This window comes from Portunus trituberculatus, chromosome 21 (genome assembly GCF_017591435.1).
Source record: "Portunus trituberculatus isolate SZX2019 chromosome 21, ASM1759143v1, whole genome shotgun sequence".
NCBI lineage: Eukaryota > Metazoa > Arthropoda > Malacostraca > Decapoda > Portunidae > Portunus > Portunus trituberculatus.
The window spans coordinates 17,752,085-17,822,232 of NC_059275.1; the positions used below are offsets into that span (position 1 = coordinate 17,752,085).

Here is a 70,148-nt window from a genome sequence, read left to right on the forward strand (position 1 = left end):
ATTCGGTGCAACGATGCCATGTGAAGGTGGATGGCAGAGAGCAGCTGAACATTGTCTTGGGGCAGAGTGTGTTTGAGAGCTTGAAGGCTCGAGAGAGAGTCTGTGAGAATGTGTATTTGTTTACGGCCATCATCACAATGCGTCTCGCTGGCGTATACCCACCTGCCAGCTTCAGCAGCGGCAAGGCGTGGGCTACGGCGCCGCTGGTTGGTTGGTTCGCTTGGCGCATCGTCTCCTGGTGCAGCTGCAGAGCTGGGTTGCCTTTATCTTCTCATGCTCGGCAATGCTTGTAGGTCTACTGCTTGTATGTTCAACCTCGGGTTGTTTTCTTTTATGTGGAGGGCTTCTATAGGATGGACAATCTCCTTTCGTCTGGGCAGCTGTCGATGATGTCAGTGTTGTCTTCTAATTCTTTCCTGGTGATGGTGGTGTGTTCTTGTTGCAAGTGGTTCTTCGGGGCTCCAGCAGTTTAGTGTAGTGCTAGTCGCCGAGAAAGCTTTGTAGTGATCTTGCCGATATAGGTTGTGAGGAGGATTTCGCAGTTTCCTCGTTTGCAGATGAACCTATATACGACGTATGACTTCTGCATTGCTTCTCTCTTGGTGTTGGGGCCGTTCTTGAGGAGGAGATGGCTGGATTTCTTATTCTTGTATTATATTTGTAATTTTACTTTTCTGCAAGGATCAGTTGGTTTAACGTTGTTCTTGATGATTCTTTTCATTATTAGTTCTTCTTTGTGCGCCGATGAGTAGAAGGCCCGGTAGAAGAGGACGATGTCGTTGTCTTCCGCGGTGGTGGCGTTGGCGTTCATCTTCACCGTAGAAAACAGTGTAGACGGCCCCATGCCCTTTCTCGACATATTCGTGAAGCAGACCGACGAGTCCTTCAACACAGAAGTCTACGTTAAGGCCACAAACCCCGGACACTGCCTTAACGGTAAAAGTGAATGCCCGCAGCGATACAAAGACTCCACCATCGGTGCATACATAAGACGAGCTCTTACACACTGTACCACCTGGAGTCAAGTTCATCAATCAACAACGGACACAGGGAGAATGACATGGCACGCCAAACGAAGAAAATTTTGAATAAAATGGTATAACGCCAACGCCACCACCGCGGAAGACAACGACAGCGTCCTGTGGCGAAGCCATCACGCCCCTTAAGAAAAAATAAGACACTTTTAAGGTGTAAAAAAATACCTTAAAGAAAATCATTAACGTCGAATTGGCTATCACCTTTCATGAAATATATATATATATATATATATATATATATATATATATATATATATATATATATATATATATATATATATATATATATATATATATATATATATATATATATATATATATATATATTCCCCACAATGAAGCAATTTTCTTCAGTAACCTAACAATTTCAATAAAGGAGAAGTTTCAAATTGTTTCACTTCAGGTCAGTACAGCACTCGTCTTACTTCAGCATTTCCTCTTATTTACAATTAAACAGTTGTCTTAAATTGCTTCGCAATACCTTGAAAAATTTAACTTTTTCAGTAAAGCAGTGATCTCAAATTATCTTACTTTTCAATGCAATGTAAATTTCCTCTCTTCTTAGTGAGCCAGTAACAAGACTATACACATTCAATCGTGGAGGTGAAATGAGCATCTGTACCTGACTTACTCACCCACTCACAGACTCACAGACTCACGCACCTTGCAATGAGGTCATCGAGGAAGTGGGTGAAGTTGTCGTGGCGGGGCAGGATGGGCACCTCGTCCGGGTCAAAGTGGGCAAGAAAGCGATACTGGTGCATGTGGCGCAGAACACAGTCAGTGAAGTACACGTTCTCCTGGGCAAACATCTTATCCCGTTCCATCAGAGTCCATAGCCTGAGGGTGCGAAGGTGTTGGCGTAAGCAAACCGGCAACTACTGACGGAGTGATAGGTGACATGAGTGAGTGATAGGGAGCGTCGGGAAGCATGAGTCTTAATTGCGTCTTTTTTTTTTTTTTTTTTTTTTATATAGCCTATAGCGTCAGTAGGTGTACTTGAAGAGTATGGGAAGCGCTGTTCAACTTCCACCCATTAGCGGCGCAGGCAATTTTACTTATAGTGGTATCCATATTAGGGCTCATATCACCACCCAAACGCGTATTTGGTGTAAGGCAATTATATCTCCACCTAGAACCTGAGTAACATGGTGACATGCAAGTAACTTTTAAACCACTCGACAAATGACCAAGTTTCCAAACGGCACGTGATGGGATTCGAACATGTACGCATGAACGTCTGCCCCCGGACCCCACGCTAACCACCTTATCCACTACGCCACCGCCTCCCTATCTATCCCGCCATCACCTGCACACTTGTTCAGTATCATTGTTATCATCGTTATCTTCATTTACGTTTCAAGAAGGATCAGGAGTGCGAAGAAAAGATATAAAAATAAGTATGTCGGTGCTAGAGTTTATACACAAGTAGGCAGTTCTAGCTCCGGTCACAGTGGCGACGCCTGCGTGATGAGTCAAGAGGTGGCAGGTGAGACCATGTGATGTGTTGCCGAGCTGATAAGCCGTGTGTGAACCACTCGATGAGATAATACGCAGGTGTGTAGATACAGATTGAGGCGCAGGTGGACAGAGTGTTATCTCACCTTGACTTTTTGTTTCACGTTTTTTTCACTTTGCAACACACACACACACACACACACACACACACACACACACACACACACACACACACACACACGCACGCACGCATGCACACAGGTATACCCCCACACATACATCCACCCACCCACATACAAACATACACACACACACACACACACACACACACACACACACACACACACACACACACACACACACACACACACAAACGTTTTGCCAGAGATGGAATAGAAAGAAATGCCTGTACTCTCAATAAAAGACCCCTCGCCACGCCCCTGCTGGGCCATCCCTCCCCCGGGACTCACCTCCTGAGGTTGGGATCGTTGACGTAGGGCGGCGGGTAGGTGTAATCAGTGACCTGCACGAAGCCTTCCTGCGTGTAGTGACGCAACACCTTGCTGATGTTTGGGTGCACATCAGTCACGTAGAGGAACACCTGGCTGAAGCCCTGCGCCCTCAGCAGCTCCAACCACTCCACCAGGCGAAGCGAGAAGTCCTCGTGGTAGTAGAACAACGCCGGCCCGCACACCGCCGCCGCCCACCCACGCACCCGCCTGCGCCACACACCACACTTCATTACATTTGCACCCAAAAACCTTACTCGGGGTTGCCACCAACTATCTATGCTGGAATACATCAGCGTACCCCTTTGTAGCTACTGGCCAGAACCACTCTTACATAAAGAGAAGAAAAAGACGTAGAATGACAGAAGAAAGCCTTCAGACTCATTCAGTATTGGTTCACAGAGAGACAGGAAGCAGGCAGCGACTCACGTGATGGGGTTGCGAGGCGCCACGTGAGACCTGTAGGCAGACACAAGACGCTCCCTGGCACCGATCACCTACAACAGGAAGCACCACTTGGTTCATGCCTGACTACTGACCTGCTATAGTCCCGAGTGATGAAAACGCAAAACTATAAGTAAGTTTGCTAGTTTTCTAATATTTTCATGCACTTTTTTATACCATACAGGTTAGTTACCCCGGCAGTACACAGACGCCCTTTCGCACACACTACCAAAGTGCTGGGCTCAGACTGTCAAATCCAGCTTCACCAGCGAAAATGTTCTGTCTTTAGTGGTAATTGGAAGACGACTGACACTCTCTTGAAACGGTGTAATGTAGAGAGTAAATTAATGCTACAAACACACTCTTAGTAAACTAAGAACCGTGTTCAGAAACACTGGTCTCTCACAAAGACTAATTTCAAAGTCCACAGACGTGATTAGTATGGTTCTCGCGAGTAATTTATTAATAATAATGTAAAAATCCTATCACTAGTACCATACACACAAAGAAATGAATAAATAAAAACCCGTGTAATGAAGATGCAGTGGTGAAGTGTTTTGAACAATCATTAGACATACGGAAAACAAAGCAGAGTCAGCGTGGCACCTTGAGCAGATTGCTGGCTGGCGCACAGGGCTCAGAGACAAGCGAGACAGCGAGGGGCACTCCGTGGCTGGTGTCTGGGGGCAGGGCACAGCTCAGCAGGTACGGCATCTGGCGGTCACTGTTTCTGTTCTGGTAGTCTAGGAAGTCTGCGGGAAACAACAACACAATCTGAGCCAAGGAACACAAACAAACCATTATTCTTTGAAAACTGAAGTACAATAGTACATACCAGCAAGCCAAGTCTTTCCTCAGAATGAAAGAAAACGAGAGGAGAAATGACTTCTAGTAAGCAGAGAACAGAAAACTTGACTATTCGAGAACCGGCGAACTGTTTCCTTTAAAGACTAAAGCATGACTTCCTGACGAGGGACTCACCCATGCTAGTAACTCTGACAGGCAGCGGCGGCGCGTCTGAGCTGAACCAAATGTGGCACCAGGCAAGAGGAGGAGCCTTGCTTCTCGACACGCCCAGTAGCCTGAGGGACGCCCTGCCGTCTGGAAGGGAGAGCCAGATGTAGTACTAAGAGAGTGAAGGAGAGATGGTTATAGGTAAGGACCAATAATACATACAGTATACGTACACAAAGCAATACAGATCGATCCGTATGGAGAGAGAGAGAGAGAGAGAGAGAGAGAGAGAGAGAGAGAGAGAGAGAGAGAGAGATAGTTAAGGACGGACACACACACACACACACACATGTTCATGTCTCGAAAGTGTGTGTGTGTGTGTGTGTGTGTGTGTGTGTGTGTGTGCACTTAAGAATTATTCTCTCTCTCTCTCTCTCTCTCTCTCTCTCTCTCTCACACACACACACACACACACACACACACACACACTGCATAGTGATGTGCTAGAGTTGACCTTGGCAGGTGGAGTGAGGCAATGGTGTCGTCTTGTAATTTACAGCAGGAATACTTTTAGGTTTTACGAATTTTTAGTGTGTGTGTGTGTGTGTGTGTGTGTGTGTGTGTGTGTGTGTGTGTGTGTGTGTTTACTCATTTGGTTTTGAAAAATAAATTGACTTGTAGTACTTCAAAAGATTCAAAGTACCAAAATACGTACTGAGTGATTCATATTTCCTACTCTCTCTCTCTCTCTCTCTCTCTCTCTCTGTGTGTGTGTTTCACTGTATGATCTGCTGCAGTCTCTGCCGAGACAGCCAGACGTTACCCTACGGAACGAGCTCAGAGCTCATTATTTCCGATCTTCGAATAGGCCTGAGACCAGGCACACACCACACACCGGGACAACAAGGTCACAACTCCTCGATTTACATCCCGTACCTACTCACTGCTAGGTGAACAGGGGCTACACGTGGAAGGAGACACCCAAATATCTCCACCCGGCCGGGGAATCGAACCCCGGTCCTCTGGCTTGTGAAGCCAGCGCTCTAACCACTGAGCTACCGGACGTGTGTGTGTGTGTGTGTGTGTGAGTCACAGTGACAGTCACACATTACCTGCGTGCCGCCATTCAAACCCACTCACACACACCTGTTCCTGGATCCAAAAAGGCGGAATACAACAAAAACCTCTCGTTGGTATCAAGAGTCGCTCGCTGCCAGAGTGTGTTATCCCAGTCAATGCTGTTGGAAGAGACGTGACCTTCTGTAGCATGTAGGATATTGCGCGGGTGGATAAGGTGGTGAGCGTGGGATCAGGCAGACGTCCACGCGTAGGTTCGAATCCCACCACGTACAGCCTTAAAACACTTTGCCATTTGTCAAGTGGTTTAAAGTTACCTACATGTCACCATGATACCCAGGTTCTAGGTGGTTACACTCAAGATGAGCTTGGGCGGTGATATGGGCCTTAATATGGGTACCACTATAATTAAAATTGCTTGCGCCACTAATGGGCGGAAGCTGAACACCGCTTCCCATACACTCTTCAAGTGTGCCTACAGGCGCTATAGGCCTTACCGTACAAAAAAATAATAATAAATAAATAAAAAAAAAACATCACCCACCACCACCACCACCATAACCATCATCACCAGTAGAAGTAGCAGCAATAGTAGTAGTAGTAATAGTAGTAGTAGTAGTGTGGTGGTTGTGGTGTCATCAGGCACAGGTGTTGATAACAAGTGATGAAATAATAACAAGAGGAACAACAACAATAGTAATGATAATACTGAAAATAATAATATTAATGATAATAATAATAATGATAATAATAATGATAATAATAATAATAATAATAATAATAATAATAATAATAATAATATTGATAATAATAATGATAATAATAATAATAATAATAATAATAATAATAATAATAATAATAATAATAATAATGATGATAATGATTGAGCATGCAGAAACAAAATGTATGCTAGTAGTATAAATGAAAAGAGATGGCAAGCACAAACTGATGTTGTTAGGTGACGCGTATCAAACCTTGGAGGAAGGATTTGTCATTCCTCCACGCCACAGACCCCTGCTGCAGCCGTACAGACTGACAGGCACTCAGCCAGTGACAGCCACGCACCATAACTAAGCTCTAGAACAGACACACACAGCTACACACAAAGTCCCATGCACGCCTTGCTGCCTGCGTGCTGTACTACCATTCACGAGGAACACAAGCGATACGTTTACCTTTTGATGTTCGGGAGCAGGGAGCACTGCGACTTGCTAGCCTTGGCACCGAACAACAACTCTATAGCCAGGTTCGGGTGTCGGTCCTTCAACTCCTGGGCGGTGGTGGCGTTGGTCAAAGGCACGGAGATGTTCATGAACGACGTTATCCAATCTGGAACACGCCACGCCCTGGAACACTTGCAGCCCGAGGGAGGGACACTGCCAGAGCTTTTAGTGGATGTGGGAAGGAAGTGTAAGGATCGTGGGAGTTCGGCTAGAGGGATGGACTTAATGTCCAGTTGGTTGACCAGCACCACCATGAAGAAGATGATGACCACTGCCACCACGGCAAAGACTCTGAGATAAAGCAAGAACAGTTGTAAAGAAGAAGATGATGGAAACGATGAACAACAACAACAACAACAACAACGACGAGGACAACAACAACAACAACAACAACAACAACAACAACAACAACAACAGGACAACAACAACAACAACAACAACAACAACATCAACGACGAGAACAACAACAACAACAACAACAACAACAACGACGAGGACAACAACAACAACAACAACACCACGGCAAAGACTCTGAGATAAAGCAAGAACAGTTGTAAAGAAGATGATGGAAACGATGAACAACAATAACAACAACAACAAAGGAAAAGGAAAAAAAGAAAAGAGGCCACCAAAATTACAATTCACATCGCACGGTTCTTTCCTTCCTGACACACCGCTGGACACGACTCCTTACACACACGCACGCCACTCCCAGACATTTATAGTTCTTTACACAGCCGCTTGCAAACACTGTACTGGTAAGACAATAAGTAATCTCTCGTTACAACCACATTCTCTATCTTGTGCGGGGCCTACAAACATCGTCAGCAGTGCTCTTGGTGTTGTGACTTGCTGGATATCGCAGTGACATGGTTTGAACAGGAATAACTTTACATACAAAGCATAACACTCGCCGGACGTCAAGGAAATGTATCGCCAGATGACCTCCGTGCAAAGATCAATAATAGCAGCCAGGATAGAATTTCCAAGCTACATTGTAAAGGAAGGTCACGTGAGCTATATACTCATTAAGCATTCTGTCACAATCTTCATTGCTTTTAAATACTGGAGGAGATAATAACACACACACACACACACACACACACACACACACACACACACACAAACACAAACACACATATACAGGTAACCAATTGTAACTCACTTGCACAACGTTGCCATCATCCAGCGGCCCTGCAAGCAAGATTAGATACGATTATGTAGAAATGCATCGAAAGAGAGAGAGAGAGAGAGAGAGAGAGAGAGAGAGAGAGAGAGAGAGAGAGAGAGTTGGGGGGAGGGGGCAGTGAAGATGACATTTTTTCCAAGGCCTCAGAGAAGGTTAGCCATGAGGTTCCCGAAGTTGCCAAGAGTATTAAATTTTGTTGTGTAAGACGTAGGAATGCTGTTCATCTGTCACTACACCCGTAAGAACACGTTTAGGAATCTGTGCCACCTCAGTTAGAGCCTTTGAATAAGATGGAGGTGTGGCGAGGAAGTGGAAACAAACCGAAACGGAGCACAGTGGCAAAAGCGCAGGAAGGAAAATTTTATGTAGGGAAGGGCGGCAGGCAAGTGTCCCGCAACATTATTACTTCAGATGGTTCTCCTTTATCGTATCTTAATATTTATCTTATTTCCTTTTTATAACTCTCTGCTTAACGATAACCTATCAAAACAAAAAGATCTCTTACAAAGACCACGACACTGAACAAGCATCATGCAGTAATTTACCAACAGATGTCATTAGAAGGTTGTAAATGAAAGGACATCATGAACACTAAGCAGGTGTAGCTATCAAAATAATCAGTGGGTCTCTCTCTCTCTCTCTCTCTCTCTCTCTCTCTCTCTCTCTCTCTCTCTATATATATATATATATATATATATATATATATATATATATATATATATATATATATATATATATATATATATATATATTAGAGATGTATCGGATGTTGAACTTCAGAGAATATGCAGATATCATTTTGCGGATGGATGCAAATGTGGATGCGGATATCAGTCTCTGCTAAAATGCTTCGAAGGCAAAGTCTTACCAAACTGATGACCTGCCAGTGCACATGTACTATGTAGGACTTATGTTCAGAAAGCCAGTTTACAACTTATGGATCAGTATTATAAATTTTCGAGATACTTAACAAATGTGGAAAGAAAACTATTTTATTATAATGCTTCAGTGCATTAAATTCTAGTAAGAAATACAACGAAAAGCCATCTATAATAGTAGCAATGATAATAAAACAATAGCTAATATTACCCTCCCTCCGAGAAAATTTGTTCATTAGCAACGCACTATATTAGCAGAAACACCTGGCGACAGGAAAACTCATGCGATATGCCGGCAATGTACAGTACGTACGTTGTGTGTGTGTATTCACCTAGTTGTATTCACCTAGTTGTAATTTTACAGGGCCTGGGTATCATACTCGTGTGGCCCCGTCTCCATATCTACACACATCCAACTTTCCTTTAAAACTATGCACACTCCTCGCTGACACCACCTCCTCACTCAAACCATTCCACACCTCCACACATCTTTGTGGGAAACTATATTTCTTTACATCTTTCAAGCATATTCCCTTGGCTATCTTTTTACTATGCGATCTTGTAGTTCTATTTAAGTTTTCCTCTCTCAACATCATTTGCTCATTATCCACTTCATCCAGTCCGTTCAACAGTTTATAAACCTGTATTAAATATTCTCTTTCTCTTCTTTGTTCCAAGGTAAGCAAATTCATTTCTTTTAATCTCTCCTCATAGGTCATTTCTGCCAATTCTGGAACCATTTTTGTTGCCATTCTCTGCAATCTCTCCAACTTCCTTATATGCTTCTGTTTATAAGGGGACCAAACCACTCCAGCATATTCCAATCTTGGTCTAATTACCGTACTAATTAATTTCTTCATCATATCTTTATCCATATAATGGAAGGCTAATCCAATATTTCTTTTATCAAATTATACGTTTCTCCAAACATCTTATCAATATGAGCCTCAAACTGCCCATGGTCTTGTATTATCACTCCCAAATCCTTTTCCTTTTCCACCTTTTTCAACACTACTTCTTCACCCATCTTATATGACCCTCTTGGCCGTCTTCCACTCTTCCCCATCTCCATCACATGACTTTTGCTCAGATTAAATTCCATTTGCCACCTCTTGCTCCACTCCCAAATCCTATCCAGATCTGCCTGTAAAATTTCACAATCTTCTTCACTCTTCACACACCTACACAACTTCGCATCATCCGCAAACAAATTAATATAGCTGTTTACTCCCTCTGGCATGTCATTAATATATACAAGGAAAAGTATTGGTGCCAACACTGAGCCTTGTGGGACTCCACTCTCCACCACCAACCAGTCCGACTTTGCATCCCTTATTACCGTTCTCATCTCCCTCCATCTCAAGTAGTTTTCCATCCACTTTAACACTTTTCCTTTCAGTCCTCCATAAATCTCTAATTTCCATAACAGTCTCATGTGAGGTACCTTGTCAAAAGCTTTCTTTAAATCCAAATATACACAGTCCATCCATCCCCTCTCTCTCTTGTATTTTGTCAACCACTCTTGAATAAAAGCTCAGTAGATTTGTTACACATGACCTCCCTTTCCTGAAGCCAAATTGATGATCCGATAATAACTTATGATCCTCCAGGAACCGTATCCAATATTTCTTTATCACCCTCTCACAAATCTTACCGACCACACTTGTTAGAGACACAGGTCTATAGTTAAGAGGCTCTTCCTTACTGCCTCCCTTATAAATGGGCACCACTTCAGCTCTCTTCCACTCTACTGGTACTTCCCCTGTTTCTAATGAACACCTTATAATATCATATAATGGATCAATGAATTCTTCTCTACACTCCTTCAATAATTTTCCTGAAACTTCATCTGGTCCCATCGCTTTATCATCTTTAAGTTCCTCCAATATTTTATATAACTCCTTTTTAGGTATCTTAATGTCATCCATGTGCACATTTCCTTGTACATTCTGAGGCTTTACAAACATTGTTTCTTCAGTAAATACTTGCTGAAACCTATTATTTAGCAATTCCGCTATATTCTTAGGGTCATCTACTATCCCTTGCTCTCCTTTTAATCTTTCAATGGACTCTCTCTTTTTAAGTTTACCATTTATGAACCTGTAAAACAATTTTGGATGTTCCTTACTCTTGTCTACAATATCTTTTTCAAATTTCCTTTCTTCCTCCCTCCTTACCCTCACATACTCATTTCTCGCCACTCTATATTTCTCCTTATTTAGTATATTCCTGCTCTTTTTCCATCTTTTCCAAGCCACATCTCTCTTTTCCTTAGCCTTAACACAAGTTGCATTAAACCAATCCTTTCTTTCTTCCTCTCTCGGTTTATACTTTGGTACAAATTTCATAACTCCTTCTTTATAATATTTCATAAAAATCTCATATTTCTTTTGCACTTCTCTGATTTGTAACATCTCCCAATCTAATTTTCTGAAATAATTTTTCAAACTTTCTGTGTCCATCTTTCTATAATTCAATCTACCACTCCTGTATGTCTCGTCCTTCCTTCGCTGTGTTGTTGCTATCTGCATTTCCATAACCACATGATCACTCTTTCCCAAAGGACACTTGTATTGTATATCTCCACATAGGTACACTTCTCTTGTTAACACCAAATCCAGTCTAGCCGGTTCATCATCTCCTCTATATCTAGTATTTTCCTTCACCCTCTGTTCCATCATATTTTCCATCATTAGATTAAGAAATCTCTCTCCCCATACTTCCTCTCCAACACCACTTACTAGATTTTCCCCATCCACCTCCTTACAATTAAAATATCCTACTAGTATCACCTTTCTTTTTCCAGATAATACACTTTCAAAACTTTGTAAAGTATCCTTGATCATATTGTCGTATTCCCTTAATGTCCAAGAATTTGTTTTAGGAGGTACATAGGTCACCATGATTATTAATTCTTTTTCATCACTTTTTATCCTTATGCTTATCACTTCTGCGTTGTTCTTCCCATACCAAACCTTATCCACATTTATTTATTTCTTCGTCATAATCATAACTCCTCCTCCACCTTTACTCTCCCTATCCTTTCTCCATATATTATATTTATTATCCAAATTTATCTTTGTTTTTTCATGCAATTTTGTCTCAGTCAAACACACTATATCAGGCTTTTCCACCATCATATAGTCTTGCAATTCCAATCTACTTGACAGTATCCCATCTATATTAGTATACATTACGGTCCACCCACTGCTTCCTCTAGGGGTTCCTCCGTATTCCTTCTTTCCACATACCACTTTCTGACTCTCTCTCCTATAAATCTCCAAAAAAACTTTTCTCTTTCCTCCTCAGACCGCTCATCATTTTTCCTTCTCGCCTCTTCCACCAATTCCTTATATCTTCTCCTCTCTTCCTCATTTCTATTCTTTCTCACAAACACCTCTTTACAACCTTCTATCTCTCTTAACTTTGATGTTCTATATAGGATATCCTCCGCAGATTGTTGTGACTTCAGTACTACTTTAATCGGTCTGCTCACTCCCTCCTTATACGGACCCAGTCTATGGATCTCTTCCACTTCTTCTTCTAGGTCTTTTTTTTTCATCATCATTTAGATTTTTGAACATATCTCTTACCGTTTTTAATTCTTCCTTAATTCTCTTAGGCTTATATGTTATATTTTGTTCTTTCATCCCAAATATTAACACACTCTTCTTCTTTTTCTGCTATTTCCCTTATCAATGTTTCCTTATTCTTCATTACATTAACCAGTTCCTTGGACCTTTCTTTTTTGTCTTCCTTCAAGTGATCTTTAATTATTTCTTGTAATCCAACCATCTCTGCTTCCCTCGACTCAGTCCATTGTGTTTACTTCATTTCCCATTCCCTTTCAAACCTTTCATTCTGCTCACTGATCATTTCCTTAAAGTCATCTTTCTCCTTTACTACTCTCTCCATTTTCTCCTCCAACCGTCTCTTGTATTTTTCAACCTCCACTCTCAAGTGTGCATTCTCATCCACCAATCGTTTTTCATTTTCCTCCAGTCTCTTAACTCTTTCCTTCAAAGCCTTGCGGAATTCTCTATCCTGCTCCTCCTCACTCCTCTGAATTTTTAATTCCTTCACCAACTCCTCAAATCTCTTCTCCAACATTACCAATCTACCTTGCAATGTTGCCCCTGTTGAAGATGGATTCATGCTTTGACTGGCCACTTTCGGCTTTGCTCCCTGGGCCTCATCAACATATTTTGAATTTGGTAATTTATTTCTTACCGGTCTATCCATTTTATTTTACTCTTCCTGGGAGCATGTGGGTGTGTGGTCACTGGGGGCCAGGCCTGGTAGCTACGTGTGTGTGGTGGGATGCGTTGGCGGCTGCTATGGCTGGCCTTTGTGTGGTTCCCGCTCTGTCGTTTGGAGTGTGGAGGTTCTCCCACCTCCGATCACTCCCATGTACACGCCACCAGGCTACGTTCACTCTGTACACTCGTTCACTCGCTCTGGTCGCCCCTCAATAGCAATAACTATTTTCACTCAAGCACATTGCTTAGCGTGTGGAGTGTTAGTTAGATGCCGCTCTGAGCAGGAGGCACGTCCGCTCTCCATGTGTGCGTGTGTGAGTATGTGTGTGACACCACAAAGGTATCAGGATTTGGGATGAAGGTGACAAGCAAGGCTGATAAGCCTCCTTACACACACACACACACACACACACACACACACACACATCTGTCGTTACTATAATGTTTCTAACATTCCATCATTCATAGTTTGCTATTTATTTACTATGTATTTGTACTTCATAGTCACTATGTAAAATTCGCTTCCTCCTCCTGTTCTTCCCCTAAATTCTAGACACATTATGTTGTGTAAGTTTGAAAGGAAATGAATACGTGATATTATTTGCTTTAGTTTTACTAGATGATTAATTTATTAGACACACATCAATAAATTTACTCCACATTTCTAAGCTCTGTCTGAACTGTAAGTCTGTAAGCACTAGGCAGTACTCTGCGAGTCTGTGATTGCGTGTCTCTATATTACTCTATAATCTAGTATAGGTTGTGCAATGCATAAAACACATCGGCACCCACACATCCTCTGTAGAGTGCGGATACGGATGTGGATGCGAATATATATTTTACCACAAATGCGTATGCGGACGCGGACGCAGAAGTTTAGTTTATCACAACTACTGACGCGGATGCGGATGCTGATGTGAAAAAATATGCGGATGTTCCGCGAATGCGAATGCGGATATCGGATAGATCTCTAATATATATACATACTAGCAGCAAAAATAACAATGAGGTCTGAAAACCATAAAGACAGCTCCAAGGTCTTTGGAACATAATGTACAGTACCACAGACATCTTACACGAGTTACTACCGAGAGGGTTAGGGCAACACTACGATCCCTTCACCTGTTATTGCTGGCTTCGATTGCTGTCGTTGTTGTTGCTGCTATTGTTGTTGTTGTTATTGCGTTACTTTCAGTGTAGATTGAAGGAGGAGGAATAAGAAAATAAGAGAAATAAAGAAGTAAGAGGAGAAGGAAGCGGTAAAAGTATGGTGAGAGATCATTTTTAGTTTAGTGTGCCCATTAAATATTCAATTTTCTATGTAATATTTACTAGGAGTCAAACAGGACAATATTTAGTTTAGTCCCTCTTCAATTCTGCGATATGCAACAATTAACGCCATTATAAACATTATATGAGTATATGTAATAATAATATAGGTACGGTTCATTCGAATTGCAGTGCATACATATCAAAAATATACAAGAGGAAATGGCGGGAAGAGGGCTTAAGAATTAGTTCGCTATAGTCTAGTGGTTTATCGCTCGGACCATGGTGGGATCGTTCTATGGTGGTACCAGTCCGTGCGTGGTGCCCTCAAGGGAACGACCTTGTTATGGTGTCTTGTGTTAAGAATATATAAGTACCTGAGTCTTTAAATATTGTAAGTTACTTCAAGGTATAATTTATTGTTTTAGTTCCCCTTTCATTTAATTTCGTCTATTAGTTTCAACTAAATTTAATGGGTGACTTGTATTTTTCAGGTATAGTGCTAAAAGTAATGGCACCAATCGCGATCTGTGTAGTTTTCATTGTTCGCCAGCTGGTTTAATTCACATGTTGGTCTTGCCTATCGCGCCGAACTGTCGCTCTTGTGGAAGCCCTATTAATAAAATATATTTACAGATATTCATGCCTACATACCTCATAATATAAACGTTTGGTTGTTTATCTATGTGTCTGATTGAAAATGACATAAAAATATGCAAATATATGTTCTTAATGGTGCAAAGTATGGATGTACCAGTGTCCCATCAAAATATTTTTTGCAAGTCTAATAGTACATACCTTATCACAAAATTGTCAGAGTTTCTGCATAAGATAATGCTCCACTCAAAAAAGCGTAGAGCAAATATCACTAAGTAGCATTTATAAAATAAATAAATAAATAAATAAATAAATTCGGAGTCTGTGCCGAAATAACCTGGCCAACAATACCGAAACCGAATTTTCCTAACTGCTGCTGCTGCTGTTATTACCACTGCTACTACTATTACTACTACTATTTCTACTACTACTACGACTACCACTACCACCACCATGTCCACTGTGGGGGTCAGTGTTACGGGTAGCTTTTGCGGCCAGCACTGAAAGTCTGTGACAGTGTTACACCCTCTTCTTACCACTAAATAGCAGGGCCGTTTCTAGCTATAGGCGGACAAGGCGATTGCCTAGGGCCCCCAAGCCACCAGGGGGCCCCCTGGGTAGCTTGGAAAATTTAAATCTCCTATAGTCCGTTCATCCAAAGAATCCAGGCCGAAACTGCTAGTTTGGCTGGCAGCCAGCCGCCACTAAATCTTCCCGACACTTAAATTTTCTTCAAGTACATTTATTTTTTTTCACTTAACTCAATAGATATACAAGTTTATAGCTTGAAGAAAAATAAATGTACTTGAAGAAAATTTAAGTGTCGGGAAGGTTTAGTGGCGGCGGGGGTGGGCAGGGCTGCCAACCGAACTAGCAGTTTCGGCCTGGATTCTTTGGATGAACGGATTATAAGTCACCCAGGGGCTCCGACGAAAAATTGAAATCTAGGGACCCCCCAAACAGCATCTTGCCTAGGGCCCCCACAAAGCTAGAAACGTCCCTGCTAAATAGGTACATCGAATAGCGTTACCTTGCGAGTTGTCCTTCAATGGCGGGGATTTGTCCTTTGGTCAATGAGTAGATTACATTATTTTTCTTCGTTTATTATGAAACAAATGTTCTTCACAGAATAACAAAGTTCGGCACCGTTCAGTCACACAACACACTCACGCTGCTGTTTCTCTCTCTCCGTGACTGTTACAGGGTTTAAGCGCCGGTACAGATCTGCTTATGAAAATGGAAGATCGTAGGACGGTGAGGGTGAAAGCATGACGTCACACATGTAACTGACCAATAGAAAATTGTACCGTGGAGTCGCACTTGGATGTGACCAATGGGATGCGTTATTCAACAAGCTGACGGGTGCATACCCTTATGCTATTTGAGTTACGGCAAAGTTTAACGACTTGTTTGCTGGCTTACCAGTGTTAATGAAACCGTCATGTTCAAGCCTCCTCTCCCTTCTCACTTATACCTACTTCCTATTCTGTACTGCTAGTTGCTATATTTGAAAAGGTCTGTTACACCACCACCATAATCACATCTATTACAACAATACGAGTAACTACTGCTACTCCAGATCTATCAGGCGAGATGACGTCCTATCTTGACAACCGTATATATTTCTTGGTGACAAAGTCACCGTTGTAAGGAATAGTACGTAGAGGTAATAGTATTAACAGTAGTAGTATACTAGCTTGTTGTAGTGGTACTACTACTACTACTACTACTACTACTACTAGTTCTACTACTAATAATAATAATAATGATAACAATAATAATAATAATAATAATAATAATAATAATAATAATATAGTTTTCTCTCTCTCTCTCTCTCTCTCTCTCTCTCTCTCTCTCTCTCTCTCTCTCTCGGCATCACTTATGATATCTTCAATGCTCTCCTGGAGGTAAAGGTAGACAACCCTATCTTGAGTTTATTTAACATGTCTCTCACTGCAGGCAAGCTTCCCCACTCTTGGAAAACAGCCATCATCATCCCAATCCCCAAAGGGGATGGCACCTTTCGCCCTATTTCTCTCACCAGCTGTCTGTGCAAGATGATGGAACGGGTATCATGATCCTCGGACTCCTACAACACCATACCTCAGGAAGATCTTGGGAGTACTGACGAGTGTAGGTGTAGCCGAGGCCTGTATTAACGTTGTTATGTCACCACTACAACCCGCCTGGAACCCTCATCTTGTCAGTGTTGATATTCACTCTCTGCATCAGCCCAAGAGGGACTGGCTCCCTCATGTGCTGCAAGACATGTTCATGACTAAATTGTCCAAGTACCCACACGTTCAGGCTATTCATGTTTATTGGTCAGTTAATGGCAGCAGGTCTGGATGTGGGCTGTTCATCCGTGACTACATCTCTGCCAATCTCTACACTGACACTGAGGTTTCCAGGCGGCTCCCTGCACACATGTCTTCCACTAGAGCAAAACTGTATGCTGTACTGGAGGCGCTCCATATTGTGGCGCTTCTCCATAAGAATGTATATTTCTTCATTGACAGTCAGACTGCATTGTATGCCCTTCAATCGACCTCCCCCATGGACTGTGATCTAGTTAATAAGTGTCTTGATCTCATCCACACCCTAGAAGGTGCTGGTGCCACGGTCCATTTCATCTGGATACCCTCTCATGTGGGTATTCCGCTAAATGAGAAAGCAGACCGCCTTGCTCAGTGTGCCCTACAAAATGACACAGTGGACCGTGGCACTGAGCTAGTACAGTCTGGGTTATGTTAAGAGTAGCATTAAGGACTTTGTACATAGTAGCATTAGTGATTAGTTGGAACTTTGTTGCTATAGGGGCAGTGGCACTGTGGCACTAGTCTTCACTCTGCACGTGTCTCCCAGAGCTGTGCTTACACGTATGGGAGACACACTGCATCACACGACAGGGTGGCAATGAGGCTCAGATTAGACTACAAATACTTTTGGGAAGTCAGTGCTTCTCCTGATGTGTGCTGTGTGGTATGTGCTGCACCAAGGGAACACACTCTGCGTCACTATATCATGGAATGTCCTCTCATTGCTAAATTTAGGCCGCAAGGTCAACATGACTTGTATAGCCTCATTGACCATCTCCTATATAGACTCAACCACTCTCAGGGATATACTCAGGGAATATCCTCAGTTTGCTCCCAGACTGTAGGATGTTTATGCAATAAGGTGTGCAATATCTGTATTCATTTATTTAAGTTCTTGTATTCTTGTTATGTATACTGTCTATTTATATATTTCTGATACTTTAACCTTAAGTTTTTGCCCAAGGGGTGGGTGGCAAGGTCCATCTTCCTCCTTTGTTGTATTTATTTATTAATTCAACAATAAATGTATCAATCAATCAATCAATCTCTCTCTCTCTCTCTCTCTCTCTCTCTCTCTCTCTCTCTCTCTCTCTCTCTCTCTCTCTCTCTCTCTTTAATAGTGTACCTAATCGTAGTAGTAGTAGTAGTAGTAGTAGTAGTAGTAGTAGTAGTAGTCTAGCTTGCAGTGGCGTCGTCTGGCAAAACCCCATGCAGATGTTATTATTTTTTTTTCCTTTAGCCGCGGATAATTACACTTCAGAAGAAATATTTCAGAACTATACATTAACGGGCCACTAAAGACTAAAGATCGAAGTTGTAGTTTCCCATTTTCAGTGAATGCAACATAGGATGACCCCTCTATCGATATAGTTTAATTTGACACATTTCGAAGTCACCACACGACTAAAGGAAGCACAGAAATAGAGCTTTTTTTCAGAGTAGTATCCCCTAGACTTGCCTATAAGGTCTGCGCTCAGCCCTCAATGTTTTCAGTCCCAAGAAACGCCCCTGAGTAGTAGTAGTAGTAGTAGTAGTAGTAGTAGTAGTAGTAGTAGTAGTAGTAGTAGTAGTTGTTGTTGTTGTTGTTGTAGTTCTCAACCTTTTTAATTTTATGTACCCCTCGAAGTCTTTCAGTATTGATCATGTACCCCTTACCCACAATGCAGCGTCTGGAACGGTAACAATAAATGCATGGTTTATTGACTTACTTTATTAAGCTTAAATTGTGTTATATAATTATGACGAGCAGACAAAATCTTTAATTAACATTAGTATGTTTCTATGAGGTAGTGTCGATAGGAACTGGTACCTCACAGGGAGACACTATATGTGACTAACATACAATACATTTGCCAAAAAGGAACTATATCAGACAATTTTCGATCATTATGGTAGTGAACTAGTGTTGCTTGCAGCTAGTTGCAACTTGTAACTAGTAACAGTGATAGATAAGTTACTGTGTGTGTGAATAACGTATAAGATAATAAATCAGAACAAATATTATAGGTTTGCAAGGTTGTATGGCAACTGTAATCCAAGAGAGCTTTCTCTCAAGTGATATAACTCCAAGAGTTTCCTTGTTAACGTTGTTAACGTGTCCTTGTTCTAGTGAAGGTCACATCCAGCCTAGCACATGTAGGCCACATTGTATACTACAAACAAATTTGCAGCTATTCAAAACTGAAGCATTTTGAGAAACCTGCCACGTACCCCAAAAATTCCTCTCATGTACCCCTGGGGGTACGCGAACCCCAGGTTGAGAACCCTGTTGTAGTAGAAGTAGTAGTATATACTATATTATGAGAGAGAGAGAGAGAGAGAGAGAGAGAGAGAGAGAGAGAGAGAGAGAGAGAGAGAGAGAGAGAGAGAGAGAGAGAGAGAGAGAGAGAGAGAGAGAGAGAGAGAGAGAGAGAGAGAGAGAGAGAGAGAGAGAGAGAGGAACTCTTGACAGTTTGGGGAGAAAAAAATATATTAGTTTTCCATAAAGTGTAAACGTTTTCTGTGTAAATCTCAGTGAAAGAAGACGAAGCGTACTGAGGCACACCGGCTGTCGTCTGCTAGCCAATCACCACTACAGGAGACATTTAACAATCTTTCAGCCAATCAGAAACCTTGTTGCATATCTTCTAGGCAACCAACGACCAACCAGGGACGACCACGCGCAAGGAAGTCTAGAAGCATCAGTTGTGTTTTGACATCAGAGGTGGGAGGACACGCGGCGGCCTACCCTGGACAACACTAACTCAGCGTGCCGGGCGTGAGTGTTGTTGAGTGGGCGTGAGGGCGTGAGTAGTGGGAGGGCCTTGTGGGTGTGGAGTGGGCGTGGGTCGGTGTGGTGTGGGTGAATGGGCCGTGGGAGTGGGTGTTCCTCAGTCCGACATTGCTTTATTTTCTGTTTCTCTCTTATCTTGTTGTTGTAGTTGTATTTTCCACCTTGTTTTATGCTTTTCGAAGTGACTGAGGTGAATGGGTTGGGATTGGGCGAGGGGGGCGTGGTAGCGGCGTGTGTATTACGTGGTCGGACATTATTGCTTCCTCCCCATCACATTCTAACACTATAAAATCTACTCCTTTTAACTATTTCGTATTTCCCAAGGTTGTCTGTGTATTTTCACGTGTAGGAATAGTGATGTGGGATAGTACGTGTCATGTGAGTAGTGTGTCGTGTCATTTATCCGCCTATTTCTTCCTCTTCTGATACTAAAAAAAAAAAAAAATACTTTTTAACTATTTCGTATTTCCCAAGGTGTTCTGTGCAGGTTCTCTGGCAGGAATAGTGGTGTGGGATGGTACATGTGTTGTGTGAGTAGTGTGTCGTGTCATTCATCCGCCTCGTGGGTCCGTGGGGTCAGGAACGCATCAATAATAGGAACAGTGATGGTGGATAAGTGAAAATAGCAAAAATGGTAACAAATAAATGAAAAGTAGGAAAAAATAGTATCACAAATTGATGAAATAAGCTAAACAGTAACATGGATAAATGAAGATAGTGAAAATAATAATAGGAACAGTGTTGGTGGTATCAATAGCTTTTGATCCACGAGGCACACCACTCGCCAGGGAATTGACTGTTACGTGAGGTTTGGACAGAGCTGGCCTGCTACTATTGGCTAGCGTTATGTATGTTCTTACGGTAGGTGGTACTATGCGGCGGTGAATGGTAGATGTTGCTAGTACTTCATCTTTTTTTTTTAATTTTTAATGAGTTGGCTATGTGACGTGAGATGTGGGCAGAGATGACTACTATTGGCTAGCGTTATGTATGTTCTTATGGTAAATGTTTCTAGTACATAATTATTTTTTCTCTTCGGTACCGTGACGTGTTTCCATATTCTGCTTGCTATTTGGTGATTTTATGCAGCTTCAGAAACGTGTGGGGATTAAAATAGTGAAGACTCTAGCCCATTAATTTTCTGACGTCCGTAGACCCTTCCTAATGTTAATGAAATCGTCTAATACACAAAACTCGTGATAAAAAAAATGCGTCTTAGTACTGAAGGAGTAAACTTTTGCTTCTAATGTGTTAACTAGCATGAAGTTTGCAGGGTGAGTATGCGTCGGTGGTGTGATGGAAACAGGGAAAGAGATAAGGATTACTCTGATAACGTCCTGTTGTGTTCTGCAGCCTTCATGATGGCGTGGACGTGGCAGAGGACCTCCCTTACTCTCCTGGTGGTGGTGGGACTCCTGCTGGCCGGCGGAGCAAAGGCTGACGACGAGGAAGAAGTGACAGTAACAGAGGAAGTTGTTGTAAGTTGTGTGGAAAATTTGACTAAGCTAATGTGAAGAACTAATGGTTGGTGGTTCTCTCTCTCTCTCTCTCTCTCTCTCTCTCTCTCTCTCTCATGTCAAATTTTGTATTCATGTAGTAGTGACAGGAATTACCTACCTGCTTCTGTATTCCCAACTTCCTATGACTTGATTTTATTAAGAGGGAGGTTTTAAGACATCCCTTTCTTATGGCTAACTCTCTTTGGGCTGCATGGGGACTGGCAACTGAGTGGGCCTTTTTTTTATTATTTTTATTACCTTTGGTCAGTTTCCCCTTCTTACATAAACAAAATTATATCAGGTTGGCCTTTAATGGTTTTTTGTTTGATTGGTGTTGTCAGACGCACATTTGCCAGGAGATTTGGGCCTTGGTGACTAACTGGTGACTGGTGACTGGTAATTGTCCACCGATGAGTTGCAGAACCTTATTTTTGCCAGAGTTAGTGAGTTGTACATAATGGGAATGAAGTGTGATTTACCAAGTGTTGTTCATACAGCCTTGGTTCTTGTTATAGTTGTAATATTGGGATTAGAGCAAAGATCACTGTAACTAGTGTAAGAAGGAACACTTACTTTGCATATCAAGGAAACTGGTGCCATGTATTAATTTTATTTATTTTGTAATATGCAAGGGAAGCTTTTGTAATACAGAGAAATTGGAGGGAGATTATTTGTGTGGGTGTTGTCAGGCTTCCCTGTGCTGGAGGGGAGCATCACTTGCCTCAGTATAGACCAAGTTTCCGCTGGTGATTTCTGAATGCCTACTGAGTGAATGGTGGCAGTCCTGTGTGTGTGCCATCCTTCCTCAGTAGTAAACAAAGATGTCATATCACTTGCTGGGTTCATTTGTAATTAGAATTGGAACTCATCTTTTCTTCAGTTCAAGTCTGAACTTATGATTGCCCCTCTCACTTTATTTCTGCTGTCTTGCTGCTCTCTGTTCTGTCTGTATGAGAGGAAAATAATTATGAAGGCTGTTGCCGTTACATTCCATAATGGAGAGGAATTGTAATGCTTGTGTTGAATATATTCTCAGCAGTATCACATCTTAACTTAAAGATTCTAACTTTTTCACGTCTGTTGTTGAAATTTATTGCTGTTATCCTTATTCTGAGGTGGCATCAAGTAAACATTATGGTGGTGTATGCCCCATCATGGCAGCTTCCCCCACCAGCATTAATGATGTTGGCCCATGTTTCACTAGGCAGCTTTCCACTTGTTTCACTACCATGGCTCCTCTACTAGAACCTATATTGCTGGATTTTTATTTCAGGAGAAGGGAGAGGAAGTTGAAGATGTAATTTACACCACACCAAAGCAGATTGAAAATGCACATCTCATGGAGACCTTTGATGATTCAGTAGCTTTTGAGAAGAGGTGGATTCGATCTCAAGCCAAGAAGGAAGGAGTGGATGATGATATCGCCAAGTACAATGGTAATTAAGATTGTCAGTCACACACATACTCCACCTGTCTTTACTCTTCATTAACTATACATTGCAACAACCCTCATGTCATTACACAGCCATGTCACACTGTCTTCTCCCTCTTATTTTGAAATGTCCTGCTCTCCTTTGCTCTCCTCTCGCTGACATCTCTACAGAACAGGGATGGGCAAGTTTTTCATTGCTAGGGCCACATTAATAAAAATTACTGTTATAGGGCCACATACTACATAAACCCAAAATCATTAATATTTGAAATACAAAATTAAAGGCTTCTAAAGAAAAGGCATTCTCACACATGTGCACACTTGCGGGAAGAAAATGAAATGCTCACTATACTATTTGGCGTTGTTGCGCTTTCAAATTTACTAACATTTGTTGGGCCGCATGAATTCCTTTGGCGGGCTGCATGTGGCCCGCAAGCCGTAGTTTGCCCACACCTGCTACAGATGAACCTTACTTTACTTTGTCTTCTAATCTTTCAGCTAACACATCTATAGAGTCTTTAAAATAAACCGTCAATGTATATCTCTTCAGGTTACTTTTTTTTTTTTTTTTTTTTTTTTTTTTTTTTTTTTTCACATTAAAAGTTTAGTTAATGAAATTCCCTTCCCCTCTTAAACCTCATTTTACCTCTGATTGTTGTTTTCTTAGAATTAACTATCTTATCTTGGACTTACTCATTTCTTTGACTACCACATCCAGTTCATCCAGATTAGGTAAAGCAATCATTACTCAGTCTTCAGTTATATACTCTTTCTCCAAACTCACTCCTACTGCATTAAAGCTTCATATATTAACATCTCTGTTTCACTTTGGTAGATTATCAAAATTTTAGACAAGAACACTACTTGTATGCACTCCTTTATGTATGGTCTTGTTGAAAAAGCATTATTCCACAGGTGTTTGGGAACTTGAGGAATCAGAAAAGATGCCCCTTATTGGTGACCGAGGGCTGTTGTTGAAGTCAAAGGCTAAGCATGCTGCCATCTCAGTCCCCCTGAAGAAAACCTTCAACTTTGTAGACAAACCTCTGGTGGTGCAATATGAAGTCAATCTGCAGAATGGCCAGGAGTGTGGAGGGGCTTACATCAAGGTGAGGTCATCGTATCTGCTTTTGTATTTCATATCAATATGTATTTAAAATGTTAGTAGTTGTCACTTATTTACTTGATGTTCTCTCCTTATTTAGGAAAGATTTCTGCACATTTTAAGGAACTTTCTCTCATTTGTGATTTTCTTTCTGCTTACCATGTTACTGGTTATTGTCCAAATAGTCTGGGAAGTAAATGACTGCTCTCCTTGCAGCTCCTGACTGACCAGGATGGAGGGGTGGACTTAAACAACTTCAATGACAAAACCCCATACACCATCATGTTTGGACCTGACAAGTGTGGAAACGACTACAAGCTGCACTTCATCTTTAGACACGTCAATCCTCTCAATGGCGAGATTGAAGAGAAGCACGCAAAGGCAACTGTATGTAACTTTTTTATACATCTTATAGAAACTGTTTTCAGATTGTGTAATGTATGGAATTTAATGTATTTGAATTTTTGTAATTTGCATATTTAATTTCTTGGTTACATAATAGTTGAGCAAATGTGGTGATTGATAATTCTAAAGCTTTTCTTCAATCAATATCATTAACAAATTGTCAAAGTTTTGTTTTTTGTTGTCGTAACATTGGTGGTAGTAACGCTTTACATTTCATAGTAACTGGTACACATATAATATGATTTTTATGATGTCCAAAACTTGATGTTGACATTTTTCAGAATCCGCGTGAAAGAATTGAGGAGCCATTCAAGGACAAGAAACCACACTTGTTCACCCTGGTGGTGCGGCCAGACAACACTTATGACATCTCTCTGGACCAGGAGGTGTGTGTCAGGATGGTAGTTACACCATGCAGGAATCAATTATCATGCTGTCATCAGGCTCAGGATTAGTTTATTAACATGCTGGTTTAAAGATAAAGGGATTTCAATTTACTTTAGATTTTAAATCTGTCTGTCTCACAAAGGTGATGACCTGGTTAAGCAACTTGTTCCTTTGGTTCTATTAGGGAGAAATGCATGTTTTATGTGGAAATATTACTTTTTTGCCTCATTTATTTGTAGGTGGTGAACACTGGTAGTCTGCTGGAGGACTTCTCGCCACCAGTCAACCCACCTAAAGAAATTGACGACCCTGAGGACTTCATGCCTAAGGACTGGGATGAGAGGGAGAAGATACCTGACCCCGAGGCCACAAAGCCTGATGACTGGGATGAGGATGCCCCCATGCAGATCCCAGACCCTGATGCAGTGAAACCCAAGGGCTGGCTGGATGATGAACCCGAGATGGTGCCGGATCCAACTTCTGAGAAACCTGAAGACTGGTGGGTATCACTTGCATCAGGACTTGTATGTGGTAGTAACGCTTTGCAGGTTGAGATTACTTGAGCCAGTGTTTCAGATGTCAAGGATGATACATTGTGTAGAAACCAGATTGTTAACTTAAAATCTTAATATCTTTTAGTGTGAAAAGTCCCATCTAACCTGAAGCATTGTGTAGGTTTGTTACTCATTGGATGTTTTCATTCTTCAGGGATGATGAAATGGATGGTGAGTGGGAGGCAGCTTTGATCAACAATCCCAAGTGTGCTGAGGCTCCTGGGTGTGGGGAGTGGAAGGCACCCGTGATTGATAACCCAAGCTACAAGGGCAAGTGGAGGCCACCAATGATTGATAACCCGAACTACCGTGGGAAGTGGAAGCCACGCACCATCCCGAACCCCGATTACTTTGAGGACCTGGAGCCCTTCAAGATGAGGCCCATTGTAAGGCAGCCAACTCATTGCTGAGTGAACACCAGTGAAAAGTTAGCTTTTTGATGACTGAAGCTTATGTTTGGATTCTGTGATGAAGTTCTCATTTCATTATCATTTTGCAGGCTGCTGTTGGTCTTGAGCTGTGGTCTATGTCGGACAACATCCTCTTTGATAACCTCCTTGTGACTGACAACATGGCCGATGCCAATCAGCTGGCTGCAGAAACTTATGATCTGAAGATAATGAAGTTGGAGAAGGGACAGGTAAGCTGAAATAAATGAAAAAACAAGGTTCATCAAAAATGGTTGGAATTACACTGTTATGAGACGCTCACATCAGTCTACTGGAAGAGGTCACTGCATAGCAGGTGCAACCATCTTATGATAGACTAATTCCTTTTCTCTTTCTCTGTAGTTTGATTACATTCCAGAGTCTGGAGTTAGCTAATGATCTGTTTTTTGGAAAGGTGTTTCGTGATTACTTGCCGCACATTTTCAGACATTCTGGATGGAAGATGGATTTTTTTTTTTTTTTTTTTTTTTTTTTATTATTATTATTATTATTATTATATTTTTTTTTTTTTTTTTTTTTTTTTTTCTTATGATAAAGCTTCCAATCAAATGTTGGCCAACTTTGCAACTGTGTTTAATAGTTGTTTTTTGTGTTGGCGACTGGCTGTGTCCTGACACTGCCAGTGGGGATACACCTTCCGGACTTGGGGTAAATGGATGAACTCCACTCCTTGGTTTTGGCCATCCTATGCCATGACATGTATTTCTCCAGCAATTTTCTTCTTGATTTATCTAATATGGTGGATGCACCAACCTGACGAAGAAGAAGAAGAGGTCAGCGTAATGGGTAGATTGAAAAGTCATGCAAGATTTCCTGCACATTTCCAGTTTGGTCACAGCACTTTTAAGATGTTAAATGTATACCTAAATTTATTATCAGCTAACCTTGAAGACTTGTATTCTTTGACTAATCAGTATTTCTATTCTTGTGTAGTTCTTAAAAATTACTCAGGTTTTGGCTTTTTAAACTTGGTTGTGTACATATGGGATGTAGTGTGGTGACATTTTGACCATTTGTAACATGCCAAAGTGTAGCAGTGTGACAGCACACCATTAAAGAGTGCAGCACTCCCCTTCTTAGCCAACACTGTGGGGGAAGATCAAGAAGATCTCCAATCATAAACCTGTAGCGTGGATCCTCTACATGCTGTACATTATTGTACCAGTTGCAACAGTCCTTTATGGTCTTGGCAAGTGGGCATACAAGGTACATGGTGGAGAACAGGCTGTGTAGGGTATTCTTGTGCACTGGTGTATCTCTTGCAGTATTACTGAATGGTAAAACTTTACCAAAACTTAAAACATTGAGCTTAATACTGCTAGTCTTGTAGATGGACAACTCTAAGCTTTAAGCTGATAAATATTTAGAAATTAACAACCATTGTACTTTCATTGTATGTGGTACATTTACAAGTCTGTAGAGCTTTGAGATGACTAGGTAGTATTGATGGCATAGATTTTTTTTATTTTCATCAGATCGTAAAGCTCTGATGTCAATGAGACGAACTCCATCAATACAGTGTGTTGTAACCTGTTGGTGCAAGTACTGATGCTTCATGCCAAGTAGTTTTGCATCTTGCCACTTTGAATTTTAGGTTGGTGTGTTCCGGCGTATCATCAATTACTCTAATAAAAACCCGTGGCTGTACGGTCTCTACGTCCTGCTTGTGGCCATCCCTGTAGTGTTGATCTTTACTTGCTGCTGTGCTGAGACAAAGGTAACCAAGACCTCTCTTATTTGTATTGAAGTATTGTGTGGTATTAGTATTTGCTTCAGTTATTGAAAAAATCACCACCTCCATTCTCAGAAATTATTGATGGAGATTACAAAAATTACTGAAACATTGAAGTTAATGAATTCTTGCTTTGAATTAAACATGTCATTGCCTCACTGCTCACACTAATGGTGCTGCTCTTGCCAGGAGTCAAAGAACGCCAAGCGGAAAAAGACTGACGAGCCAACAGAAGACGACCCCCATGCTGAAGAGGAGGAAGATGCAGCAGCAGGCAAGGCAGGGGAGGAATCTGCAGAGAATGATGCTGCTGCTGCTGCAAGTGAAGAGTCAACTGAGAATGTAGACAGTGACACAGCTAAAGATGCCAAAGATGAGGAAGAGGAAGAGCAGAAAGAGGAGGAAGACAAGGACACAAAGAGTGATAAGGAGGAGGTATGAAACTTTTTTTTTTTTTTTTTTTCCAGGAATGTTGGTGCAAGAAAGTGAGGTTTTTAAGAAACTTGAGTAGAAGACTCGTATAGCTTTGATTTTCAAACAATCCTCCCATGGTTTTTATCTTGTCTGCTACTTATCTGAAGTTTTCTCTCTGACCATTGTATTGCTGCTTTGGTAGATGATTATTGTTCTTAATTCATTGCTTGGTGTTCCTGAAGGTTCTGTCCTGTTATCCATCAACGATCTAAATCAGTGGTTCTCAAAGTGGTGGATATAGACCCAGTGTGTCGATGGGACCATCCAAGGAATTGACAAATAGCTGGGTGAATGGTGAATGTTACTGTAGGGATCAAAGGGACCATTGAAACTTTTACCTAATCTAGAGTATATGTAAAAATCTGAAGAGAATCGGGTACCATTAAATTAAAACCATATTTTTCAGTAATTAATCTTGAGAAATTTAAGCAGCATTGGCAACTACCTTCAACCAACCCTCATTGTCTCACAGCTGTACTGCACATTCATACAACTGGACATCTTTCAAAATATCTTTGATGTAAAAACAAAAAAATAATTACTACTACTACTACTACTACTTTATTTTTGCCATCAGAATCATTTTCCTTGAATTAAAAGATAGGGGGTCGATGGAAATTTTGTAACATCATTGGAGGAGTCACTGAGTTCAAAAGTTTGAGAACCCCCATTTTAAACCAAACTTCTTGTCCGATCCACTCCTATGTTGATGATAACCACTGAGCACTCTTCCAAGTCTTTTCATAGATGACCAAGCCTTCTGGAAGTAAACAGATCACACAGGAAAGCCACAGAACACCCAACTTTTGATCTCTCTAATATTTTATTTGGGCTGAGCAAACAAAGTGCTGTTCAGTGCCCTTCAAAAATCAATTCCTCCATCTGTTAACTCGAGACAACCTTCCAGACAACTGTTCCCTCTTCAGTGACATTCATCTGTCTCCCTCATCTACACTTACATCCCCGGTCTGTCCTTTACTTGCTATCTAAATTGGCAACTTGTATCTCATCTCTAGCTAAAACAGCTCCTATGATGCTAGGCATTCTGAGTCCTCTTTACCAGTTTTTCTTAGCATGTCATTGCTAACTCTGTGTAGGAGCCTTATCTGTTCATATAGGGAGTATGATTCTCAGACATGGCAATGATGTTTTTAATTTTCTGTTTCAGGAGAGTCAGCCCCGCACCTCCCCAAGGCTTCGTAAGTCTCGAAGAGAGTAATGGATGTATGGAAGTCACTTTGTTGTCATGGTAATCAAGATTCTTAGGTGATTGGAGTGTGATGATTAGCAAGAACGAATATTTGATTGGATTTTTATATGAGGCCTTATGATGCTAAATAGTACAGTATATAAGCAGTTTTATGCAAAATACCTCATTAGATGATTTTGGGGTAATGGGACTACCAGACTGTTCTCATTTGTTGAAGTTCTTTGCATCTTGAGATGCAGTGGTATTATAAGATTATGGAAGATGTTATTTTACATGCAGAGAAGAATGATCTTGTAACACATGCATCATTCGTACCTAGTCACTAGAGGATCAAATCTTATGAAATGCCTTTTCTGTATACACTTCTGCTTACCATGCCAAGCTCTCCACTCTAGGGCAAGTGTGTACTGTGATAGCTGGACATTTCTTTCCTCTCCTCTTCAGAACATTCCTTTGTTCCTCATTGACAGAGTAGTTGAATTAGAAAACATTGAGGCATAACATGTTTGAAGGGAAGAAATCTGTAAAGTGAAAGGAGCTTTAGTTTACCACAACTTGGGTTCAATATGACTAATTATGTGTTTCATGTTCACTTTTTTGTAAGTGGAATGTGGTAATGTTTGCATATCATCTCTACGGATTATAAGTACTACTTTCTTATTTAAGATGGTGTTAGGCGACTAGATTTATCTGTAAATGCTGTTGTTTATGTAAGTTTGACCAATCTTTTATGATCTTGTGAAGAGGCTGCAGCCTAATCTTTCTTGTATTTTAGTTGTTAGTTTTACATTCCCTTCACTTGGCAAGGAAGTGCAAGAACATAAGCATGTACATCATGCTTCACCATGCGGGTAGACACTCATCTATTGTCACATGATCACTTGAATCCCTAAATTCCAAAATAATTGGGGTTGGTAGTGTGCCATCCAGGTGTCACTGTAATTGGCTGACCAGTGATTGGCAGCTGCAGTCCTCCAATCCAAAGCCTGGACACACTGTGCTTGTAAGAACCAAGTGATTTAAGTATTTACTTAATTTCTTTTGGCATTGGTACTTGTTATTTTCACAAGGAGTGCAGAGCATCACCATTGTTATATGATGTAAATGTTTTATGTCTCAAGCTGAGAACTGCTGACCAGGTAGTAAACCTACATTGTATGAGTATTGGTCTTGTGGCTGATGGTTCCCGGCTAATGTGATGTAACACCCCAACTGCCCTTAACCTGATGCAGTTTGTCTCCAATATTTATTCCTGCCTGTATGTTGTACAGAAGCTTTTACAATAAATATTTTCACTGAATCACCTTTTTTATAACCTTTGTTAGTTTAATGTTACAGGGAAGCTGCACAGCAATGTCAGGTTGATTAGTATCTTTAAGTGTCCCATTAGTAAGTCATTGCAGTTTTAAGTAAATACATACAGCATCCTTATCTTTATTCTAATAGATAAATATCATAGGCCAGAAGTCATGACGTCAATAAAGTTGCTTTCTCAACCCCACTCCATGTCTGCCTCCCCATCCCCATTCTTGTTCTTCGTCTCAGATCCTTCCTAGCACCTCCATCTGAGCCACCTGCAATGACGTTTTGCAATCAGGTTTTCTCCATTAAAGTTCGTTAAAATTCCGCTATCTGAGTGATACGGCTGTTAATTGTAGGCCCGATAAATATTTACAAAAAATCCCTTCTCCAAGAATAGTAAGCTTAGGGAACTTGAGTGAAATTTAGGTTTTTCGAGTGGGATAGACCATTTTTGCTACTTTTAAAAGTCTAAGGGGGAAAATTATATTTAAGCAAAAATTATCACCGCTGTATTCGCTACGTTTAGGAAAAACCCAAATAAGGTATTAACCAAACCCATCATTATAATCGTGGGAGGGGGGGAACTGCGTCTCCTCGGCTGAAATCAGTCAGAGCACTGAGCGTCCATTGTGAAAGCAGCTTAGCAAATGGTGGAAACTGACGTGGTTGACCCTCTCTCAAGAGAAACAAATGCAATACTGTAGTAATTCCCTGCATGGCGGGCTCTCATTGGGCATTCCTAGCTATAGTCGACCGTTCGTGATTGGTTTTGCCGTGATGCGTTATTTAAAACCTTGACTTTCACCCTTGTTGCTGATAAGGAACAAAATGAAATACATCGACCACACGACAATACCAAATTATAAGATAATCACAAGTGTAGGTAAACAATCATATATAGAGAATGGAGGTGCTGTATCTAGACAAACATTGATATAAAGGGCAGGTATTGAGTAACGGAGATATATAGATATGCTGAGTATACTTATTGCAACACAGAGACAATTATTCAGTGATATGCAGAAAGATGGACAGATGAATAAGTGGTGTGTAATGAGAAAAGGAAAACAACTTTATGGCACCTTGCATGTCCAGTAGCATTACACACATTTAGAGATCAAAAGTATACAGCTCACACTGACGTAGATGTTTAAAAGATTATTTAATAGAATCAGGTGCAGATAACATAGATGGAATAAATGGATAGAATTAATGTCAGCAGAGATATGAAGAGATGATATAGACAAGAAAAGACATTCGTGAGTGTAAAAATAAGGGAAAATAATACAAATAAGGGTACAAAGGAAATGAGAACAGGAAACGAGTAATAGACGAACAAGAGATGAAAATAAAAAGATTAAAAACGGACAGCAGACCTGTAAAGATAACTAGGTGATGGTAGACGGAAATGGTAATGAACGAGATGAGATGTCGAGGTGATAACATGGAAGGGAATGAGTCATGGCTGAACAAACTTGAGATAAAATAATGTACAGATGAGAATATGAAAAAGTAATGAGTGACAAAATAAGGTGCCGAGCGGATGGCAATAGGGCGGCTGTGGGGGAGAGGGGATGGAAGAGGGAGAGGAGGGGATGGGAGGATAGATGAGGCAGGGTTAGGGGGAAGGAGGACACTGGTGGATCGAGTCATGTATCAGTAACCGCCCACCTCAGCCACCTCGTCTGTGCGTGGCCCTCCTCCCTGCGGCACTCCACACACACTGCCGCTGCTGCCTCGCCTGTGTCTGCTGCTGTAAGGTGAAGGATAACACAAGCAGTAATTCAATTCCGCCCAAGGAGTGTGGTGGTGTGGTGTAAAGTGAGCTAATGTGAAAAAAAGTGCAGTGGCTTTCCTATATTCCCAAGCATCCGTCATTTTTTCTGAGCTAATCTCGAACTTTGGTGTTTGTTCATCGTTATTTTATTTTATTTTTTTTTTTATCTAATTCTTTCGGCATCGTAAGAGGTGCTCAGAATAACATTTATCTTTCATTAAAGCTATCGGCTGTGAATACATTGAAACTTGATCATTTCCCAACCAACATTGAAAGATATCGCCGCTGCAGCACCTCGCCCCGCACACCTGTGGGTGAGTGAGTTTTACTGCCGTGTGCTAACACATATTTTCACTCGTCTATCACCACCGACAACATCCACTACCCATATTTAATTTCAAGTTTTTTATTCATTATTTATTTGCCTTGAACATCTTGTCACACTTCATCTCCGCCCAGTCCTCACCCAACCTGCCAACACAGTGCCCTCTTCAGCCAACCTTTTGTTGATTCCCCTAATACACACATATATTAACCGTAACACTTTTAATGTGTGTGTGTGTGTGTGTGTGTGTGTGTGTGTGTGTGTGTGTGTATGAACCAAGGGTGGCGTGTGTCCTGCCAGGAAGTCATCGGGCAGGAGTCAGGCAGGGCGGGACGTGCTCGCCGCGGGAGAAACAGCTGATCGTTGGGTAATTCCTCCTCGCCAGCAGCGGCTGCTCCACGTGTCATGATGAAGAAGGTGTTCAGGTGAGGTGAAGCGTCACCAGCTCGCTTCCCGCCAACACGCCACCTGCATCGCTTGCCTCATTGCATGCATTAACAAACTTCCTTGCATCATTACTTAACCGATCGCTCTTCATGTAAACTACTGATCTACTGGCACATGATAACAGCCTCGTGTGTGTCTCAGTGAAGAGAGGCCCGACACTCAGCTTCTGTCATAGTGTTCATCAGTGTGTCTTTTATCCATGCCTTGGGAATCAGTGGGTGGCCGTGCTGCGACACACGCGCGTCACACACCTGCTGGATGGCTCATGCTTATCCATTAATTTTATAGTTGCTTGCTTGATAGCTAACATGTTTGATGGCTTGGCACTCTTGCCTGGTTTTGCTTTGTTGTGTGAATACTGGCTTGATGCTATGCTATTCTGCTTCACTGCTTGTTATTCTTTATTATTCATATGGTGTGCACGTCTATTTGGAACGCGCGAACAAGCATTACAAGTGTTGACTATATTGAGTGTGGGGTTGCCATCAGATACTGGAAACACATGCAGTTCTAAGCAGTGATATCAGGACGTCCTCTTATTCCTTTATAATATTCGCCCATAAGAAACACCAAAGCTTGTTATCAATATTTTCTGCTTCGCTCTATCTCTTTTCTAGCCTTTCATTTTAAGTTGTATGGGAAATCCGCTCTAGATAGGATTAAGTCAGGGAATACTGTCTAAATGTGTGGTAATATCCTGCTATACGTGCGATTATAGGAAAAAAGAGATAGCTAGACAAATATATTATTCAGTGCTTACTAACAAAATCAGTGTTTATACGAAAGCAAGTAGGGGAGCGAAAGAAGAGGAAGTGTGTGTGTTTACCTAAGTTTACCTTGCCGTGTGAGTGTCCAGGTGTGGGAGGAAGAACACCTGGAGAGGATGTGATGAAAGATATGAGTCAATACGTGTGTGTGTGTGTGTGTGTGTGTGTGTGTCAGTCTTGAGAGTCACATGTTTCTGAGACCATACTCTGAAACACTTCCGCACCTTCACTCTACACTAGCTGAAGTTACCCGAGTTTTTAAGGGTATTTTCATGGTTCTAGTAACATATTAACAAGATTTCTGCATTGTTAACTGGAGGAACACTCTTAAAAACCCGGCAAATCATCTCTGTGGCCTTGGAAAATAGTCCTGGTGAAAGAGCAAAGCGTTTAATACAAACCAAGCAACTCGCGATGTGTGTGTGTGTGTGTGTGTGTGTGTGTGTGTGTGTGTGTGTGTCATGATTCAACTCCCCCTGTCCCTTCACGCCATCCATGTCGCCAAAGAGTCTGGGCTTTGATGCCTTGCTGGTCTACACACTGGATCAATATGGAAAAAGAGAGAGAGAGAAAAACGTAGATGTGTGTGTCGAGGTGGAGGGAAGAGAAGGGGGGATGGGGCGTTAGGTAGGTGCGTGCGTAGGAGGAAAGTAGGTTAGATTACGTGGGTCAGGATATGACATGATAGGTTAGGTTAGGTTAGGTTCTATGTGTGGAATTGGTAAGGTTAAATTCAGTTCAGATGGAGGTATGGTAGACTAAGTTAAATTAGGTACAGTTAGGGACAGTTAGGTACAGTTAGGTAAGTGGGTGAATAGAAAGGTAAATAAATTGCTGAGAGGGCAGGTAGAAATATGGACTAAAAGATAGAACAGATGGATAAATAAACAGACACAAGTGAATAGGTAGGCGGATAGATCGGTTGTAGAGAGACAAATAGATAAAAACGGCTACTTAATTTACAAACAAATAGACACGTAGAGACACCCTACCAGAGAGAGAGAGAGAGAAGAGCAGGTACAAATTACATAGACCGGTACAAAAGAGCAGTACACGCAGGTGGAGGTAAGGTCAAGGTGAGGTAGGTGTGTATGGTAGGTGTGAGCGGCAGGCGTCACTTCTGATAAGCCCGCAGTTAGTAATGGACCTCCGGGTGGCGAGACAATGACTGATAGACCCTAGGCGCGGTGGGAACAATCGCATGGGATCTACAGTAACTGATAACAGTACTACACTCCACGCACTGACTGAATGCCTTCGTGATGAGCCGCGATAGGGACTCGAGTGCTCGGGCCAATGGAAAAGAAAACGAGAGAAAGAAATGTATAAAGTTAAGCTGAGTGAACCAATAGTTGCAGCAGTTTGTAAGACAGATTTCACGAGAGCTCAATTGATAATCTTTGAGGTCATTTGAATATAGTCCGTAGAAGAGACCAAAAATACTTCAGGAATGCTATTCACACTGACAAACTCAACTGCAACAACCCGTGTATTCATTCACACCAGACTTAAAACACAAACTTAAGCTAAACCAGAGCATAATATCACTTAGAAATCCAACATTAGACTCCAAAAAGAGAGTAAACTGACTGAAACTTCATTAGAATTCAGCTGTTCATCTCCGTGGCATATGAAAATAGTTCTTAATGAGGAGGCATAGCGTTCATAAACACAGCCAAGGAGTTTATTGCAAGGGACTTTAAACGTGACTCTCTAGCTTTTGTGACGGCCCCCTCCCCTCCACCCCTCCCACATACACATTTAACTTTACCTGCTGTGTGGTTTCCGGGACTGAAATTATTGTTTAACTACGATGAATCACTCTGTTGCTCAGTGACTCCCCTGCCAGACAGAAAATGCAGTACTTCACGTCGCTCCCCTATATGTGAATCATTATGTGGTTAACCTCTTCAGTACCAGGCCAGGACGCGTTTCCATATTCATTCTGGTTACTATTTGGTGATTCTATACAGCTTCAGAAACTTGTGTGGGGATTAAAATAGTGAACACTGGCCATTAGTCTTCTGAATTCCATAGACCCTTCCTAATGTCAATAAAATCGTTTACTCACACCAAAAACTCGTAGTAAAAATGCGTCCCATTACTGAAAGGGTTACAGGCTTTTAGAATAGAGAGAGAGAGAGAGAGAGAGAGAGAGAGAGAGAGTGTGAGTTCCTGTACGATACTCTCTCCACACGCTGAATCTCGTGAGTAGTGAAGGGGAGTGTGTAATAGCGAGTGTGTCCGGGAGTGAGTAGTGGTGTGCGTTGGTGGTATTGGCTGGCTGGCTGGCTGGCTGGGCGGTGTGGTTCCTGGTATGTTGTGCTGACTAGGGTGTGTATAAAACTTGGTGCATTGAAACAGAATGGCTTTTAAGACCTGAAAATGCTAGAAAAACATACTAGTAATGTCGATATATAGTAACACACGCGATCTTAACATAAAAATTGATATTGAACTGAAATTGATCTTAAAAAATGAATGAATTGGTATAACAAAACGTAAACTGAAGTGAAATGAAGAGAAATGGATAAGAAGTAATAGATAAAAGACAAAACTGTAACCTGTAGTTGATCGAGTGGTGGAAAAGAATATTTAATGAAAAAATACTAGTTTCTACTGGACCGGGCGAGCTTGTGGGATTAGCATTGCGTGGCGTGGGAGTAGTAGAGAAGGAAGGGACAGTGACGCAACGAGCTCTGGAATACGGGGAGTGTAATGCCTGCTGGCGGTAAGGTGTGTGAAGGTTAGTCTGTCAGTGTGTATGGTTCTCTCTCTCTCTCTCTCTCTCTCTCTCTCTCTCTCTCTCTCTCTCTCTTATTTTTTATTCTTACGTTTCTTTTATTGTTTGTACAGGTTCTCTCTCTCTCTCTCTCTCTCTCTCTCTCTCTCTCTCTCTCTCTCTCTCTCTCTCTCTCTCTCTCATGAAAAAAAGGAAAAAAATATTCTGAAACTTTCCCTCACAAATGTTATTCTTCAAACGCCTGAGATGTCAATTTTTTTTTTTTTTTATGTGTATTTCCGAGAGGAGATGCAGACTAACTGTTAACCCCTTCAGTACTGGGACGTATTTTTACCTTGTGTTTTGGGGTGTGATTAGGCGATTTTATTTACATATGGAAGGGTCTATGAAGGTCAGAAGATTAATGGTCTGAGTCTTTACTGTTACAATCCCCATGCACGCAAGTTTCTGAAGCTGTATAAAATCACCAAAATAGTAACCAAAATTAATATGAAAGCGCGGTATAGCACTGAAGGGGTTGATTAAACTGTCACTGAAATCCCATTAGGTCCCACAAGATCCCTATAACTTCCAGTAGAGTCTGCTTGAAATAGTAGAGGTAAAAAGATGAAAGTGTTTGTGAAGGCAGGCACGTCTCTGCAACAAGCTGTGAGGTACCGATGATTTGTTGGCTGTTTACATTTCCCTTTACTTCCTGATGCTTTTTGTTATACGTTCTCATGTTCTGGTCTCTGTTTTAGTAGAGATGGAAATGCTGTATTACTGTCAAATATTTCCATGTCCAGTGACGACTTCTAGGTTCGTATTCTGAAACGCTTTGCTCTCTCACCATCACTGCTCTCCAAAGGCTCCGCTTAATTAAAGATACTCGTGTTTTTAAGAGTATTTGTATGGTTCTAGTGATAGATTGGCAAGATTTCTAGTTTGTTAAAAGGAGAAACTCTTGAAAACCTGGCTAGTTGTCACTGTGGCCTTGGAAAATTGTCGTAGTGAGAGGGGAAGGCGTATCTGAATACGGGGCGATAGACTCTAGTGGAAGGTGTCTCAGGTGTCTCAGTTTTCAAGAGTGTTTTCATGACGCGCAGTGATAGTTTGACACTCACGAGAATCCGTTTAATCACCATATTCTTAAACACTTCTGCACTGCACCTTTACTACTTTCAAAAGACTCTGTTGTAGTGTTTTTAAAGTTATTTTTATGTTTTTACTGAGAGACTTAAAATATTTCTACGTTATTAGCAGTAGAAACACTCGTGAGAACCCGGCTAATCATCTGTATGCTCTAAAAAATAGTCGTGGTGGGAGCAAAGCGAGATCACACTTAGTACTCCTATATTAATGCATGCTTGGATTATTATAGATGTTGTATAAGTTAATATTTCTTGAGTCTTCTTAGTGAGGGCATCAACTAATGGAGAACTCATGCTTTGCTCCCGTTTTGCCTCAGCTTTCTATCTCTATGCGTGACTGGTGGCTGGATGCTGGGATGTTAAGAGGCTGTTTTCCTTCCTGTACTCTCATCCTTTCTGCAACCTTTGAAATCACTCCTTTGCTCCTCTCTTGCCCCAACTATCTATGTGATGTCGTAAGTGGCATATGGATGGATGCTGAAGAGATAAGACTTACTTTTTTCTCCTCCTTTCTTATTCGTCCGGTTGTTAGATGCCGTAATCTCACTCTAGCAGCCTAACAGAGCCACCTGTGCCTTTAACCCTTTCAATACTGGGTCACATTTTTACCTTGAGATTTATGTACGATTAGACCACTTTATTGACATTAGGAAGGGTCTATGGAGGTCTGAAGATTGATGGCCACAGTCTTCACTATTTTATTCCCCACAAGAGTTTCTGAACCTGTATAAAATCAGTAGTAAGCAGAATGAATATGGAAACGCGTCATGATGCTGAAGGGGTTAAACGTCTAACAGTTGAGGTGTGTGTGTGTGTGTGTGTGTGTGTGTGTGTGTGTGTGTGTGTGTGTGTGTGTGTGTGTGTGCGTGCGTGCGTGCGTGCGTGAAGTCTTGAGGCTTTGGACAACATTACTTCCTCGTGCAATCGTGGACGGAAGTCAACTAACCTGTCACGTAAAGTTTCTTTAGGTAGCGTTTTCCTTCAACCGTAAGTCCTCCGTCACTCTTAAGACTCTTCGGTTGCCAAGTTTTGTTAGATTATCAGCTTACCAAAAGACTTAGGAGAGAGGAAAACACTTGAGCACACTGGTATACTACTCAGGCGGCATGGAGTGGAGAGGCATCGAGGCGGTGAAGTGTAAGGAGCATTTTTGTCTCGTCAGTAAACACACAACCGTTGTGCGAGAGTTCCGTGAGGGTGCTGCAGCCAACGCCCTTCCTGCTGCTGCTACTGCTGCTGCCGTGTGATAAGGGGTGGATGACTGGATGGGTGGCTGGCTGACTGGCTGGCTGAATGGCAGGCTGGATGGCTGGTTCAATGGATGACTGGATGGTTTTGTGGATGGCTGGATGACTGACTGACTGGCTGGCTGGATGAATAGATGGTTCTGTGGATGGCTGATTGGCAGGACTGGCTGGCTGGCTGGATGAATAGATAGTTCTGTGGTTGGCTGGCTGGCGGGCGGGCTGACTGGATGGCTAGCTGGAGAGGTGGGTGGGTGAGTGACTGATTGGGTGGATGGATGGGTGGGTGGGCGGGTGACTGGTTGGGTGGGTGGGTGACTGGTTGGGTGGGTGGGTGGATTGGTGGTTCATTGGCGTGTATGGGTTGTGTGCAGTACGTGGCTGCTATTACAACTACTACGTGCTACTATTACTAACCTAACCATCACCACGTATATATTTATTTATTTATTTGTTTATCGATCAATTTATTTGGTAGTGTATTAGATTTTACTATTGTGCTATTGTCTCTCTCTCTCTCTCTCTCTCTCTCTCTCTCTCTCTCTCTCTCTCTCTCTCTCTCTCTCTCTCTCTCTCTCTCTCTCTCTCTCTCTCTCTCTCTCTCTGTGTGTGTGTGTGTGTGTGTGTGTGTGTGTGTGTGTGTGTGTGTGTGTGTGTGTGTGTGTGTGTGTGCGTGTTTCCGGTATTGAGACTGGAGGTGGTGATGGTGGTAATGTATACATGGTGGTGGTGGTGGTGGTAGTCGTCGGTTCCCAGTCGGTGTCCAGTCTGTGCCGGCGTGATATTCTTACAGATGCATCCTCTTGAAGGTCTGTGCCGCTCCCCTCCTCCCTCAGGCCTTGCTGCATGGTGCTGTTCGTGCTCCGGGCTGCTGTCAAGTTAAGGTCACTACATCAGGAGGCAAAAAAAGACTCGTGTTGCATTTCTCTCAAACCTTTTTGTATCACGATCAAACATTAATTCCAGTTTTGAATAATCCAATTTTTTTATAGAGATTGGCACCGCAGCGGGCCTTTTCTGCTCCCTGTTGGCCTCGTGTGGTGCAGTGTGGTGGCTTAACAACTCCCAAGAAAACCTTCCAGCAATTTGTCTAGGAAGGATGTGAAGGTCCCTAATGAGCACGAGGAGAGAGAGAGAGAGAGAGAGAGAGAGAGAGAGAGAGAGAGAGAGAGAGAGAGAGAGAGAGAGAGAGAGAGAGAGCGAGAGAGGTGGAGGACAGAATGTTTAGAGGAGTTGCACCTTGGAGTAACCGTCACGCAATTTGTGCAGGAAGTATGCGTTAAGCTCTAAAGACTTGCAATTATGTGGTGGTATAACTTCCCCCACGAAAGCCATCTTCCTTTAACTTATTCCGGAAGGAGAAGAGAACTACTAGTAGCAATGTGATAGTGTCTGTTATAAGGGAAGCGCTGGTGTATAGGTAGCTGTCAGGCACACACGATGGCTGTCTCAGTATGAAACTCACGTATTTCCACCTTATTGCTAAACTGTCATCAGAATCACGAAAGGGTCCTTGCGTTGGAAATCCAAATTATTCAAACCATTGCAAGTGACCAAGTTTTAACGGTGTAATGTCTACGAATGTTCTCCTAATTGTTAACCTCTTCAGCAGCATGACGCGTTTCCATATTCGTTCTGCTTACTACTTGGTGACTTTATACAGCTTTAGAAACTTGTGTGGGGATTAAAATAGTGAAGACTGCATGTGGCCATTAATTTTATGACCTTCGTGGAGTCTTCCTAATGTAAATAATATGGTCTAATCACACCCAACCAAACTCATGGTAAAAATGCGTCTCAGTACTGAAAGGGTTAAACTATAATCAGAATCAGAATCACGTTAAAGTCCCTGGAAACACATAAATTTACCTTCGAGCGTGTTACAGTAGCTAAGTATAATTGGTATAATATTTGAGTTTGTTCGACCCAAACAAGAAAAAGAAAACGTCCTTAATTGGAAACCCTACATAATGGGTTCATCTAGAGTGTGTTGAAGATGGCCAGGTATGAGTGCTGTAATGTTAGAGGAGAGTCAGGAGAGATGCGTCCCTGGGTTGAGGCGGGTTCGTGGCGTCTATCACAGCATGCTCGTATCCCAGCAACCTTATGACTACGCTGCAAAATATCTGCCCAGCACCTCCACTACTGCTCTGGAGGAAATTACATGGGTTTTGAGAATGTTGTTATTCTCTTTTTTCTTCTTTTTAGTTCTAGTGACATATTAACGAGATTCCCACATTATTAACAAGAAAAACACTCTTGAAAACCCACCTAATCATCTCTGTGGGCTTTTAAGAATAGTCTTTATATAATTCTAGTAACATAACTAAATTCCCACATTATTAAGCAGGAAAACACTCTTGAGAACCAGGCTAATCATCTCTGTGGGCTTTGAGGAGAGAGGGAAATCACTAACAATTTTTAAGAATAGTTTTTATATTGTTCTAGTGATATATTAACCAAATTCCCACATTATTAACAAGAAAAACACTCTTGAGAACCAGGCTAATCATCTCTGTGGGCTTTGAGGAGAGAGGGAATCGGTTCATAATACACTAATTTTTTTTTTTTTATTATTATTCTAGTGACATATTGACGAGATTCCCACATTATTAACAAGAAAAACACTCTTGAAAACACGACTAATTATCTCTGTGGGCTTTGAAAATAGTCGTGGTGAGAGAGCAAAGCATTTCAGAAAAGGCTAATGGAACGCGGGACCGGACAGGAGATGGACAGAGAGGGCGGCGGGGCAGCGGTGGTAAATGAGGCAGTACATAGACTATGCTCTCGTAAAATTTGATCACGGCGCCAACGATTTAACTATCTATCATTTATTTTTGACGGCCGTTTTGCTCGTTCGTGTTAAAATGGCTGCGAGGAAGAGCAATGGATGGATGGAGAGAGGGAGTGCGTGTTTCCGCCACTAAACCAACGATGTGCTGTATATTTGTTTGTGTTTGATGAGTTAGCGCGTATCTGGTAACTGTGTTTGTTGTTTGGTGCATAGACCTTCAGATGACCGAGCAGTGTGAGTGATTCCTATATAGCCAGTGTTTTGGAATATTCTCTCTCTCTCTCTCTCTCTCTCTCTCTCTCTCTCTCTCTCTTTAATTGATGATGCAGAATCGTTGCTAAACTGTCACTGCATCTATCACTGGAGCAGCAGCAGTAGTAGTAGTAGTAGTAGTAGTAGTAGTAGTAGTAGTAGTAGTAGTAGTAATAGCAGCAGCAGTAATAGTAGTAGTAGTAGTAGTAGTAGTAGTAGTAGTAGTAGTAGTAGTAGTAGTAGCAGCAGCAGCATCAACAATAGTAGTAGTGGTAGTAATAGTAACAGTATTAGTGGTAGTAGCAGTAGTAGTAGTAGTAGTAGTAGTAGTAGTAGTAGTAGTAGTAGTAGTAGGCTAGTATACATGGTGGAGCTGGCATATGAGTAGCATGTGTACGTATGGGCATATATGTGTATGTATATTTACGTCTGTGTGTGTGTGTGTGTGTGTGTGTGTGTGTGTGTGTAGCAAGAGTGTATGTGTACCGATGTGTTAGCCAAAAGGAACATCTAAGAGGCAGACACCGTTTTGATCTTTGGCGATGAAAGTGAGAATGCGCATCTTCAATCTAACATACCCGCCGTGGCTATTTCAGGGCGGGCTGTTCCTCTTATTCCACCCTCCCTTATGACCCCGCCCCGCCCCGTCCCGCCCCGCTCCTATAGCCCACACCTGCGTATGTTGCTGTTCAGAGTAGAAGCTTTGGACCCTCTCACGTACTATTTATAAAGGCCACAGGGATGATTAGCAAAGTTATCATGTGTGTGTGTGTGTGTGTGTGTGTGTGTTGGTTCCATCTCGTTTTCTTTTCGTTCTTCCTTTTCTTTCTTTTTTTTCGTTTTTTACTTTTTCGTGTTTGTTTTTCTTTTTTTTTCTGTTATTGCTAGATTTCCTTGTCTCTTATTGTTGTTGTCGTTGTCGTTCTCGTCGTTGTTGTTGTTCCCACTGGAGATTTCATGACACTAGAAGTTTTCGCGATTCTTCTACGTGTTCTTTTCATCCATCCCTTTCCTTCACCTCCCAGAATTCACACTTTCTAATTTCGCCCCCTTCTCTCTTCCCAGTTCAGATCTTCTTGTGTCCTGTTCCTTTCCTTCCATCCTTTGTCTGGCTTACTGGGTAGATGGACTGACACACACACACACACACACACACACACACATCTCTGGCATAGACCCGCATGCAGGAACGCTTCACTCCCTCACCGTGACTGTTTTCAAAGGCCACAGAGATGATTAGCAGGGTTATCATTTGTGTTTGTCCTGTTGATGATGTAGAAATTTTGGTAATCTGTCACTTAAACCTTACAAACACACTTAAGAACCATCGTAGCATTAACCAGAGCCTCTTGAAATAATGAAGGTAAGGCGTAGAGGGGTTTCAGAATACTAGCTATGATACTTCCATCCTCCCCATCATTCCTCGTTTTCTTTTCATATTTCTGACATTCACCCGTCCTCTCCATATCTTTTTCTATACCCTCCCCATTCTTCTCCTCCCGTCTTCTAACACCTTCATATATTTCTAACATACACCACATCCAAAATTCTTTCCCTTATTCCTTCCCCACATCCTCCTTTTCCCTCTTATCCCCTCGTTCCTCACATCCATACTTCTAACATACTCGTCACCCACACATTCTTCCCCTCAAGCACCTCCCGCGGCGCCTCATGAAACCCCCTTCCTGCTCCAACACTTCAGCCCTCCACTGACCCCTTCCCCTGATCTCTGCCTCCGCCCCAGCCGCACCCCACCCAGTCCCAGCCCCGCCGTCCCCTCCCTCCCCACGGCCGCCACACTGCCGCAGAAGTGACGCAGAGTCGATTCAACCTCCGTATCACGACCCGAGTCACGCGTTCAAGGAGGAGGAGGAGGAGGAGGAAGAAAAGGAGGAGGAGGAGGAGGAGGACGAGATTACTGTTGTTTTTTGGTTCTGTCGTTTATTTATATACACATGCACGCACACATGCACATAGGTGGATACATGTATACATACATACACATATATATATATATATATATATATATATATATATATATATATATATATATATATATATACATATATATACATAGAGGGATAGATACGTAGATAGATAGGTAGATAAATGCATGCTGTAGATAAACGTAAAAGTAGATAGGCTGATAGATGTACATAAGGACGTGTAGAGAGACATATATAGACTGATAGGTAGAACAGAAACTGACAGAAAGATAGACAATCATACAGACAGACTGACAGATAAGTAGATAATAACAGAGGCAGATAGATAAACAAAGAGTATATAGATGAACTGACAGACAGACAGAGATAGATAGACAGACAGGCAGGCAGGCAGACATACATACAAACAGACAGAAAGGAAAATAAATAGACAGATAAATAGAAGTGCGTATTGAAGAACTGATAGACAGACAGACAGATAGATAGATAGACAGACAGGCAGGCAGACATACATATAGACAGACATACAGCAGGGAAAATATATAGACAGATGAATATAGAAGTATGTACTGAAGAACTGACAGACAGGCACACACACACACACACACACACACACACACACACACACACACACACACACACACGCACACACAGGCAAGCATGACACGGTAGTGATTATTGCCAGGAGATTTGTGTATTCATTTATTTGATCTGTTGTTTATTTATTTGTTTGTGCATTCTGTCGTATTCTATTTTATCCTATTTCACTTCATATATTGTCAAGACCCATTCATTTAGTTCATTTATTTATTCATTTATTCTTTGATTCATATACATGCTTTCATCTCGACTATCACCACCACCACCACCACTACCACCAACCACCACCACCACCATCACCACCATCTATGTCTCTTCATCATTCCGGGTCGCCTTTAACAATACTGCTCTGACATTATTACTATTTTCTCTCTCTCTTTTTCTAATCCCGGAACGCCGCCTGTTGTATGTCATTGTGTCACTGTGCCATCACAGCGAACATTTTTGTGTGGTTGGTCATTTTTCAAGTGCTCAGTTCACATGTCTGTCTGTCTGTTTGCTTTGTCTTTCTGTATGTCTATTTGCTTTTGTGTGTTCTCTCTCTCTCTCTCTCTCTCTCTCTCTCTCTCTCTCTCTCTCTCTCTCTCTCTCTCTCTCTCTCTCTCTCTTTTTCTGATTACTTCTTTTGCCATTAAAAACAAACTCAGATGTGCTCAAATTTATTGTCCTAAACACGTAGTTTCTTTTTTTTTTATCTATTTATTTATTTACTTTTTTCGTACGTTTCTCTCAAATTTCCTCCTCTACGTTATGGGATATCGGTCAACCTCCGCACTTTTCTCTCAAGCCTCATTTTCTACAGTTAGTGTGTGTATATCGATCTGTGTATCTTTTCTCTCAAGTTTGCTCCTGAGTCTTTGTTTCTGTCAGTAGCCAGTTCCGTACTGTCAGCACAGCAGCCCTCGTGGCGACCATCAGTACAGACACACACAGTGAATTTAAGGAAAGTCTCCACACTATCTTCCCCTGCACGTGAGTGACCCACGTCTCGGAACTTGGGTCGCTGGGGTCTTAATATGCTGGCCTAATTTCTAACTCTCCCCTTTCTGAACACCTGTGGCAGGTGCGAGCAACACCTGCTGTGGCCAGGCAAGGCAACACTCATAACACCCATGGTAGAAGTATTCAATACCATGTAACTGAATATAGAACCACTCATCCCAAAACACCCGCTACACTGTATACAACACATGACCGGAAAGGCACCGAGTCAGTATAGATTACTGATAGTTAGATTGTAATGCTAATATGATAAATTGATTATAGGTCTAGAGTCCTAGGCTCTCTATAGAACATCTGGTATGAGACCAACACACGTGCACGGCGGGGTTTCTATGTCGGAAGTTGTGGCGTAACTCATCTTACTTAAGCATAACCTATTCTTTTTCCCTACAGTATCCGGTACGAGAGGTTCGGCCATGAGATGACGGGGCCCGTGGGAGACCGGGAGTCTGGCGCGGGAGGCGATGGCAGCGGCGGGGACTCCCCCACCCGGCCTATCGACCCCACGCAGCTTAATTTCCAGCAGAACGGGGTGGCGTCGTCCCCTGTGGACAGGTGAGGTGGGAGGGTCAAGGCCAGTGTAAGGACGCGAGATGAGGCACAGCACAGTGAATGAAGGAAAGTGAGAACAGAATAAATGTTAGTGAGTCACTGAGTGAGAAAAGGAATATTAGGCAAAAGAAATATGATTTTGTACGTACTGTAAGAGGAGAAAATGTAGATGAGTCGAAGGATAGTCGAATGAGCAAAAGAAGGAAGGTGAGTTGGTTAGAGAAAAAGGAGGTGAGGCGTGTAAAAAGAAAAAAAAAGTTGGTCTCACAAAATGAAGGATGGTTAGCTGAGTAAAAGACAGTTAGGTGAGTGAAATAAGGAAGATAGATTGAGTAAATGAAGTAAAATATAAGCAAAAGGAGGAAAGTTTCATGAAAAGAAGGAAGCTTAGTGTAACACCAAGTATGTACAGTATGTCAGCTTTGTAAACAGAACACCTCATCAAATCACATCATCCTGCGCTACATATTCGTGGCTTCGTCAGAGAAAGGGACTCCACACGCCCGAACTCTGAAACACGAAGGATTCTCAGAAATTTGGAAGTTGGCAGGATGGTGTGCAATGCTGGTAGCGCTTTCTTTTTTTGCTTCCCGAACACCTTAACTTGCGTCTCGAAGCCTCAGTATATACACGAACAGCTTCATTTGCCTTACTTGCCTCCCATTCGAGACTGAGTTTTGTGAAGAGTGCGTTCCTGAGCATTTCATCGCCGTATTTCGTTCGTAAAGCAGAATATGTACTGTGTTGTGAGGTGACTAATGCAGAGAGAGAGAGAGAGAGAGAGAGAGAGAGAGAGAGTGTGTGTGTGTGTGTGTGTGTGTGTGTGTGTGTGATTCATTTTCTGTCTCATTGGGAAGTCCTCACACTCTGGTGCTCTATATTTCTCCCATGCAGGAATTTTACACTAGTTCATAATTGTTGTGGCTGTCACTAAGCAACGGTACGGTGTGTGTGTGTGTGTGTGTGTGTGTGTGTGTGTGTGTGTGTGTGTGTGTGTTGAAATCTAAAGAATGAGGGTGTGGAGAGGGGATGCCAACAGAAAACTTATATAAGAATGAGAGAGAGAGAGAGAGAGAGAGAGAGAGAACAGTAATTCAGTAGTGTCTCTGTGTTGTAGCAAGGAGTATGACGTGATCCACATATCAGAGATGGACAATGGCAAGAGTGAGGGAGCGTATGCCACTGACTCCGAGAACGAGGATGACGAGGAGAAGGAGCAGAAGGAGGTAATCATTCCGCTTGTCTCCGTCATGGCTGTTGTCTGTCATTCTTTCTAGAGGGAGCGTTTAACCTCTTCAGTACCGTGACACGTTTTCATATTTATTCTGCTTACTATTTGGTGATTCTATACAGCTTCAGAAACTTATGTGGGAATTGAAATAGTGAAGACTCTGGCTATTAATCTTTTGACCTCCATAATGACAATAAAATCGTCTAATCATACCCAAAATTCATGGTAAAAATGCGTCCCAGTACTGAACGGGTTAAAGACACTCCAGTTTTGTTTCTCATAGTCATAGTACAATGAGTTTGTGGTCTGCGCGGAGGGAGGTTCAAAATACTTCACTTTTGTTTGTGCTTATTGCTGTCAATGGTAACAGTTCTCGTTAACCCTTTCAGTACCATGACGCCTTTCCATATTCATTCTGCTTACTATTTGGCGATTTTATACAGCTTCAGAAACATAATTGGTGATTAGAATAGTGAAGACTCGGTCCATTAATCTTCTGACTCCATATACCCTTCCTAATGTCAACAAAATCATCTAATCGTGCACAAAACTCAAGGTAGAAATGCCTCTCAGTACTGAAGAAGTTAAACCATCATTGGAATCATAAAAGTACTCCTGTGAAAGGAAGAAGGAAAGAGAAACGTTAGAATACAGGCGATGGGAGGAAGAAGAGTGTGATGCATGACGTGACGTGTTTCTCCTGCAGGTGTGGCAGCGGACGGCGATGTTCTTGGAGTATGACCCTGAGGAGGATGAGCTGGAGCTGGAGATGGGCTTCGTCGACCCGTCCAACCCTCCCATCCCTGGCTGCAACCTCTAGTAAGTCTGTGGAGAAGCTTAATTATTTTTTTTCCTTTACTTTTCTTCCTTTGCCTCGCGTTTAGTCGACCCGTCCAACCCTTCCGTCCCTGTAAGTCTGTTTAGAAGCTTTTTTTTTTCTTCACTCTTCTTTCCTTTACTTCTCATTAGTTAACTTCCTTTTTTCCAGAAGCATTCACTCTTCAATCGTACGTAGATCTTCCATTAGTGAATCTGTTGAGAAGCTTATTTGTTTTTTCTATCCTTTTATCTCGCATTTACTTCCTTTTTTCTGAAGTCTTCACTCTTCAATCCACTAACACGTATATCTTCCACTTGCAAGTCTGTTGAGAAGCATATTTTTTTTCTTTCCTTTTGTTTCCTTTTCATCTCTCTCATCTACTTCCTTTTCCAGAAGTTTTCAATCTTCAATCTTTTAAGAGGGAGGTTTCAAGTTATTTGTCCTTATTTTTTGGCTAATTCCTTTAAAATCTTTTAGAGAACCTGCAGTTTCAGTGGGCCTTTTTTTTTTCTCTCTCTCTCTTTAATGTTTTGTTACCCTTGGCTGGGTCCCTCTTGCATAAAAAAAAAAAATCCACTCACACGTAGACCTTCCACTCTCAGCTATATGCAGTGGAGGACTCGCAGGTTTGTGGAGCACTTCATCGTGAGGCTGCTGACTGCCTTGCTCATCCTGGTGGACATGGTGCTGCTCATTGTGGATCTGTTCAACACTCCCACCTCGGATGATCCTCTCGAGTATTGCTCCCTTGCCCTCTCCACTTACTTCATGATTGAGGTCATCTTGAGGATCTTTGGTCTTGGGTGAGTGTTTGTTACCTATTTATTGAATTGTATTTGTTTTTATTGTTCCCTTCACTCAAACATTCTGGAATCGGCGAAGGACTGATGGGAAGGTAGTGAGGGGCTGTCACCATTAAACCCCTTCAGTACTGGAATACATCTTTATATTGAGATTAGACCATTTTATTGACACTAAGAAGGGTTTATGGAGGTTAGAATATTAATGGCCACTTTCTTCTGTATTTTAATCCCCCACATGAGTTTCTGAAGTTGTATAAAATCCTCAAATAGTCACCAGAATGAATATGAAAAACGCGTGATGGTACTGAAGGGGTTAACTGCTAGGACTTCCAAGGTAAATCTGTGAGTCTAACACATTGCCAGTCACGTCGAGATGATCACCAATACAACAGTGATACTTGGTTGACTGAGTGTCCTGTCCTTACACCTGCACTATTGTATTTATCCAGGATGAAGTCAAATTTGTACCATTGACACCTTTAACATTATATTGATGTATCTTCTTTACATTTGACTTATATTCACGCACCCCCTCATAGGGTGATAAATTTGTAAGGTCTGTTGCTTTGGATTACTATGTTTCTGCACATCCTCATCTCTTCTAGTTTATCCTCTGACACTGTACTTCATACTTCCAAACGGTAATGTCTGTTTCCCTTCAGCCACACAGTCTAAAGTACGTACTTCTCCCTTCTCTGGTATAACTGGTCTGCTGTTCTCATTGGTTGAGTCTCATTTTTGCAATTCCTCATCTCACTTTCCTTTGTTTGTCCTTTTTTAACCATACTCCCAAACTGTAATGTCTGTTTCCATTTATTTTCAACAGACCAAAACACTTCTTCCGTGCCTGGTACAACGCCCTGGACTGCTTCCTGGTGGTGTTCACTTTCATCCTGTCTGTGGTGACGGTGTGTGTGGAGAACATGTCATCCAATCCTGCAGGGTGAGTGCTTGATGACGCTCGTTATGGTTACTAAAGTCTATGATTGTTTAGGTCAAGTAAATTTGCGAAACTTAACTGTCACACTATGCTTTGGTGAATAGCAGACAGACAGGAGGAAGGTATCAGTGGTTTCCAAAGCTAAGTTACTCTTGTAGTTGTCTGTGAATTAAGAAGAAAGATACCATAGCCTAAGAAGCACCAAAGAGTGATGAAGCACACACTAAAGAAAGAAGAACAGGAGACAAGGAAGAAGCAAGTTAGATTACAAAAAAAAAAAAAAAAAAAAAAACAGTAGAACTATGACAAAGATGAGAGCGAAGCATTTGTAGGGGAAAAATGACCATTACGCTAACTATGATGGTGATAATAATAACGATGTATTATTCCAGACTTCTCGTTGCGCTGCGTTTGATTCGCTTGGTAAGAATCACCAGGATCCTGTGGGAGCGGCAGCACCTCCAACGCGGCGCTCGCCAGTTCGTGTCGCAGAACAAGAGACGCTATCAGCAGCACGGGTTTGACCTCGACCTCACTTACGTCACACCAAGAGTCATCGCCATGTCCTTCCCCTCCACTGGCAGGATGTCCATGTACAGGAATGACATCAAGGTGGGAACTGATTGCTTCATTAGGCTGCAATATTCATTCTTACATATTCTGTGTTGACCGGTGTTGTTTTTGGTTCCTACACTCAGTTTCCGTAGCAAATACCTTTACAACAGACAAACCGAACTCTTGCACTTACACACACACACACACACACACACACACACACACACACACACACACACACACACACACACACACACACACACACACATACCTAGTCTTGTGGTCATGGTGGAAAGAGAGTCTTGTGGAACACTTTAAACTCTACCCCAACAAGAGTTTAGGCACAGCACAGCAGACAACGTGCACCCACAGGTAGACCCGACAGTCACCCTGATGTATCTTGTAGGACGTGGCGCGTTTCATGGACACGCAGCACCCCGGCCACTACCGTCTGTACAACCTGTGCTCGGAGCGCCACTATGACGTGTCTCTCTTCCACGACAGAGTGGAGCGCTATATGATTGACGACCACAATGTGCCTCCCGTTGTGTGAGTGTTCTTGTCTGGTGTATAGTTACATGTAATTGTCTATTTATATATAATAGTTACATACATAATATGTAATCTCAATATTTTCAGCGTCCATGTAATGAAAAACTATACCTTTCTTGTCTCCTTGTACCCTGCATGTGTGTCAGTGTGGCCCCTCTCCCTGTCTTCACAGAGACATGCTGAAGTTCAGCAGCAGTGTGCGAGACTGGATGAACCAGGATGAGAAGAATGTGATTGCCGTGCACTGCAAGGGAGGTAAAGGGCGCACTGGTACCATGATTTGTGTCTTCCTCATTGATCTCGGGAAATTCAAAGATGCCGAGCACTGCTTGGGCTTCTTTGGGGACAGACGCACTGATAAAAATGTTGCCTCCAAATTCCAGGGTGTGGAAACTCCAAGCCAGGTAACCATGTTCTGTTTAACATTCATGGTACAATCAGTATAATCTTTGTGTGATAAGCAGGCAGAGACAAGACACTGGATTTGAGACGCCGCCGTGTCTTTCAGAGTCGCTACGTTGGCTACTATGAACAAGTGGTGCGGGCGGGCAGGGTGGTGCCGCCGGAAAAGCCCATGATAGTCACCCGGATCACACTGAGAGGCATGCACTCTGTCGGAGTGGGCGACGGCTCTGAGTTCTTCTTCACTCTGCAGAGCCGTTGCCACTCCATTCCCTTCCAGGCCAACCTTGGCACTCAGAAGAACTGCAAGGCAAGTAATAGTTTAGAATCATTGACTTTTCTGTCTTAAACATCAGAGATACTTCTTAGGCATACACTGTTGTAAATCATATTACCACCATATATAAAATGTTCCATTACACTCGTGTCAAGGAATGCTGTGAGAAATCTCAATATTTTGCCGCAATTCCCCAGGTGATGGTTGAGAAGATCCATGGGTTGGTGCACATCCAGCTCCTGAACACACCAGTGGTCCGTGGAGACACTCGAATCATGTTCTTTACAGATAGTGTAAGTTATGACTCGTGTATTCCTCTCTTGTGGGGCATGTGTGTATGTATTAAGTGTAAGAGACAGAGTCGTCAGAATTTAGGTTCTCTATGAGTAGTTTGATGTTAATTCAGTCCATATTTTCCACAGAGGAAGATTCCCAAAGGTTATGAGAAGAGTCCTTTCTTCTTTTGGTTCCACACTGGCTTCATTGTGGACGGAAAGTGAGTATACGAGCCAAAGAATTTTTTTTTTATCTATTGCTCTTATAAAGTCCCACTAGTATATAATGCATATAGTGCATGAACTTAGAACTCCATACATAATATGAGATTGTTAGTCATCCTTCCAGACTCGCGTCACAAACAGCAGTGTGAAAGATTTACATACAGCAAAGATACAAGAAAGTAATAACCGTAGCCTTTCTGCAGTATACCATGAGAAATTGGTGTATGGAGATGCGTAGATTCTGAGTAACAGAGATTCCTCCTCCCAGACTTGAGCTGAGCCGCAATGAGCTGGACAATCCTCACAAGAGCAAGACCTGGCATGTGTTCCAGGAGGACTTTGGCGTGACGGTGCATCTGGAGGAGGATGCCATAACTCGGGCCTACTGAGGGTGTTGGTCTTCACCGGCAAGGCGACACCAGCTGATAGATGGTGTTGACAAAACTCTTCAACATCTTTTAGAAATGCGGAAAAGTCCATTAATCTGAATACCGGTAATTTTAATTTCACTATAGTCAGAATTTTTTAAATTGATGTGGAAAAAAAAAAAAACATAATTGATAGCCAAAATTAGGTCTATGCACAAATTCAAAGCAGACGCCAGAAGGTGAAGGGTGGAAATACCTAGATGCAACTACTGACGCTCCCTTTCCTAACACCGGTGTGGTCCATGGAACGTCACCTGCCTCCCCTCTCCCCCCCCCGCACCCTTCGTCGCATCTTGTCCCCTCTCCAATCAGTTGTTGCACTCCAGAGCGTACAAGAATGGCTGCTCACAACAGACTGGCTTCTTTCTTCACAACAGAGGAAGTAATTGCTGGCGACCCTGTACTAGACGCCCTAGACATTATTTATAGAAGAAATTAAGCTTTAAGTAGACAAGAGGAGGAGAGAGGGTAAGAAAAGCATTAAGATCCTGTGAGAGCTTTGTTTATTAACATTGACCTCCCCCGTCACCACCGCGGAGGTACGCCTATCACCTCTCCCGCTGCGTCATGCACTCTTCTGCTATGAAGAGAGCAGCCAGTCTCCTGTGGGCGGCTATTTTTGTACGGTCCAGACTGCACGACTCTCCCAAGCGAAGGAGGGGCAGGATGGGGGGAAGGAGGAAGGGTAATGTCCCGTGGAACACACTCGCATGTCCTTGTTTTTTTTTGTTTTGTTTTTATTACTTACAACTTCACTACTTATGCACAGTGTTTCCAGGGACACATCCTGATAATCCAACCAGACCGATTATCTAAAGTGTTCCTGGTCCTCCGCTCATCGGATTAATGGACTTTTATTTTTATTATTATAAGTTTTTTGTACAAAGCAAAGTAACATGATTCATGGTACCATTGTAATTAAGGAATGTACATACCTGTGCAGTCTTGCAGAATATGATTTGCCCGGTGTTACAGAATGACGCGTGCATTGCAAGCTGCAGCTCAGGTGGTGCGCAGCGCCGTGCATGTTGAGTTCCTGTATATAATTAATTCATCTCAGAACACCATCGCTTGCCCTCATCACTGTCTCAGGTTTTAACCAACATCCATTTTGATACATCACAGACCTTCACTTTCACACCTACACGTGCACAGTGCTATTTATAGTTACTAGTGAATCCAGCAATGCTTACACATACATACATGGCAAAGTGCTCGCTGTTCGCAGACGAGGCAGAGGTCAGGCACGGCAGGTGACGGGAGAACTCTTTGAGAAGCTCTTTGTTATTACTGTTTGCGTCTTCACGGACACTTATTGCCTCAACACACACACACACACACACACACACACACACACACACACACACACACACACACACACACACACACACACACCATTCATTGCCTCAATACATACAGATACAATTTTTTGATTTTGCAGATAAAAAAAAAAAAGAAACTTCATCTTATTCTCACATTCCATCAGTTTCAGATCACTTCAACACAGAATAACGTCACGGCTTCTGATGATTGCGATGATTCTTGATCAATGAAGTCATCATTACGAATCTTTCCTTTCTTCTAGTGGACATTGGGGTTACTCTATCAAACTTTTGGCCCATGTAGGCGTCTCCTCCAGATCGCTCAGTAAGATGTTATCAATTTTATATATACGTGATGTAATTTTTAAGTGATTTAGTCTAATCTTTAATAATTTTCCTTTATTTATTTACCTATTTTTTAATCTTCATTCATCATGTATCAACAATGAAAAAAGCAAGAATGGAAGTAGTATTGTATGAAACTCGATTATACCAAAGCGTTGTGTTTGTTGTGACTTCCACCTTAAAATGTTACGAAAATGTTACTTAATTAAGTGAAATTGTTGTGAAAACGTTACTCTGGTGAAATTGTTACGACATGTTACCTTGGATGGAATTATTGTGCAAATGTTACCCTGGTGACACTGTTTTGAAAATAGTTCCTTGGTGAATATTGTGAAAGTGTTACCTGTGCAAGAGTGTTATGAGAAGGTTACCTTGGTGAGTAGAACACAACACCGTGGACATTGCTGCTTCATCTCGTAGTGTTTGCTGTCATGACCTGCACCAGTTTGTCTCTCAGGAATAGTATTGTTATTCTTTACATGAGCATATCAGTTGTGTACCAAATATTTATGGTATTCCTTGCACATTATTATGTTTAACCCCTTCAGTACCGGGACGCATTTTTTGCCTTTTAAGTTTTGGGTGTGATTAGACGATTTTATTGACATTAGGAAACATCTTTGGAGGTCAGAAGATTAATGGCCAGAGTCTTCACTATTTTAATCCCCACATAAGTTTCTGAAGCTGTGTAAAATCACCAAATAGTCACCAGAATGAATATGAAAGTGTGCCCTAGTATTGATGTGGTTAAGATACGAAACGTTCTTTGTGGTTGTGAGTTGGTATGTACATACAACTCTGTCTAACAGTCATTGCTATTGTTGTTTATCTCAGCATGTTGTCAGCTTTTAGTCATCGTGTTTTATCGCGGCAAAATTATTTGAGTAATTTTCTGTACTTCACCCACAGGTTTTTTTTTTTTTTTTTTTTTTAAGTCGTCTTCAACAAAGCAAGTCACACTATGTTAGATTAGGAATATTCTACAGCAAGTACTCATCTTCAGTTCAATAAATCATTATGTTTACTAGATACAGAATATTGAAGTGAGTCCGGCACAACAAGTCTGGATCATTTCATTATGTTTGTTGCTTCCAGAATACTGAAGTCAGTCTGGTTTACTGAGTGTGTATCATTGTGTTGTTATTCTGTGGCTTGCAGTGAGTTAAAGTAGAAGACATTCCCGCTATGTACACTACTCAATATACAGAAGGTGTCGCTATCTTTGTCACTTTCACACAAGACTATTGTTAACTCAGTAATGAAGAAAATCTGTGACCACACTGTGTGAGTATTGTATTTCTTATTCTTACCTAATGTTCTGATGTTTTTACTGTAAAATGTGTATGTACTTATTATGGAGGTACAGCTGATGCATTTAATTTACGAGTGTGCTAACAATTATTGAGGTTTGCAAGACATTAATGTAGAGAGAAGGAAGTTGAAGTCTTTAAAATTTCACAATATTACTCTCATCTTATTTCCGTTGTGTTATTCTGTTTTGTGTACGTGTTTACCATAGAGGTGCAGCCAGTGGAGTGAATTTTGAGGGAGTTATTGAGGTTTAGAGGACAATGGTGAGACTTAAGGGAGTTGAAGTCTTTTTAATCTCCTCTCGGTATTACACTTATCTTTGTACATACAGTAGAATATTGCACAAGTTTTAATTTTGCTTTATGTATTGTGGAGAAGTGATGAACTTGATTTTTAAGAGTCTGGAGGAAGTTGTTAAGGTGTGAAAGACATTAGTGAGAAGAGAGTTGGTCTTTTTAAATCTCTCTACATTTCAGTACTCGTCTTTGTACTTACACTATATTCCATACATTTTTAATACTGTGCTGCTTGTACATATCACACTCATGTATTCAATGTTCTGTCTCCGCCCCATACATTTAGTTAAGACCAGAACTTGTGCCTTGTAATCATCTCAGTGCTACTTCACAAAAAAGGAAATGCAGAAGGCAAGATCATATTGTATTGTGTAGGCATCTCGATCAAAGCTCCTTCACTACACCACATGTAGAAAAATATCTTTGTTCATTGCTAGAAAAAAATAAATAAAAATTGTAGCAAGTATGTTACAAGATCAACTTTCAAATACTGAACAGAAAACTGAGATCTGTGTTAAACTTACCCTTGTTGATTACTGTGATGGAAATGATGATCAGGAAGGTACTGGTGCAAAAAAAGAACAGGTTTCAGGTGTGTTTTGAGCAGAGAGAAGGAATTATGTATGTCATAAGAAATTAAGAGAAAAATACTTGAAAAAATTACATTATAGATAAGACGAGACTTGAATAAATGGAACACTTGCAAGGGCTACAGCATGATCGGCCTCACGCTGTCCTCATTTCGGCAACCAAAAAAATATGGCGGTTTGTTCTAAGTTGGAAAAGAAGAGTATGTATGTCTGATAAAAAAGAAAAAAAAAAACTAATAAAAAAATAAGTAAAAAAAATGAAAAATTACATTATAATTAAGAGTAAGGATAAATGAATTGAAAACTTGCAAATATTACCTCATGACCTCACACCACCCTCATGACGAGTGCACCCCCGACCCTGTGCCATTAATCTGTCCCAGCACGAGCACCGGGAAGGTAATTTATTGTTTGCTGTGAAGATAAACAGTGATACACCCCTGGCCCCTAGTTGGAATCTAACTTTAGTGCGAGGGTATGAGAGTCACCTCAGCTCACACACATTAAAAGAAGAGGCACAAGAACTCCTCTACCATTACTGTACAAGTGAAAGAAAGAACACATGGGGAGCAGAATGACTCATGAGCTGTAATACATAGGAAATAGAGGAAAAAGTGACTGTTTTGAATGTCCCTATGATCAAAGCTTTGTTGTTGATGAGAGATTGAAATGATCTTCACATCTAGTATTATACTGCTGTTATCACTTTCTTGCCTGCATGTTGGAAATAGGGAAGGTAGCGCATCTACTTCCTGCGTGGCTGCGGCTGTGGCATTGCAGAGGAAGCTTTCTGCGTGTGAGGATCATGGGTGCTTGTCAATTGTCATGATATTGTATCTATAGGTGTTATCACAGCTATGAACAAATATGTATAGATATGATTGAGTATTGAGGAAAAATGTATGTCAATCGCACACACATAAACAAACACACACACACACACACACACACACACACACACACACACACACACACACACACACACACACACTGTGATATACATTGTGTATATATGTGAAATCACTTCATGAAAAGAGTGTGTGACTTCACTGAATAATGCTGCCTTGTGATATCCTCTATTTGAACATTGTGCTTTCAGGGTAACAGATCGCATCTTGATGTTTTGCAATAATAGTTCTTGATTAAGAGTGTAAGGGAATTGTGTCTAAACACAAGGTCCATCTCACTCATAAGAGTACTTTATATGTGACAGTTTGTGCAGTAATGCGATATCTTGAGAGAAGGAACAAAAACACAGAGATCCGCTGTGTGGTGTGATGGTCTGTTGTTTGAAATATCAAAACTGAAATACTCTACATCATTATCATGGTGGCTCTTTTCTGAAGAGAAACATTTTATTGTTAATTATAAGTTTGCAGGGCTGCTGGAGAGATCCTTGTTATGCTACTCACTTGTCCCCACTCTGCCGCTCTTACTGAGAACTGCAGCACGTGTTGCTGTGCACCTTGTCACCACAACCTGAAGACGGCAGCAGCCATCATTTCAGTCAGAACAGGGAGGCTATGGACACAGAGGCAACTCAGATCCAGGCAACCACGCTAGCCTCTCCTTGCAGTCTCCAAACACCACACACTCCCCTGCTGTAAGTGGGAAGGCAGGTGTCCAAGCGTGCAGAAATTTTGCACTTGTTACTGAGATAAAGCTGTGAAATAAACCTGTTTGTAAATTAGTGATTAATTTAAAATTACAAACTTCACAAACTAATTATTTGTAACTTTGTAAATTGTCTAATACGATGCCTCAACGATTCTTTTGAATTATATAAGTGCCTAAAAATAATTCACACTTGCATTTTTACATATAGCCATGTGTGACGGTGAGTGATCACTGATGTGTGTGTGTGTGTATAGGTACATTACGTGTGTACAATTCATTGTAGAGTGTTTGTATGGCAGAGGTAAATGATGAGGACGTGACTCAACATTACTGCACTTCATGGACATGTTTGCACCTCAGAAGCTTATGCTGGAATGCAAAGTGAATAAACTATTTTTGTGGTCCCAACTGTGAAGTTTGAGTCAGAAATTGTGGTTCCTTCCCTACACACATACACGCACACTCTCTCTCTCTCTCTCTCTCTCTCTCTCTCTCTCTCTCTCAAGACATCTGGGGGCAGGGAAAAGTGTCATTTCCATTGGTGGCGGGATTGCTTAGCGCGGTGCCGTGCTGCGGCTCGATGCCAGTCACGTGACGTCCTTGGCAAGGCGGCAGGTCACGGTGGTCACTCAGCCCCGGGGGATCACATGAAGGCCACGCGAGGCCATTCCGGGCGAGATCATTGCCACACGTAACTCAAGGGAGAAAAAATAAAAAGTTATGAGAGAGAGAGAGAGAGAGAGAGAGAGTGTCTGTAACCTTCCATTCTATTTTTAATTAAAGACCATTAGTAAACATACAAAAGAAAGAAAAATTTCACATCAGTAATAATCCGCACTTTTTATATCTAACTCGATGGAAAGCTTTTTTGCGTGGCCCGCCGTCTTGCGTTTCGATGACCCGGAGTCTCGATTCAGCGGTTCATGGGATTCACACACTACACAGTACCGGGTAGAGACTGCGGTAAGTGGTAACCCTCTGTGTTGCCTTCAGACCCAGCCATGGTACTACCCAGCCCGCAACACGCCTTTGCCTCCTCATACTACGTCACTCGGCAGTGCGTGCAGGTACGTTTTCTTAGCCACCAGTATTGGGACACAATTTGGTAAATTTTGCAGTTTCAGTTAATATATCCTATCTTATATTTCTTTTTCCCTATGTCTAACAAGTTTGGGGAGCTCCTGGGAAAGCGGGGTTTTGGATGGGGAAACCAAACCTAGCCTAACCTAACCTAAATTCTGTCCTGAAGTTATTATTTTCCGATAGGGTAAAATGGGGTTAGAAATGCTCGTAGAAGTGTGATCTAGACCATGAGAACGTGTGTAGTTACGTGTGGTGTATTGGTTGAAACTGCAATAATACCCGCAATTTTACCATGAGTTTTGAGTTTTATTAGACAACCTTATTTACATTAGCAAGGTTTTATGGAAGTCAGTAAATTAATGGCCATACTCTTCATTATTCTAATCCCCCGCACATAAGTTTCTGAAGCTGTATAAAATCACCAAATAGTAAGCAAAATAAATATGAAAACGTGTCAAAGTAGTGAAGGGGTTAAGTCGTTCTTGTATGTGGCTGTAGTTAATTTGTCATGCGTAAAGAGATCAATGGCTGAGAATGATGCGTGGAAGTAAGTACGAGTCATGCAAAGACTGCCACATGTACAGACCTGTCGGCTTCGTGCAGCTTCCTTTATTTTCTTATGGTGTCATGTAAAGGTTCTTGACGCCGCCCTCTTTCCACTATCTACGCCTTGTGGTTCCTGTGTGATAACTGTGGCGAGTGCGGTGCATTGTGGCCTAATCTGGGTGATTGGTGAAGCATGGAGGAAGGAGACGGTTTGTTATGAAATAGTCTGCCAATAGGTGGTTTGTTACTGAGACAGTCCGTTATTTTACTTTATTTATCTATTTATTTATTCTTTTTTATAGTCGTTTAATGAATGGTTTGTCACTGAAAGGTAAATTGTTGCTGATTGGTTAGCAAATAAGTATGCGACTTATAGTTGGCTAATGGATGCTGTTACGACGATAGTTACGATAATAATCACAACAATACTATAAGTGAGTCCATGGTTAATGTTTACAGTCGGCCCTTGCCAGTACCACATGACACGACTATACATGTGGTAATATACTCAATTTATTTCAAGTTTAAGGTATTTTATTCTATTTATTTATTTTATTTATTTTTTCAGGCGAAAGGCTTTTCTTAGTTTGTCGTGATGCTTTGGAAAAATCAACACCGCGTTAGAATGAGTCCTGCGTGCACTGGGCAGTTTGCCTCACTCTTCCTCCCATTCTTTTTGTGGCTGTTTACATTAGTAGGGCACTGTGGGTACTGTGAGAGTATTGGTGTCTATAAATCACGTGTCACGGACGTCCAATGAGAGCCCGCCATGCCGGTACTTAATTAAACATTGCACTGCTCTTTCATTATCTTGACGAGTGAAAGTTATCAACAGCAATGTCCAATGCTTGCGGTACGATGAATGCACATGTGATCGACCGAATTATTAGTTTCTTGTTGCTTGTCCGGTATTATGAAATGCTGTTTGGATTATTTTTCAGAGATATCATTATTTACATCAATTACTTCCTTCATTCTTTCTTTGGTGTGTGTGTGTGTGTGTGTGAGAGAGAGAGAGAGAGAGAGAGGCTGTTATGGGTGTGTAAGGATGTATCATGGATGTGTGAGGCAGTGCTGGGTGTGGCAGGGTGCATAATGGGTCTGTGAGGCTGTGCTGGGTGTGGCAGGGTGCATAATGGGTCTGTGAGGCTGTGCTGGGTGCATAATGGGTCTGTGAGGCTGTGCTGGGTGTGGCAGGGTGCAAAATAGGTCTGTGAGGCTGTGCTGGGTGTGGCAAGGTGCATAATGGGTCTGTGAGGCTGTGATGGGTGTGGCAGGGTGCATAATGGGTCTGTGTAGCTGTGATGGGTGTGGCAGGGTGCATAATGGGTCTGTGCTGGGTGTGGCAGGGTGCATAATGGGTCTGTGAGGCTGTGATGGGTGTGGCAGGGTGCATAATGGGTCTGTGAGACTGTGCTGGGTGTGGCAGGGTGCATAATGGGTCTGTGAGGCTGTGCTGGGTGTGGCAGGGTGCATAATGGGTCTGTGAGGCTGTGCTGGGTGTGGCAGGGTGCATAATGGGTCTGTGAGACTGTGATGGGTGTGGCAGGGTACACAATGGGTCTGTGAGGCTGTGCTGTATGTGGCAGGGTGCATAATGGGTCTGTGAGGCTGTGATGAGTGTATAGTAGGCTGTGCAATAATCTCTCCTTATCATTACGTATACCAAGCTAAGAAGTTAAAGGTCCTCTCACACTGGTGGATTGGTCGCACCGCCCAACAGCCCTGCAGAGTCGCGGGGAAGTGACTTACAATGTTTTTGGAGTGATCTCACACAGGAGCATCCAGTGAACTGAGAGGTTTATCACTACCGACAACCAATCGCACCATTTTCGCAAGGACAGCTTTGTGCCGCTAGAACTCCAACTTTTTATTTTCATTTGTCTTTTTTCTTTTTATCCTTGTTAAAGATTGTCACTTGTCCTGTGATCATTAAACTCGTATCTTGTCTCATTGTAAGGCCAAATATAGAGCAGAGGATTCCCTAATTCTTAGTTGAATGAAATGGCAACAAGTAGCATGTTTCTTTAGTTAGTAATGTAAAAATGTTATGCTACAGAGAGAGAGAGAGAGAGAGAGAGAGAGAGAGAGAGAGAGAGAGAGAGAATTACCATGTAAATATTGCAGAAAGCAGACTTTGTGGTCATTGAATTTATTCCTTATGAACTACAACGAATGTTTTTACAGGTACTATTGTCACTTTTCAGGACAAAATCTTAAGAGTATGTCACTCAAACTGTTCATTAGAGCTATTGCTACACTTTTCTGCTCCCACAGGATAATGTTTACATATATACAAAACTATTGCAAAGACTATACCAGATGCAAAATTAAGCATTGATGGTCAATATTCTAATAAGCTGCATTAACTTGCCATTAAAAAACCCCACACCTCCCCTGGCAGTGCCCAATTCACACCAGCAGAATCAAACATTTCTTTGAACAGTTACACTCAACAAATGGCACATTCATCTTAAGATTAAAGTATCTTACAATTTCTAGAATCACACAAATCCCAACACTGCCTTTCCCAAGGTAGGAATCACAGATAAGAATTCTTTGATCCGGACAAACCTTTGGGTGTTAAGAAAGACGGGAAAAAACTAAGTAATATATTTCCATAGAATTACAAAATATTAGCACAATTAAAAACAAAAATGCAATGATATCTCATATGTGGCCAATAGGAACCAAATTTCTATCCCTTGTTCTTCTTGGGTGGCCGGTACACCCCCACCACCACCGCGTGGTCCCTCTCGTACGGCTCCAGTGTCAGCTGCTCCTGGGGCTTCAGGAGGTCAGACTGTAGCTTCTTGATCTCCCCAGCAAATACGGCCTCGGCGGGGGCAGTGGAATCAATGCAGTTTGCCTTGATGGAGATGATGTAATGGCCGCCAACTTTGAGGAAGTGCTGAGCATTGAGCGCCACAATACGGGCCTGGTCTGGCTGAGCCACATCGGCAAAGATGGTGTCCACCATGCTGCACACCATGCGGTACTTGTGTGGGTGGCGGGCGTCCTCCACGATGGGCACCACATTGGTCCGCTTCTTGGCCATGTTCACCAAATCACGGCCGGACCGGAGAGAGAACTCAACTGCGTACACCACTCCTTCCTGTAAGAATGCCAACTATCTTTACCTGCACTGCTACCATCAGTAAAAACATGGTCAGAGAAACAAGAGTAAGGTGAGAAATGAACAGAGAAGGGTTCACTTGTGTGACTCATGGGTCAAACGTCTGCACAAAATATTAACGTAAGAAGATGTAACTCAAACAGACTCTCTCAAGCTTTGTGACTCACCGGACCAATGATGTCAGAAACGTGGGACACAGTGGTGCCGTTTGCAGCTCCAAGATACAGCACCTTGGAGCCGGGAGGCATGTAGATGTTGCCCACACCACCAACAATAGCAGCTGCCAACTTGGACCGGAAGGGATTCCACACACGATATTCTATTTTTTCACCTCCCTCCTGGAAATGAAAACAATATACATTTTTCTTCCAGCAACAGTATTAATTTTCTTAAATTTCTCATCACATTAAAAATATCAATACATTAAATGTCAATTCCTTAAAACAGCAATCAATCTCCTGCAAGGAAACTGGCGACTAAGTGGGCCATTTTTTTGCAGTTTTTTGTTGCCCTTGGCCAGTTTTCCCATCTCACAAAAAAATTAAATTAAAATCATAAATCTTTATTAAAACAAAAAAAATCTGAAAGAATCAAAGAAACCTCACCACGTATCATAATGTGCAATTTAGAAATAATAAAATAAAATGCTATATGCCATTATAAGAGCATAAAGCCACAGAAGCTACACCTGGATTTTTAGTATAAAACATATCTGTACAGGTTATGTGTGGCTTTTCTCCCCTACAAAAAAATACCAAATGTTTCTGCATTAACAACCAAACATTGTTCTACACTCTACAGCACCAATAGGGAACTCAAAGGATTGATTGGAATAATTAGTAAGTTGAAAATTAGTGGTGGAACATAAGCCCCAATAATCAATAAAAGGATGGCTTTGGTATATGGGAGTTATCATCATGCAAGTTTCTCACATAACAGTCCTTGCATATAACAAGTACCTGGTGTATTCCAAATAATTAAATAAATGGAAATTCCCTTTTGTTCTTAACCCCTTCAGTACTGGGACACATTTGTACCTGGAGTTTTAAATATGATAAGACAATTTTATTGACATTAAGAAGGGTCGGTCTATTGAGGTCAGAAGATTAATGGCCACAGTCTTCACATTTTAACCCCCCAACATTTATTTCTAAAACTATAAAATTACCAAAAAAATAAGCAGAATGTATATGAAAATGGTTATGGTACTGAAGGGGTTAACTACAATCATCATTGAGATCTGAGGACATGACTCACCTCAACACTAATCCTTTTCTCCCCATAGACACTTTCTCCCACCACCATGTTCCTTGTCACCAGCACGTCCTCCTTCCCACGGGCAATGAACACTCCCTCGTGACGGTGAGGCTCAATCATCACTTTGTTGCCTCCCCTGAAGCCGCCTGGTGAGAACGATCCCTAGATTAACATTGGTACTGCAGAAACGAGGCTACCTGTCTCAGCTCATCTCTTTCTAAGGTTTTTGAGCAACACAGGGTTCAGCAATGGTAGGGAAGGCAATAGGATGTTAGTCAGCCAGCCCTCAGGTCTTTTCCCTCATACTTTCTTGCTGCTTAAATGTTATTTATTGTTCACTTACAATCCATCATCTCTTAACTCTCTTTATATTATAATCACACCATTTTATGACAACATTCCTTCTTTATCAGTCTAGCCATGAAAAATAGAAATACACAAATATCTATCTCCATGGAAAAAAACTTTGTATTTGGGTTCATAATTATATTTAATAATGCACAGAACATTGCAACACATCTATATAAACAATCAGAAAAAATGACAGCAAATTCACCTGTGGCAGTAGCCACAGGTGTATTAACTGTATTAACTATTAACTACAAAACACACAAGCAAACAATTAACTCAGAATTAGTCGCAAACTCTTACTCATCAGCTGGTCTTACCTCTGCCGCCGCCGCCACGACCGCGGAAACCACCACCACCACCTCCACGGCCGCGGAAACCACCACCTCGGTCACCCCCCCCTCGGCCACGGGGCGTGAAGCCGCCTCGGCCACCTCCTCCTCCTCCTCCTCTAGGAGAGAAGCCCCTGTCCCCACCAAAGCCACGGCCGCCTCCGCCTCTGCCTCTGCCGCCGCCCCTATCTCCTCCTCTTCCGCCGCGGAAGCCGCCGCCACCCCGAGGGGAAAAATCTGCGGGAAAAAAGTTATTAACATAACATAACATAAATAATAGGATAACAAAGGGCCACCAGGGCCCATCTAGGTTATCCTGTATCTGTCGCACAGCGACCTCGTCATCAGTACTTATTAGCATCTCAGTCAGGACTATTTGATAAGCACCTATCATTGGCTATTAATGTTGTTTCCTACAATAAGCTACACAACAATCAGCCAAGGCACAGCACAACCCATCATGCCAGGCTACCTACTGGATAGGATGCCCCAAACACTAAACTAAAATGCCCAACACGTCCTCTAGTCGAGACACCCTAAGCTTAACGTCTACCAGCTAAACAGGATCACAGCCAAAAATATACCCTAGAACAGCTGATCCTGCCCTCATCAGCAGCCAGAAGTAGAGAGCAAAGCATCCTGGGTGGCTCACAGCACATGGTAACCCTAACAATGTAATGCTGCAGCCAACACCACCTCTCCACACCCTCACAACACCACACTTCACTCCCAACACTGCCAACAACACCAGTATCCCAGCAGGGTGGTTCACATACCTGGCCGACCCATTGTGAAGGACTTGTAGCAGAATAATTCCCAGTCACACGCGGCCTGGCTTCCCACCACGTGTAAACAGAACCCTGCCTGGGCCAAGCTCCGCGCCGCGCCGAACACAGGCCGCTCCACACCACCACACTCGCAACTATCCTTAATTTAATTCAAACTATTCATACTTTGCCAGTTTATTGTTTAAGAAAATACATTAAATCTTTTTATTGTATAATCTTAGGGGAGAAAGTACGATATTTAAAAAAAATAAATGGATGGGCATAGTGTTTCATGTGCTGTATTTCGCCTAAGTAATCGTTTATTTGACTAATACATCTTTTTTTTTGTATTATTGTGTTGAATTGAAGCAAATGAGGCTAATGATGAACTATATTAACACAAATTACAATGGGTTTGGTTTGCCTGATAAATAAGTCACATTGGTTCCAAATATGGCTGATGTAGCGCGAGTTTTGAATATGTGATACCGCTGCTGCAGCACATCTACATTGCCCTACCATCCTTTCCTATTTTAGCTTCCTGAAGACTCCATTTTCTCGATACTTTAAGCATTGCCGTAATTATTATAAGGAAAATCAGGAAACTCTGAAATTCATATTTATACCTTTCTACAAAAATAAGCATTGATTTAGTGTTGAAGTTGTTGGTAAGGGGACTTGAAGTAAAACACTCTTGAAAACTGACTGATATTGACAGAACAGAGAAGAACAAGAACAAGAACGAGAACAGGAAAAAGAAGAAGAAGAAGAGAAAAAGGAAGACGATCAAAGAGAAAGACAACAACAACAACAACAACAACAACAACAACAACAACAACAAGACGTGGAAGATGTCGGGGGAGGAGACGAGTGGGAGAGCGAATGAGGAGCAAGCGATAGGAGAGATTACAGTCTCAGGGTTCGTGTCAGCTTCATTCTTCAGTGCTTACCGGGCCTCGTCAGTGTGAGGTGCCAGACGCTCCACTCCTGCACTCCCTTTCGCTCTCCTTGCTGACAGTTCCTGCTACTCCTTAGTATTGTGAAAGGCAACGGTTTCACGTCTCTCGTCTCTGTAAGGTAAGTGTGATGAGTAATTCTTAATAGCTTCCTTCTCACTTTCTGTTTACATAGACGATAGACATGATTTTTGGGATTTTCATACTTTTTTTTTCTTTTCTTGGTTTTGATGATGTAGAAATCCTTGTTAAAGTGTCACTAGAATAATAGAAACATTTACGTAAACTACTAATAACTTGCACTAGGATCATGAGACGTAAGAGATGACTGGATGCTTGGAAATACTCTATAGTTATTTTGCCTCTACACACATCCACTGTCATAAAAGTACTCTTGAAAACCTCTAGTAACTTACACTTGACATGTTGAACGCAAGAGATGGGATGACGAGAAGCTTAGGATTGTTGTATATACAGTTTATTTACAACAACACACGTATTCTATTTTTCGTACAATGTGGATTAAAAGTGAATATTTTGAGATTTATGTTTTTCGAGCTAAAGTATAATTCTGTCCTAGTGTTTGTGGTATAAAGGTGATGGGTTTTTACATTATCAGTATTTATATGTTTTTTTTCTATTATTTTATTTATTTATTTATTTATTTATCTATTTATCTATTATTTTATTTATTTATTTATTTATTATTTATTTTTTTGTTGTGTGTGTGTGTGTTCTCATCCTAAAGTACATGTCTATTTCAGGGAATATTAAGAACACAATAACTTCTCATCCCAGTGCCCTCGTGAACACCTTATAGTCATTTAAAAAGAGGTCATCCCATTATTTTTAGGAATTCTCTCGTTCTAAAGTACCTACACATTTTTTTTTTCGTTACCTTAGCACGTTTCTTGTAAGGTAATATCAGTGATGGGAACAACCTCTACACCAATGCCCTCGTAATCTCCTTAGTAATCTAACAGAGAAATCATTTAAAAGAGGTCATTCCATTATTTTTTTAAGAATTTTCTCGTTCTAAAGTACATTTCTATCTTAGCACGTTTCTTGTAAGAGAATATCAGTGAGACAAACCACTAGACTCTATGCCCTCGTGAACTCTTTAGTAATCTTACAGAGAAGTCATTTAGCAGTCATCTCATTATCTTTTTAGGAATTTTCTCGTTTTAAAGTACACATTTTTACTTTAGCACGTTTCTTGTAAGGGAATATCAGTGATGCGAACAGACTCCATCCCAAGGCTCTCGTGAACTCCTTAGTAATCTTATAGAGAACTCATTTAAAAGAGGTCATCTCATTGTTTCTTAAAGTTTTCTCGCTCTAAAGTACATTTCTACATTTCTTCCTTATAGCATGTTTCTTGTAAGGGAACATCAGTAACGCAAAACAGCTAGAGTCCATTCCAGTGCCCTCGTGAGCCCCACAGGAATGTTATCGAGTGTATGGAAGGGTTGTCTGGCGCGGTGTGCTTCTTAGACTAGCAGTTAGTGTAATGCTGGGTCTTATCTGTATTGGGAGAAACGGTTCCTCATATTACACAGGTATGATATTACGTATTATAACACACACACACACACACACACACACACACACACACACACACACACACACACACACACACACACATTTTTCTCCAGTTACACGTTTTATCATATCTTATCTTATTCTTCCATCTGTAGCCCTCTCTCTCTCTCTCTCTCTCTCTCTCTCTCTCTCTCTCTCTCTCTCTCTCTCTCTCTCTCTCTCTCTCTCTCTCTCTCTCTCTCTCTTTCTCTCTTCATTTATTCGTACATAAATATTTTACTGATATTCTCAACTTCCTTCTTATAACCAGATGTAGTTGGTTATTTTATCTTTTGGGGGTATTAAACGATCACAAAATCCTGCCCCCCTCTCTCTCTCTCTCTCTCTCTCTCTCTCTCTCTCTCTCTGGTATTTCCAAAGAGAGCAGAATAAACAAAATAATCTAGCCGCAGTTGCTATCAGTAATGTGTCACAACTATGGACTCATGCATGCATTTTGTAACGCTGTAAACTATAGCAGATTCTAACGTGGAATAGCGTTGCATAGGAGGAGGAGGAGGAGGAGGAGGAGAAAGAGGAGAAGGAGAAGGAAATGTAAAGAAGGAGAATGAAGACTAAAAGGTAGAGCAGGAGGAGGAGGAGGAGGAGGAAGAAGAAGAGGAAGAAGAAGAAGAAGAAGAAGAAAAAGAAGAAGAAGAGGATGAAGAGGAAGAAAAAGAAGAAGAAGAGGATGAAGAGGATGAAGAGATGATAAAATTTAGGAGGAAGAGGAGAAGGAAGTGAAAAGAGAACAACAGAAATGAGGGAAATGTATTTGCTGGAGGAGAGAGAGAGAGAGAGAGAGAGAGAGAGAGAGAGAGAGAGAGAGAGAGAGAGAGAGAGAGAGAGATGAAGAAAAACAAACTGGAATAAGAAAAAGAGAGAAAAAAATGGGTAAAAAGATGATATGGAAGAGGATGGAAGAGGATGAGGACAGGAGGGCAACGATGAGAAGGATGAGAAGAGTAGGATAAAGGAAATTAGAACAAGAGAAGGAGAAGAGGGCAATTAAAAAAAAGAAGAGGAAGAGGAGGAGAAAGAGGAGGATGAGGACAAGAGGGGGGAGGGAAATGAGGTCAGGAATATCACCGGTAGCTATCTGTAGTGTGAGTATCTAATCTTGGTAAACGCGTCATGTGCTTCTTATTACGGGAGATTCACCGCCACCTTCCTCCCGAGTGCACTGAGAAGGGGGGAATTGGAGGTGGTGGTGGAGGAAGAGGCAGGTGAAGCATGTGCAGATGAGATGGACGGAACTGATGATGATAATGAGAAGTGGAAGGAGGACGAGAAGTTGACGGCAGAAGATAGGAAGGTTATTCAAAATTCGAGAGGTGTTTTGAAAGTCATAGATAGTGAGAGATATCGAAATCGGCAGGGAGTTCTAGAGTTTACCGGTGAAATGGATGAAAAACTGAGAATACTGGTTAAACTCGTGTGGGATTAGAGAAACAGGCAGGGAGTTCCAGAGTTTAACAGTGAAAGAGATGAAAAACTGAGAATACTGCATCAGGGACGTGGACAGAACATAGTGAGAGAAGCAGGCAGGGAGTTCCAGAGTTTAACAATGAAAGGGATGAAAGATTGAGAATACTGGTGAACTCTTGCATTAGTGAGGTGGACAGAACATGGTGAGAGAGGCAGACACGGAGTTCCAGAGTTTACCAGCGAAAGGGATGCAAGATTGAGAATACTGGTTAACTCTTGCATTAGGGAGTTCGTAAAGAGTGTTACTTCTTGCCTGCTTAGTGAAGTATGGTGAAGTATGTAGGTGGTCTGTGTGGCCACCTCACCTCCATCGCCCACTATAATCATACCTTATCATCACTTTGTTGCCAGGTCTCCCCCTCCTCTCTCTCTCTCTCTCTCTCTCTCTCTCTCTCTCTCTCTCTCTCTCTCTCTCTCTCTCTCCTTCTTCTTCTTCTTCTTCTTCTTCTTCTTCTTCTTCTTCTTCTTCTTCTTCTTCTTCTTCTTCTTCTTCTTCTTCTTCTTCTTCTTCTTCTTCTTCTTCTTCTTCTTCTTATTATTATTATTATT

General features: G+C 41.7%; 5 protein-coding genes across 17 annotated transcripts in view; 3 read left to right on the forward strand and 2 right to left on the reverse strand.

Annotated features, from left to right (window-relative positions):
* LOC123507135 overlaps window positions 1-7,928 on the reverse strand; it is a 10,483-nt gene extending 2,555 nt beyond the window's left edge. For 2 of the 3 annotated variants that reach the window (XM_045259747.1, XM_045259749.1), the window contains exons 1-8: window positions 7,868-7,928; window positions 6,655-6,993; window positions 5,549-5,640; window positions 4,430-4,549; window positions 4,055-4,200; window positions 3,434-3,501; window positions 2,966-3,214; window positions 1,701-1,877 (exon numbers count right to left, since the gene is read on the reverse strand). In XM_045259747.1, the coding sequence (XP_045115682.1) occupies window positions 1,701-1,877; window positions 2,966-3,214; window positions 3,434-3,501; window positions 4,055-4,200; window positions 4,430-4,549; window positions 5,549-5,640; window positions 6,655-6,993; window positions 7,868-7,887 (1,211 nt within the window). In that variant the 5' untranslated portion in view covers window positions 7,888-7,928. Of the gene's footprint in view, window positions 1-1,700; window positions 1,878-2,965; window positions 3,215-3,433; window positions 3,502-4,054; window positions 4,201-4,429; window positions 4,550-5,548; window positions 5,641-6,654; window positions 6,994-7,220; window positions 7,775-7,867 lie in introns of those variants that run through there. The other variant, XM_045259748.1, reaches the window with a different exon arrangement.
* An 11,890-nt stretch (window positions 7,929-19,818) lies between these two features.
* Window positions 19,819-30,532, forward strand: LOC123507033 (calnexin-like). Its single transcript, XM_045259537.1, has 12 exons — window positions 19,819-19,970; window positions 21,339-21,463; window positions 22,758-22,920; window positions 23,832-24,025; window positions 24,238-24,408; window positions 24,708-24,812; window positions 25,053-25,312; window positions 25,522-25,753; window positions 25,867-26,007; window positions 27,411-27,533; window positions 27,738-27,983; window positions 29,191-30,532. The coding sequence occupies exons 2-12, from the start codon at window positions 21,344-21,346 to the stop codon at window positions 29,239-29,241; spliced, it is 1,806 nt and encodes a 601-aa protein (XP_045115472.1). The 5' UTR covers window positions 19,819-19,970; window positions 21,339-21,343; the 3' UTR covers window positions 29,242-30,532.
* A 1,674-nt stretch (window positions 30,533-32,206) lies between these two features.
* LOC123506992 (phosphatidylinositol 3,4,5-trisphosphate 3-phosphatase TPTE2-like) lies at window positions 32,207-58,513 on the forward strand. 8 transcript variants are annotated; one of them, XM_045259481.1, is made up of 14 exons: window positions 32,207-32,294; window positions 32,937-33,061; window positions 45,958-46,119; window positions 47,234-47,342; window positions 48,054-48,166; window positions 48,770-48,970; window positions 49,797-49,913; window positions 50,303-50,522; window positions 50,872-51,014; window positions 51,190-51,421; window positions 51,526-51,729; window positions 51,894-51,989; window positions 52,119-52,192; window positions 52,465-58,513. In XM_045259481.1, exons 2-14 carry the CDS (start codon window positions 33,042-33,044, stop codon window positions 52,583-52,585), a joined length of 1,812 nt encoding a protein of 603 aa, XP_045115416.1. In that variant the 5' UTR covers window positions 32,207-32,294; window positions 32,937-33,041; the 3' UTR covers window positions 52,586-58,513. The 8 variants fall into 8 exon arrangements, with proteins under 8 accessions (XP_045115416.1, XP_045115413.1, XP_045115415.1 ...); XM_045259478.1 differs by lacking the exon at window positions 32,207-32,294 and adding an exon at window positions 32,309-32,625 and having other exon boundaries at window positions 32,917-33,061; XM_045259480.1 differs by lacking the exon at window positions 32,207-32,294 and adding an exon at window positions 32,309-32,625.
* A 3,819-nt stretch (window positions 58,514-62,332) lies between these two features.
* On the reverse strand, window positions 62,333-65,720 carry LOC123506827 (rRNA 2'-O-methyltransferase fibrillarin-like). Its single transcript, XM_045259168.1, has 5 exons — window positions 65,584-65,720; window positions 64,796-65,044; window positions 64,128-64,273; window positions 63,038-63,208; window positions 62,333-62,849 (listed from the first exon to the last, which is right to left on the reverse strand). The coding sequence occupies exons 1-5, from the start codon at window positions 65,594-65,596 to the stop codon at window positions 62,433-62,435; spliced, it is 996 nt and encodes a 331-aa protein (XP_045115103.1). The 5' UTR covers window positions 65,597-65,720; the 3' UTR covers window positions 62,333-62,432.
* A 772-nt stretch (window positions 65,721-66,492) lies between these two features.
* The window catches only part of LOC123506824, a 21,851-nt gene continuing 18,195 nt past the window's right edge, over window positions 66,493-70,148 (forward strand). For 3 of the 4 annotated variants that reach the window (XM_045259162.1, XM_045259163.1, XM_045259164.1), the window contains exon 1: window positions 66,493-66,651. The gene's annotated coding sequence lies outside the window, so the exon portion shown is untranslated. The remainder of the gene's footprint in view (window positions 66,652-70,148) is intronic. The other variant, XM_045259165.1, reaches the window with a different exon arrangement.

Coding starts and splice junctions, on each gene's coding strand:
- LOC123507033 (XM_045259537.1), top strand. CDS start 21,344: ATGATGGCGTGGACGTGGCAGAGGACCTCCCTTACTCTCCTGGTGGTG. Junction 21,464..22,757: donor CAGTAACAGAGGAAGTTGTT/GTAAGTTGTGTG, acceptor TTTTTATTTCAG/GAGAAGGGAGAGGAAGTTGA. Junction 24,813..25,052: donor ACATCTCTCTGGACCAGGAG/GTGTGTGTCAGG, acceptor ATTTATTTGTAG/GTGGTGAACACTGGTAGTCT.
- LOC123506992 (XM_045259481.1), top strand. CDS start 33,042: ATGATGAAGAAGGTGTTCAG. Junction 33,062..45,957: donor ATGATGAAGAAGGTGTTCAG/GTGAGGTGAAGC, acceptor TTTTCCCTACAG/TATCCGGTACGAGAGGTTCG. Junction 46,120..47,233: donor GCGTCGTCCCCTGTGGACAG/GTGAGGTGGGAG, acceptor TCTGTGTTGTAG/CAAGGAGTATGACGTGATCC.
- LOC123506827 (XM_045259168.1), bottom strand. Junction 63,209..64,127: donor AGAAAAGGATTAGTGTTGAG/GTGAGTCATGTC, acceptor TTTCATTTCCAG/GAGGGAGGTGAAAAAATAGA. Junction 62,850..63,037: donor TTTCTGACATCATTGGTCCG/GTGAGTCACAAA, acceptor GCATTCTTACAG/GAAGGAGTGGTGTACGCAGT.